The 72,089-nt window shown below is 47.4% G+C and overlaps 2 protein-coding genes and 1 long non-coding RNA gene across 3 annotated transcripts; 1 reads left to right on the forward strand and 2 right to left on the reverse strand.

Moving 5' to 3' along the window:
- Positions 1-28,020: 28,020 nt before the first annotated feature.
- Positions 28,021-31,254, reverse strand: LOC123167372 (serine/threonine-protein kinase-like protein CCR4). The gene has a single exon (XM_044585215.1). It carries the CDS (start codon positions 30,927-30,929, stop codon positions 28,374-28,376), a length of 2,556 nt encoding a protein of 851 aa, XP_044441150.1. The 5' UTR covers positions 30,930-31,254; the 3' UTR covers positions 28,021-28,373.
- Positions 31,255-34,714: 3,460 nt separating this feature from the next.
- LOC123164313 (bromodomain testis-specific protein) lies at positions 34,715-45,288 on the reverse strand. Its single transcript, XM_044581738.1, has 8 exons — positions 45,064-45,288; positions 44,099-44,929; positions 43,911-43,988; positions 42,985-43,222; positions 42,434-42,512; positions 36,526-36,658; positions 35,781-36,065; positions 34,715-35,348 (listed from the first exon to the last, which is right to left on the reverse strand). Exons 2-8 carry the CDS (start codon positions 44,813-44,815, stop codon positions 35,136-35,138), a joined length of 1,743 nt encoding a protein of 580 aa, XP_044437673.1. The 5' UTR covers positions 44,816-44,929; positions 45,064-45,288; the 3' UTR covers positions 34,715-35,135.
- LOC123164315 (uncharacterized) lies at positions 39,204-41,094 on the forward strand. Its single transcript, XR_006482298.1, has 3 exons — positions 39,204-39,543; positions 40,584-40,761; positions 41,041-41,094. It is a non-coding gene; the product is annotated as an uncharacterized lncRNA (long non-coding RNA).
- Positions 45,289-72,089: the final 26,801 nt, after the last annotated feature.

Below are 72,089 nucleotides of genomic sequence, written 5' to 3' on the forward strand. Positions count from 1 at the left end.
CCGCCGCGGCGTGGGAGGACATCTCTGCTGCATTCGCGACACGGCGGGACATCTCTTCTGCTTCTGCGGCATGGTCGGGCCAGTCTGTTGCATCGACGGTGCGGTGGGACCTCCGTGCTGCTTCGGCGGCGCGGCGGGACCGCTGGGCTGCTACGGCCGCACGGCGGGACATGTCGGCTGCGTTCGCGGCGAGGCGGGACATCTCTCGTGCTTCCGCTTCCATGCTCGCATCTCCCTGGTAGCAATCTCTCGACCCAGAACTCGCGTTGGCCATGGCAGACGCAAGGGAACGATGATGAATGACTTGTTTGTTTTTCTGGATGAGGAGTTGAGGAGGAATGTGCAGTCATCTTGGAGTAGTAGTATTTATAACCGAGCACTAATACACTCCTAAGTGGGAAACCGTTTAGGTTTTGATCGGTGTGAACAGGTTTGCAATTTGGAATGCGACGGGACGCAGGCTCAAAATTTATTGACGGTTATAAGTGCAGCACTATTCTCGAAAGGCATACTGTGGGCACGTACGCCTTCTCGGCCGCGTAAGTGGCGTTTGCACCATAGGGTGCACCGCAATAGGCAATGTCAGCGCACGTCTTGTTCCAACAACGGTGTGCGCTCGTTATTACCATCACGCACGCTTCTTTTAATTAGAATGTGTGTGCCCGTCTAGCGCACACACGTTGATCTATCTAACTGTTTCAGTTTGTTGTGGCTAATCGCAAAAAGTTCATCCGTGTGAAGTGTATGTCATCAATCGCAGACACTTTGATCTGGCTGACCCATTTCTGTTATGTTGCCTAATCGCAAACAGTTAATCCTTCTGAATTGTATGCCGTCAATCACACACACCTTTATCTAGCTGCCTGTTTCTATTGTTCCTCCTCATCACAAACAGTTCATCCGAATGAACCGTATGCTGTATATCGCACACGCCTTCATCTGGCTCCCGTTTCTTTTGTTCCGCCTCATCGCAAACATTTCATTGAACTGAATCGTATGCCCTGCATCGCACACGCAACTAAAATCTGAACCGTGTTTGATGGCTCCGCCATCGCAAACGTTTTGCACCTTCACACAGTTTCGTCGAAGGGTCTCTGATCGTAGTGTCGCGTTAGCAGCATCCTGCAGTAGTGCATCATCACCATGGAGGCCAAGGACCAGAGGGAGAACCTCTCCCCATCTAGGGGGGCATGGAGAAGGAATCACAAGGGGGTACCCTCTCCCCCTCTCTCTCTCAGTGGCGTCGGAGTGCCCCGGGGGGAACCATCACCGCGGTGATCGTGTTCATCAACATCGCCATCTTCATCACCTTCCTCATCTCTTTTAAGCGGTCCACTCTCCCGCACCCCGCTGTAATCCCCTACTTGAAGATGGTGCTTTATGCCACATATTATGATCCAATGATGTGTTGCCATCCTATGATGTTTGGAGTAGATTTCTTTTGTCTTTTGGGTTGATTGATGATCTAGATTGGTTTAAGTTGTATGTTTTATTTTGGTGCTGTCCTATGGTGCCTTCCGTGCCGCGCACACGTGAAGGATTCCCGCTGTAGGGTGTTGCAATACGTTCATGTTCGCTTATAGTGGGTTGCTAGAGTGACAGAAGCTTAAACCCGAGTAAGGGGGTTGTTGCGTATGGGTTAAAGGGGACTTGATACTTTAATGCTATGGTTGGGTTTTACCTTAATGATCTCTAGTAGTTGCGGATGCTTGCTAGAGTTCCAATCATAAGTGCATTTGATCCAAGTAGAGAAAGTATTTAGCTAATGCCTCTCCCTCATATAAAATTGCAATAATGATTACCGATCTTGTTAACAATTGCCTAGGACAATACCGCACACCGTTCCAACATTATTCCACACTCGCTATTTGTAATAAATTATAATATATTCTAACTTTATGTTAACAACACCTATTTTTATATTTTAGTTCTCCGATAGCATGCAAAGCTATCCTCTTCATACCCACAATGTAGTTTTATTTCTTGTTTCTAGATGGAAGCAAATGTTCGGTGTACATAGAGTCGTATGAGTGGCAGATAGGACTTGACAGAATATTGATCTTACCTTTAGCTCCTTGTGGGTTCGACACTCCATACTTATCACTTCCACCTTTGGAAATTGCTACGATGATTCCTTGCACTTGGGGATTATCAACTAACTCATTGATCAAAGATGGTTAAGGTTTCCTAACCATAGACATGTGTTGTCACTTGATAACGGGATCACATCATTCAAATGATGTGATGGACAAAACCCATCCGTTAGCTTAGCATATGCTCGTTCAATTTATTGCTATTGCTTTCTTAATGTAAAATACATATTCCATCGACTATGCAACTCCCTGATACCAGAGGAATACCTTGTGTGCTATCAAACGTCACAACGTAACTGAGTGATCATAAAGATGCTCTACAGGTATCTTCGAAGGTGTCTGTTGAGTTGGCATGGATCGACATTAGGATTTGTTACTCCATGTATCATGAGGTATCTCTGGGCCCTCTCAGTAATACAACATCACAAGAAGCTTGCAAGCAAAGTGACTAAGGAGTTAGTTACGAGATGATGTATTACGGGACGAGTAAAGAGACTTGCCGGTAACGATATTGAACTAGGTATGAAGATACTGACGATCGAATCTCGGGCAAGTAACATACCGATAGACAAAGGGAATTACATATGTTGTCATAAAGGTTCGACCAATAAAGATCTTCGTAGAATATGTAGGAACCAATATGGGCATCCTGGCCCCGCTATTGGTTATTGACTAGAGAGGCGTCTTGCTCATGTCTACATCATTCTCGAACCCGTAGGGTCGGCACGCTTAACGTTCGTTGACGATATAGTATTATATGAGTTATGTATGTTGGTGACCGAATGTTGTTCGGAGTCCGAGATAAGATCACGGACATGGCGAGGAGCTCCGGAATAGTCCGGAGGTAAAGATTGATATACGGGATAATAGTGTTTGGCTTCCAGAATTCACAGGAAGAGGTTTCGGATGTTCCTCTAAATGTTCGGGTACGAGAACACTTTATTTGGGCCAAGGGGTAAAGCCCACGGGGCTTTTGGTAAGTGCAAAAAGGCAGTTTTGCGGAGGCCAGGGGCCAAACGCCAGGGACCCTGCTGTCTAGGTCCAGACGCCGGGAACCCTGGCGTCTGGTTCTAGAGTCCGAGAAGGACTCTTGCCTTTCGGGCAAAACCGACTTTTAGGAGGCTTTTACTCCAAGTTTCAACCCCAGGGCTCAACATATAAATAGAGGGGCAGGGCTAGCACCCAAGACACATCAAGATTCACGAAGCCGTGTGCCGACAACCCCGCCCACTCTAGTTTATCCTCCGTTATAGTTTCCGTTGTGCTTGGCGAAACCCTACGGATATTGTTCTTCACCACCACCGTCACCACGCCGTCGTGCTACTGGAACTCGTCTAGTACTTCGCCTCTCTTACTGGATCGAGAAGGCGAGGACGTCATAGAGCTGAACGTGTGCTAAACACGGAGGTGTCATACATTCGGTACTTGATCGGGACGGATCGTGAAGGTGTACGACTACATCAACCGCGTTGATAAACGCTTCTGCTTAGCAATCTTCAAGGGTCTGAAGATGCTCTCCCCCTCTCATAGCTATGCATCTCCATGGATAGATCTTGCGTGTGCGTAGAATTTTTTTTTCCATGCAACGTTCCCCAACAGTGGCATCTGATCCAGGTCTATGCATAGATGATATGCACAAGTAGAACACAAAGGATTTATGGATGATTAAGATAGCTTTGTATTTCTCTCTGATCTATTGATTTGGTTTGGCCAACTAGATTGATCTATCTTGCAATGGGGGAGGTGCTTTGTTTCGGGTTCAATCTTGCGGTGTCCTCACCCAGTGACAGAAGGGGTAGCGAGGCACGTATTTATATTGTTGCCATTAAGGATAAAAAGATGGTTTTTTTTACCATATTGATTGAATCTATCCCTCTACATCATGTCATGTTGCTTAAGGTGTTACTCCGTTCTTGTTAACTTAATACACTAGATGCATGTTGGATAGTGGTCGATGTGTGGAGTAATAGTAGTAGATGCAGAATCGTTTCGGTCTACTTGTCACGGACGTGATGGTTGTATTCATGATCATTACCTTAGATATCGTCATAACTATGCGCTTTTCTATCAATTGCTCAACAGTAATTTGTTTACACACTGTATGCTTTCTTTAAGAGAGAAGCCTCTAGTGAAAACTATGGTCCCCAGGTCTATTTTTATCATATTATTTTCAGATATATAAAACCAAAAGCCCAAAAATACCTTGCTGCAATTTATTTACTTTTGCACTTTTATTTATCTTTTATACCTATCTCTATCATATCTCATCCTTGCAAGTAACCGTGAAGGGATTGACAACCCCTTTATCACGTTGGGTGCAAGTATTTGTTTGTTTGTGCAGGTGATATCATTGGAGACTTGTGTGTTCCTCCTAATGGATTGATACATTGGTTCTTAACTGAGGGAAATACTGATCTCTACTTTGCTGCATCACCCTTCCCTCTTCAAGAGAAAAAATAACGCAAGCTCAAGAAGTAGCAGGAAGAATTTCTGGCTTCGTTGCCAGGGAGGTTCTACATCAAGCCTACCAAGTACCTATCATAAACTTGATGGAAATATGCCCTAGAGGCAATAATAAAATGGTTATATTATATTTCCTAAATCATGATAAAGGTTTATTATTCATGCTAGAATTGTATTGACCGGAAACTGAAATACATGTGTGGATACATAAACAAATACCGTGTTCCTAGTGAGCCTCTACTAGACTAGCTCGTTGCTCAAAGATGGTTAAGGTTTCCTAACCATAGGCATGAGTTGTCATTTGATAACGGGATCACATCATTAGGAGAATGATGTGATGGACAAGACCCATCCGTAAGCTTAGCATTTGATCGTTCAGTTTATTGCTATTGCTTTCTTAATGTCAAATACATATTCCTTCGACTATGAGATTATGCAACTCCCGGATACTGGAGGAATACCTTGTGTGCTATCAAACGTCACAATGTAACTGGGTGATCATAAACATGCTCTACAGGTATCTTCGAAGGTGTTTGTTGATTTGGCACAGATCAAGATTAGGATTTGTCACTCCGTGTATCAGAGAGGTATCTCTGGGCCCTCTCGGTAATACACATCACAAGAAGCTTGCAAGAAAAGTGACTAAGGAGTTAGTTACGAGATGATGTATTAAGGAACGAGTAAAGAGACTTACCGGTAACGAGATTGAACTAGGTATGAAGATACCGACGATCGAATCTCGGGCAAGTAACATACCGACAGACAAAGGGAATTGCATATGTTGTCATATGGTTTGACCGATTAAATATCTTCGTAGAATATGTAGGAGCCAATATGAGCATCCAGGTTCCGCTATTGGTTATTGACCGGACAGGTGTCCCGGTCATGTCTACATAGTTCTCGAACCCGTAGGGTCCGCACGCTTAACGTTCGTTGAAAATATAGTGTTATATGAGTTATACGATTTGGTGATCGAATGTTCTTCGGAGTCCTGGATGTGATCACGGACATGACGAGGAGCTTTGGAATGGTCCGGAGGTAAAGATTGATATATAGGATGATGATATTTGGACACCGAAAGAGTTTCGGGATGTACCGGGTAGAAATCGGGTCACCGGAAGGGGTTCCGGACACCCTGGGAGGTTAATGGGCCATATGGGCCAAATGGGGGGACACACCAGCCCAAGGGGCTGGCGCGCCCCTCCTAGGCCGCAACCCTTGGGGAGGGAAGGAAACGGGGGGAGTCGGTCTCCCCCTTCCTTTCCTCTCCCCCCTTTCCTTTCCCCTCCGGCAAATATGGTAAGGGGGCGCCACTAGGGAAGGAACCCAAGTAGGATTCGGCCTACTTGGGGCGCCTCCTTGGCTGCTCCTCCCCCCCCCCCCACCACCTATATATATGTGGGAGGGGGTGCCACACATAACCACGACAGTTGCTTAGCCGTGTGCGGCGCCCCCTCCACAGTTTAGTCCCTCGGTCATATTTTTGTAGTTCTTAGGCGAAGCCCTGCGGAGATAGCTTCACCATCACCGTCACCATGCCGTCATGCTGCCAAAACTCATCCACTACTTCGCCGTCTTGCTGGATAAACAAGGCGAGGGCGTCACCGAGTTGAACGTGTGCAGAACGCGGAGGTGTCGTGCGTTCGGTACTCGATCTGTTGGAGCGTGAAGAAGTTTGACTACATCAACCGCGTTAACGAACGCTTCTGCTTATGGTCTACGAGGGTACATAGACACACTCTCCCCTCTCGTTGCTATGCATCTCCATGGATAGATCTTTCGTGTGCGTAGAAAAAAATTTTGTTTTCCGTGCAACATTTCCCAACAAAACTCTCATCTCTTGCATTACATTATTCGCCATTTGCCACTCGTTTTCCTCTCCCCCACTTCTAAAATGTTTTCAGAAAATATAAAAATATTTTCCTTTTTTCTGTTTGCCTTTTTGTTTGCCTTTATGTCTTGCTTGGTTTGTTTGCTTGTTCGCTTGGCATAATTGTATGTTTATTGAAAATCCAAAAACAAAAAGCTTATGGATCCTCATTCACTTGCTAATCTTTTTAAAAGATCCAATTATCATGAACCAATTGCTAGTGAGTTGGGTGCACTAGATTATCTTTATGAAGTTTTGCTTGAAATTCGTGAATTTGAAAATTGTGATGAAGTGCTAAAAGAAGAAATTTATAAAGTGATTCACGATAGCTCCTTGAATGAAAAGCATGATTGCAATGATGTTATTACAAATTCTATTAATGTCAATTGTGCTAAGAATATGCAAAACCCAAGCTTGGGGATGTTAATTTTGCTATGTCCACTACTTATTGCAATGATCATGATTGGGGTGATAATGCTTCTTATGATCTTGAAAATTTATTTAAGCCTCATGATGAATATGTTTGTGATAATATTGAAAGTGGGTTTGGAATAGTGTCAACTTTAGCTAAAAATTAAACCACACATTTGGAGAATGATCAATCTAATGAAATTTTCAAATAAAAGTGGGTTTGGAGATGTCATGACTTTATCTGATGATAATCCCACTATTTGCAAGAGTGTCAACTTTGCATGCATGTGGATCATGTAGAGAATATGTTATGTGATAGCTATATTGTTGAATTTGAATATGATCCCACATGTAATTATTATGAGAGAGGGAAATATGGTTGTAGAAATTTTCATGTTACTAAAATACCTCTCTTTATGTTGAGATTGGTATTGTTTCTTCCTTCTTCCTTGCATATGCTAGTTTTTGTTTGTCTTGATAAATCTTTTCCTTATAAAATGCCTATGTATAGGAAGTATGTTAGACTTAAACTTCTTTTTCACATGCTATATGATGCTCTATTTGTGCTTCAATTTTTTGTCTTTCATGTGAGTATCATTAAAATTGTCAACGCCTAGCTAAAAGGCTTTTAAAAAAAGATCTGGTTGGGAGACAACCCACTATTTTTCTTTTCTATTGTTATGAGTTTATGCAATTATACCTCTGTACTAATTGTGTTTTAGTGTTTTAATTAGTATTTGAGCCAAGTAAGACCTTTGGGATGATCTTGGGTGATAGTTGAATTGATTTTGCTGAAAAACAGAAACTTTTGCATCCAGTAGCAGAATTGTTAAAATTCACTGTAGCGTGATAAAATTTGAATTTTTTACACAAGATTTATATACAAATTGCCTCTGTTTTCCTAATTTTAAGAATTTTTGGAGTTACTTAAGTTTGGCTAAACTCCAGATTACTACAGATTGTTCTGTTTTTGACAGATTCTATTTTTATTGTGTTGTTTGCTTATTTTGATGAATCTATGGGTAGTATCAGGGGTATGAACCATGGAGAAGTTAGAATACGTTAGATATAACACCAATATAAAATTTGAATGAGTTTACAATAGTACCTAAAAGTGGTTATTTGCTTTGTTTCACTAACAGATCTCACAAGTTTTCTGTCGAGTTTTGTGTTGTGAAGTTTTCAGGTTTTGGGTGAAGTTTCAATGGACTACGGAATAAGGAGTGGCAAGAGCCTAAGCTTGGGGATGCCCAAGGCACCCCAAGGTAATATTCAAGGACAACCAAGCATCTAAGCTTGGGGAAGCCCCGGATGGCATCCCCACTTTGTCTTCAATCCATCAGTAAAATTACTTGAGGCTATATTTTTATTCACCACATGATATGTGTTTTGCTTGGAGCGTCGTGTATTATATGAGTCTCTGCTTTTTAGTTTGCCACAATAATCCTTGTTGTACACACCTTTTGAGTGTGACACACATTAATCGTGAATTTATTAGAATACTCTATGTGCTTCACTTATATCGTTTGAGCTAGGCAGTTGCTCTAGTACTTCACTTATATCTTTTTAGAGCACGGCGGTGGTATTATTTTGAAGAAATTTATGAACTCTCATGCTTCACTTATATTATTTTGAGAGTCTTATAAATAGTATGGCAATTTTCTTTGGTTATGAATTTAGTCATAATATGATGGGTATTCAAGAGGGATATAGTAAAAACTTTCATGAAGATCATTGAATATATGAGAATTTTGTTTCCTTGCATTTGTTTTGAGATATAAAGATGGTGATATTAGAGTCATGCTAGTGAGCAATTGGGGATTAGTAAGAATATTTGTGTTAAGGTTTGTGATTCCCAAAGCACGCACGTATGGTCTCTAGTTATGCGATGAAGTTGGAGCATGATTTATTTTTTATTGTCTTCCTTATGAGTGGCGGTCGAGAATGAGCGATGGTATTTTCCTACCAATCTATCCTCCTAGGAGCATGCGTATTAGTACTTTGTTTTGATAGCTAATAAACTTTTGCAATAAGTATGTGAATTCTTTATGACTAATGTTGAGTCCATGGATTATACGCACTCTCACCCTTCTACCATTGCTAGCCTCTTCGATGTCATGCATTGCCCTTTCTCACGTTGAGAGTTGGTGCAAATTTCGCCGGTGCATCCAAATCCCATGATATGATATGCTCTTTCACACATAAGCCACCTTATATCTTCCTCAAAACAGCCATCATACCTACCTATTATGGCATTTCCATAGCCATTCCGAGATATATTGCCATGCAACTTCCACCGTTCCTTTTTATTATGACACGCACCATCATTGTCATATTGCTTTACATGATCATTGATACGTCTCCAACGTATCTATAATTTTTGATTGTTCCATGTTATTATATTATCTGTTTTGGATGTTTTATATGCATTAATATGCTATTTTATATTATTTTTTGGACTAACTTATTAACCCAGAGCCTAGTGCCAGTTTCTGTTTTTCCTTGTTTTTGAGTTTACAACAAAGCAATACCAAACAAAGTCCAAACGGAATAAAACCTTCGTGATAATTTTTCTTGGACCAGAAGACACACGTAAGACTTGGAGAGGAAGGAAGTAGAGTCCCGAGGGCTCCACAAGCCCTCAGGGCGTGCCCTAGGGGGGCGCCCCCTGGCTTGTGGGCCCCATGGGAGTCCTCCAACCCTATCTCTGGCCTATAAATTCAGAAATATTCCCAAACAACCAGAAGCGTCCACCAAAATACTTTTCCGCCGCCGTAACCTTCTGTACCCGTGAGATCCCATCTTGGGGCCTTTTCCGGCACCCTGCCGGAGGGGGGTTCGATCACGAAGGGCTTCTACATCAACTCTATTGCCCTTCCGATGAAGCGTGAGTAGTTTACCACAGACCTACGGGTCCATAGCTAGTAGCTAGATGGCTTCTCCTCTCTCTTTGATCCTCAATACCATATTCTCCTCGTTGTTCTTGGAGATCTATCCGATGTAATATTCTTTTGCGGTGTGTTTGTCGAGATCCGATGAATTGTGGATTTATTATCAGTTTATCTATGAATATTATTTGAATCTTCTCTGAATTTTTATAAGCATGATTTGATATCTTTGTATTTCTCTTTGAATTATCGGTTTGGTTTGGCCAACTAGATTGGTTTTTCTTGCAATTGGAGAGGTGCTTAGTTTTGGGTTCAATCTTGCAGTGTCCTCACCCAGTGACAAAGTAGGGGTAGCGAGGCACGTATTGTATTGTTGCCATCAAGGATAAAAAAGATGGGGTTTTCATCATATTGCTTGGGTTTATCCATCTACATCATCTCATCTTACTTAAGGCGTTACTCCGTTCTTATCTCTACTACTATAGTGTAAAAGTTTTGAATTTGGATTTACCACTTGCCTCTCTGTTTCCCGCCAAAACAACGTTGGACTGATTCGAGCCGTTGATTTTTCACAGTATGCTCAAATCTACCGTTCGTTAGTCATCTGCGCTACGAATCCAATGGCTAGCATGCGCTGGATTCGCCTCTCCCGCTGTGAGTAGCAGGTCTGTCCCAAACGCAACCAGCTGTGCGGAGTATCTAGAAGCTAGGCGATTTTCCTATACGAAGTAGTACTCCACTGCAACCCCACTCCCCAGAAGTAAAATAAAGAGAAGCTAGAAGACTTTTCCAGAAACGTATGCCATGCAACCCCACTCTTACCAAGGGATTCTGGCCGGTCCCACTGAATGTGTTCTTTTTAGCCGGACCGAGCCAGTACCTGGAGTCGTTGTATAACCTTTCTTGTGTTTGAAAATTAAAAAAAGTCACATAACCTGGAGTACGATTTAGCCGTCGTAAAAAGAAGAAATGACGCGCCACTCTCTAGGATATTTTGCGGGCAGTTGGCCCAGGTAGCAGTACCAGTCACATCCACATTTTTCCAAGCTAAGACAGAGATTCTACTAATACCAGAAACATAGAAGAAACTAAAGGGATGCTTCACGTTCTAATGCTCACTGTCTCAGATTTTAGATGATACATTAGGCCATGGAATTGGACGTGACATTTGTTGGATCAGAGCTCACAGGTAAAACTAAGGGAATAATAAATGTGCAATGAATACAACACTTCAAATTTGAGATGTTAATTTACGAAAATCATATACCATCTGTTGAGTATATTGATTCTAAGGAAAGATAGGATAGTGTAGGATATTATTCTTCCTTGCCTTGTACTCCAAGTAAATCATTCTATTTGTTAGAGTATACCGTATGTGCCCTTGTATAGCCTTGCACATATGTATGACAGTTGACTGTGCTGCCCCCTGTATAGGTTAGTGGCGCACGTCCTCGAGTAGTGGCTCACCCCATGATCTCCACTAGGCCGGTGTGGCTCCGCAAGTGTACATATACCCCCTGCCTACGTGCTAATGAGATGTGTGTGAGTTCTCTCCCTAATCTTCAGTTAACATGGTATCAGATACCACCCCCGATCCTGCTTCCGCCGATCTTGCTTCCGCTGCCGCAGCACGCCGGCAACCCTGCCGTTGACGCTGCTCCCCTGGCCAACGCTCCACCCGTCCCTGCTGCTGGCGCTCCTTCGCCGCCGCATGCAACTGCACCGCTCGCCACCGCGCCGCTGGTCACCGCTCCAGTGCTTCCACCTCCTGCTCCCGCGGTCGCCGCTGCGCCCTCGCCCTCTTTCTTCCCGTCCTCGGTTCTTCTGACCGTCGACGTTCGCCGTCATGTGCCGATCACGCTCAACCTCCTCGCCGGCAACTATATGCAGTGGCGCCGCCACTTTGACACTGTCATCGGCATGTTTGGTCTGCGCGATCACGTCGACTCCGCGGCGGTCTCCCGCCTTGACGACCCCGAGTGGCTGCTGACGTCTCCGAGCCCCGCCAGGTCTTTCATCTCCTTCGTGGGTTGAGCCGGCAGTACCACTCCGCCATTCCGCACATCACCTCTCAGGTTCCACTCCCCTCCTTCCTGCAAGTTCGCTCCTTCTTGCTGCTGGAGGAACACCGTGCAGAGCTGACCGCACGCATCCAGTCCGCCCACGCCCTCGTCGCCGGGCGCGGCTCCGCCCCTGCACCAGCACCTCCTGCGCCCACCTCCGACAACACCCGTGGGTGCGGCCGTCGTCGTGGCCGTGGCGGTTCTTCCCCAACACCACCTGCGGCCCCGCGTCCGCCCAACGTTCCCGCTCCGGCGCCCGGCGCCAACCCGTGGACGGGTCTCGTCCAGGCCTGGCCCGTGGCCTGGCGCGCTCCGGGCTCTGGTGTGCTGGGTCCGCGCCCCGGCACGCCGCCCCAGTAGGCAATTTTCGCCGCGCCCTCCATGGGCGCGCCCGCACCGTACACCTTCGAGCCTCCTGGCGGTCAGCCCCCTGGCTACGGGATGATCCCTGGCTACGCATCGCCGGCCGGCTACGGTGCCCCGGGCGCTTCTTCCTCCTCCCAGTCCCCGGCGTGGGACATGGCCTAGTTCAAGCGGCACTGCACAACGCCACGGCCGGCCCCTCGACCTCAGGGTCCACCCCCGAGTGGTACCTTGACTCTGGCGCCGCGGCGCACATGTCTTCATGGCCGGGTAACCTCCTTTCCGTCCGTCCCTCCTTCTCTGATTCCCGCATCATTGTGGGCAGTGGTGAGTGTCTGCCGATCACACACGTCGGCACCGGCTCTCTCATCGCCGGCACCTCGCCCATTCAACTCCGCAACGTGCTCGTTTCTCCTTCTCTCATTAAAAATCTTCTCTCTGTCCGGCAACTCTGCCGTGATAATCCGGTTTTGGTTGAATTTGACGCTTATGGTTTCTCTGTTAAGGACCTCCGAACCAAGGTGGTGATCCTCCGCTGTGATTCCGGCGGCGACCTCTATCCGGTGGGCACTCCGGCGCTTCGCTCTTCGCGGTCTTTCGCCGGCATCACCGACACGGACCTCTGGCACCAGCGTCTGGGGCACCCCGGGGATGCCTCGCTTCGCCTCGTCGCCGATCATCTTCCACTGGCCTTCAGCAAAGATGCACATCATGTCTGTAGCGCCTGTCATTTAGGCAAACACAAACGTCTACCTTTTTAGTCATCTAGCAGTAGCAGCATGTTTCCGTTTCAGCTCTTGCATCTTGATGTATGGACCTCGCCGGTTGTAAGCATCTCAGGTTATCAATTCTATTTGGTTGTGCTCGACGATTTCACCCACTACGCTTGGACTTTCCCGCTCAAACACAAGTCGGAAATATTCGCCATTCTCCTTGAGTTCTTTGCCTGCGTCCAAACACAATTTCAGCTCCCTGTCCTCGCGCTTCAGACCGACAACGGCCGCGAGTTCGACAATGCTGCTGTCCGCTCCTTCCTCGCTCGCCATGGCGCACACTTCCGCCTCTCCTGCCCATACACAAGCCCACAAAACGGCAAAGCTAAACGGGTCCTCCGCACGCTGAACGACGCGGTGCACGCCCTCCTGTTTCACGCCGGCATGCCGGCCCGCTTCTGGGCTGAGGCGCTCAACACCACCACCTACCTCCTCAATCGCCGGCCCTGCCGCGCGACCACCCCCCGGACCCCGCACGCCCTCCTGCTCGGCGTTCAGCCTGATTTCTCTCTGCTCCGTGTGTTCGGGTGCTTGTGTTTTCCCAACCTTGCATCCACGGCGCGCCACAAGCTCGACCACCGCTCCGTTGCGTGCGTGTTCCTCGGCTACCCATCTGATCACCGTGGTTACCGGTGTTTTGACCCTGTCACTCGGCGTGTGTTCACCTCGCGCCATGTCATCTTCCACGAGCACGTGTTTCCCTTCGCTGCCTCGTCCGCTCCCGCTGTGCCCTCGTCGTCGAACCCTCCTGCTTCTCCAACTGTGGTGCAGGTACCGTTCGTCGCCCAGCCTGCGGTCGCGCGCGCGCGACCTCCTGCTACGCTCTCCACCGGGTCTTCCTCGAGCGGCTCCGAGGCTCCAACCTCCACCGACCGCCCTGGCGTGCCTGGCTCCGACGTACCACCTGCCGGCTCGCCCGCTGCCGATGGAGCTGCTTCTGGCGTGGCCTCCTCCACTACGACGACTCCGTCAACTGCGTCGGCCCCGAGCTCCTCGTCGTCACCCCTCGCCGCGGCTGCTCCACCGGCCGCTGCCCCGATGGTCACACGCGCCCAGCGCGGTGTCTTCAAGCCGAATCCGCGCTACTACGACGCCTCCACGGCCACGACTTCTTCCTCGGTCTCGCCTGTTCCTAGCTCAGTGCGTGTGGCTGTGCGCGACCCCAATTGGTTGGCTGCCATGCGCGTTGAGTACGACGCGCTCGTCCGCACCCGCACCTGGGAGCTGGTGCCGCGACCCCCCGGCGCTAACTTGATCACCGGCAAGTGGATTTTCAAGCACAATACCAACGCCGACGGATTGCTTGCCCGCTACAAGGCGCGGTGGGTCGTCCGCGGCTTCCGACAACGCGCCAGCGTTGATTACGGCGAAACATTTTCACCCGTTGTCAAGCCTGCAACGATCCGCACTGTGCTCACTCTGGCTGCGTCACGCGGCTGGCCGGTGAATCAACTCGACGTCTCTAACTCTTTCCTGCATGGAGAGCTCACCGAGGAGGTGTTCTGCCACCAGCCGGCTGGATTCGTGGACGCTGGCAGGCCGCACCATGTCTGCCGCCTCGCCAAGTCCCTCTACGGCTTGAAACAAGCTCCCCGGGCATGGTTCCTGCGCTTCGCGGGCTTCGTCAACACCATCGGGTTCGCGGCCACGCGCTCCGACTCGTCTCTCTTCGTGCTCCACCACGGCGCCGACGTGGCCTTCCTGCTGCTCTATGTCGATGACATAGTTTTCACCGCGTCGTCAGCGCCCCTCCTCCGCCGCTTGATCGCTCAGCTCACTGCTGAGTTCGCCATGAAGGATCTCGGTGCCCTCCACTTCTTCCTCGGCATCCGCGTCACACGGACACCCGCCGGCTTCTTCCTCAGCCAGCAGCAGTACGCCGAGGATGTGCTGGACCGTGCTGGCATGGACACTTGCCGCCCGTCTCCGACGCCCATCGACACCAAGAACAAACTGCCCGCCGCGGACGGCCCGCGCGTCGATGATCCCTCTGCCTACCGGAGCATCGCCGGTGCCCTGCAGTACCTCACCATCACCAGGCCTGAGCTGGCTTACGCGGTGCAGCAAGTCTGCCTCCACATGCACGATCCCCGCGCCTGTCACCTCGCGCTGGTGAAGCGGGTGCTTCGGTACGTGCGTGGCACGCTCGCGCTCGGCCTCCACCTTCGCGCCTCAGCCACAATGGATTTCCGTGCATACACTGATGCGGATTGGGCGGGCTGCCCCGACACGCAATGATCGACCTCGGGCTTCTGCGTCTACCTCGGCGACGCCCTCGTCTCCTGGTCTTTGAAGCGCCAGGCCACGGTATCGCGCTCTAGTGCAGAGGCTGAGTACCGTGGAGTGGCTAACGCGGCCGCCGAATGCATCTAGCTCCGTCAGCTCCTCGGCGAGCTCCTCGCACCGGTGCACAAGGCCACCATTGTCTATTGCGACAACATCTCCGCCGTCTACCTCTCCGTCAACCCAGTGCACCACCGCCGGACGAAACACGTCGAGCTCGACATCCACTTCGTTCGTGAGCGCGTCGCTCTGGGCCAGTTCCGTGTTCTCCACATCCCGACTCGCCGACATCATGACCAAAGGCTTGCCCACGGACGTCTTCCTTGATTTCCGATCCAGTCTTTGCGTCGCTGCCGATGACGTCCAGACTGCGGGGGGGTGTTAGAGTATACCGTATGTGCCCTTGTATAGCCTTGCACATATGTATGACAGTTGACTGTGCTGCCCCCTGTATAGGTTAGGGGCGCACGTCCTCGAGTAGTGGCTCACCCCATGATCTCCACTAGGCCGGTGTGGCTCCGCAAGTGTACATATACCCCCTGCCTACGTGCTAATGAGATGTGTGTGAGTTCTCTCCCTAATCTTCAGTTAACACTATTCCTATATATATGCCCACAAGGCCAAGCAATACAACAACTATTCCACCAAATCTCTCTCTCCCTTCTAACATGGTATCAGCCTAACCGATTCAACCCTAGCCGTCCCCACAGCTTCCGCTCTGCGTGCCGCCCCGGGGCAGTCGGCCTCCATGACCGCCGTCGGGGGCCGCGCCGCCCGTACCTAGGGTTCGTCTGCAGGTCATGTTGACCGGCTGCCCTAGAGAGTCTTTTTCTCGATCCTTTATCCGGGTTTTTCTCTCTCACGTCGGTCATCTTGATCGGTACTTCTTATTTGGTTTTCCGATCTAAGATCGGCTTGCGTCGCCCGCCGCCGTCCGTCGACCTTTCCGCGCCTCTGCTCTGACTTCGGTTGCGACTACACCAGCCTCATCTTCAACTATGCGGCCAGATGCCACACACGGTGTCCCAAGGGACGCCCATGTACACACTTCCATCTGTTGTCGATTTCTGTCGGTCGTCGTCTCATGATCCGATTGGGATCCCTCCATCAACCCCGCCTCCATCCACCCGGATCAATTGCTGCTTGGTGTCCCAGGCTTCACGTTGGACGGACGGCCGCTCACGCGGTGATGCGTTGGTGCTAGCCATCACGCACACCAACCGCTGCCTCCTGTGAATCAAAGCATCCGCATGCACTTCATGCATTGGAGTATAAAGTCGAAGCTAGCTTCGACGTATGTGCGCCACCAACAGAGGCTTCTCATCATCACCAGGCGATCCGGTACATTATCTTCGACCTCGTGCGCGATCGGATGGATCACCCGTCCGTCCGCGATTCGTCTCATCCACGCCGTGCGACTGACTTGGCCGGTTGCTTGCGTGCGTCTTCGCAAGTCCCGTGAAGATCGTCCCCGAGTTCAGCGCGCCCCTCCACCGATCGAGCAATGGGCTGCCGCTGCGTCGCCCCGTCGGTCCGCAGCACCGCCGCCCCCTGGTTCTCCCTGCGGCTGTATCGACTCGCGCGCGCGTCACCGCTGCGTCTCCCCTTCGGGCCGTAGTGTCGCGATACGCGGTCCCCACCGCCGCCCCAAGGTCGTCCCCGCGGTTGCACCATCCCGCGCTCAGCCGTTGCACCGCCCCTTTGGGCTGTAGCGCCGCGGCTCGTGGTCCCCGCAACCACCCCGAGGTCTTCCACCGTCGCCCCGACCTGCCCGCTGCCGCTGCATCGCCCCTTCGGGTTGTAGCGCCGCGGCTCGCGGTCCACTTCACCGTCCCCACGCATTGACTTCACGTGGTACGCGCCGCGCCGCCTCCCTTGGCGCGGGAACGCCACTGTCCGCGCTGGTCTTCATCATGCTGTTGGGTTCTCCTCACCCACTTCGAGCATCGTCGCCGCGCTCCTAACCAAGCCGCCGCCGCCGCTCTTCTTCGGCGCCGCTGCAGCTCGCTCACCCGAGCTGCGCCGCGTCCACCCCCTTAGTCTTCATCCAGCACCAGCTCGTCGACAACGTCGTCGTCATCTACCCCGACCACTTAGTCTACTCTGACCATCGTTGGTGACATCGGCCCCCACGCTGATTGGCGCCTCAACCGTCATCGAGTCCTTCTCTGGTGGCCTCTCCGACTTCTCCGACATGGCGTACAGCTCGTGAACTTAATACACTAGATGCATACTGGATAGCAGTCGATGTGTGGAGTAATAGTAGTAGATGCAGAATCGTTTCGGTCTACTAGACACGGACGTGATGCCTATATGCATAATCATTGCCTTGGATGTCGTCATAACTTTGCACTTTTCTATCAATTGCTCGACAGTAATTTGTTCACCCACCGTATTATTTGCTTTCAAGAGAGAAGCCTCTAGTGAAACCTATGGCCCCCGGTCTATTTTCCATCATATATTTTCAGATTTATAAACCAAAAAACCCAAAAATACCGTGCTGCAATTTATTTACTTTTACTTTGTTTTACGTTTTAGTAAGCTTTTATATCTATCTCTATCAGATCTCACCTTTGCAAGTGACCGTGAAGGGATTGACAACCCCTTTATCGCGTTGGGCGCAAGTGTTTGATTGTTTGTGCAGGTGCATAGATTGGAGACTTGCGTGTATCTCCTACTGGATTGATACCTTGGTTCTTAACTGAGGGAAATACTTATCTCTACTTTGCTGCATCACCCTTTCATCTTCAAGGGAAAAAGAATGCAAGCTCAAGAAGTAGCAGGAAGAATTTCTGGCGTTGTTGCCGGGGAGATCTACATCAAGCCTACCAAGTACCCACCATAAACTCTCATCTCTTGCATTACATTATTTGCCATTTGCCTCTCGTTTTCCTCTCCCCCACTTCTAAAACAGTTTCAGAAAAACACAAAAAGATTTGCCTTTTTATTCGCCCTTCTTCCATTCGTCTTTTCGTTTGCTTCTCGTTTGCTCGTGTGCTAGATCGCTTGATTCGCTTTCATGACTAGTCCTTCTACCATTGCTACTACTCCCGAAAGTGAGGTTCTCAATTTTAAGCAAAGGGAGGAGAAAAGTTAAAAGATGCTTGGTATAGAATTTGCAATGCTCAAAATAGATCTACTCATAAGCAATCTACTACCGTTCTCCTTCGTAATTTTTATGTGGGTGTTACTTGATACGTCTCCAACGTATCTATAATTTATGAAGTATTCATGTTGTTATTTTATCATTCTTGGATGTTTTGCAATGATTTTATAGCCACTTTATATCATTTTTTGGGACTAACCTATTGAACCAGTGCCCAGTGCCAGTTGCTGTTTTTTTGCTTGTTTTTTACATCGAGGAAATCAATATCAAACGGAGTCCAAACACCGCGAAACTTTTTGGAAATTTTTTCTGGACCAGAAGACATCCATTGGGACAGAGCAGCACCTGGGGGTGCCCCGAGGGGGGCACAACCCACCAGGGCACGCCTGGGAGCCCAGGCGCGCCCAGGTGGGTTGTGCCCACCTCGGTGGCCTCCTGCACCCCCTCTTTACCCTATAAATTCACAAATATTCCAAAACCCTTCGGGGTTAACATAGATCGGAAGTTCCGCCACCGCAAGCCTCTACTTGACACGGAGTAATAGTAGTAGTGTCGCGTTTGGACCATCCTGCAGTAGTGATAGCGGTCGATGTGTGGAGTAATAGTAGTAGATGTAGAATCGTTTCGGTCTACTCGACACGGACGTGATGCCTATGTGCATAATCATTGCCTTGGATATCGTCATAACTTTGCGCTTTTCTATCAATTGCTTGACAGTAATTTGTTCACCCACCGTATTATTTGCTTTCAAGAGAGAAGCCTCTAATGAAACCTATGGCCCCCGGGTCTATTTTTCATCATATATTTTTAGATCTATAAACCAAAAAACCCAAAAATACCTTGCTGCAATTTGTTTACTTTTACTTTGTTTTACGTTTTAGTAAGCTTTTATATCTATCTCTATCAGAGCTCACCTTTGCAAGTGACCGTGAAGGGATTGACAACCCCTTTATCGCCGTTGGGTGCAAGCTTTTGATTGTTTGCGCAGGTGCATAGATTGGAGACTTGCGTGTATCTCCTACTAGACTGATACCTTGGTTCTTAACTGAGGTAAATACTTATATCTACTTTGCTGCATCATCCTTTCCTCTTCATGGGAAAAACCAACGCAAGCTCAAGAAGTAGCAATCATACATGAGGCATTCATATAGTCATATTTTTGTTCTAAGTATCGAGTTGTAACTCTTGAGTTGTAGGTAAATAAAAGTGTGATGATCATCATTATTAGAGCATTGTCCCATGTGAGGAAAGGATGATGGAGACTATGATTCCCCCACAAGTCGGGATGAGACTGCAGACTTAAAATAAAAAGAGGTCAAGGAGCCCAAAATAAAATAAAAAAGAGGCCAAAGAGCCCAAAATAAAAAAATAAAAAAGAAAGAAAAAGAAAGAAAAAATAAAATGAGAGAAAAAGAGAGAAGGGACAATGTTACTATCCTTTTCCACACTTGTGCTTCAGAGTAGCACCACGTTCTTCATGATAGAGAGTCTCCTATTTTGGCACTTTCATATATTACTAGTGGGAATTTTTCATTATAGAACTTGGCTTATATATTCCAATGATGGGCCTCCTCAAATTGCCCTAGGTCTTCGTGAGCAAGCGAGTTGGATGCATACCCACTTAGTTTTCTTTTGAGCTTTCATACACTTATAGCTCTAGTGCATCTGTTGCATGGCAATCCCTACTCCTTGCATTGACATCAATTGATGGGCATCTCCATAGCCCATTGATTAGCCTCGTCAATGTGAGACTTTCTCCTTTTTTGTCATCTCCACACAACCTCCACCATCATATTCTATTCCACCTATAGTGCTATATCCATGGCTCACGCTCATGTATTGCGTGAGAGTTGAAAATTTTTGAGAACATTAAAAGTATGAAACAATTGCTTGGCTTGTCATCGGGGTTGTGCATGATAAATACTTTGTGTGATGAAGATAGAGCATGCCAAAATATATGATTTTGTAGGGATAACTTTCTTTAGCAATGATATTTTGAGAAGACGGGATTGTTTTATTAGTATGCTTGAAGTATTATTATTTTATGTCAATATTAAAATTTTGTTTTGAATCTTATGTATCTGAATATTCATGCCACAATAAATAAAGATTGCATGATAAACATGTTAGGTAACATTCCACATCAAAAATTATGTTATTATCATTTACCTACTCTAGGACGAGCAGGAATTAAGTTTGGGGATGCTTGATACGTCTCCAACGTATCTATAATTTTTTATTATTCCATGCTATTATATTAACCATCTTGGATGTTTTATATGCATTATTATGCTATTTTATATCATTTTTGGGACTAACCTATTAACCTAGTGCCTAGTGCCAGTTGCTATTTTTTCCTTGTTTTTGTCTTCTACAGAAAATCAATACCAAACGGAGTCCAAATGGAATGAAACTTTTTGACGTTTTTTCTTGGACCAGAAGACAACCACGAAGCTTTGGGAGGAGGCCAGAAGGCCCACGGGTGAGCCACAAGCTCACCAGGCTCTCCCTATGAGCTTGTGGGCCCCTTGTGGCTCCTCTAACCCTAATCCCAGCTCCATAAATACCAAATATTCCCCGTATACCAGAGGGCACACCAAAAATACTTTTCCGTCACCGCAAGCTTCTGTTCTCGTGAGATCCCATCTTGGGGCCTTTTCCGGCACTCTGTTGCACGGGGATTCGATCATGAAGGGCCTCTACACCAACCTTGCTGCCCTTCCGATGATGTGTGAGTAGTTTACCACGGACCTATGGGTCCATAGCTAGTAGCTAGATGGCTTCTTCTCTCTCTTTGATCTTCAATATAATGTTCTCCTCGATGTTCTTGGAGATCTATTCGATGTAATCTTCTTTTGTGGTGCGTTTATTGAGATCTGATGAATTGTGGCTTTATGATCAGATTATCTATGAATATTATTTGAGTCTTCTCTGAACTCTTTTGTGCATGATCATTGCAGACTTGTGTGTTCCTCCTACTGGATTGATACCTTGGTTCTTAAATGAGGAAAATACTTATCTCTACTTTGCTGCATCACCATTTCCTCTTCAAGGGAAAAAACCAACGCAAGCTCAAGAAGTAGTAATGGTCCAAACATGACACTACAACCAGAGACCCTTCGATGAAACTGTGTGTGATGCATTAATCGCAAATGGTGATGTAAAATAAACCGTCAAAAAAGATACAAAACGTTTGTGATGGCGGGGACATCAAACACGATTCAGATTATAGTTGCGTGTGCGATGCGTGGCATACAGTTAATCTAGAAGAACTGTTTGCGATGATCCTGAACAACAAAAATGGACAGCCATATCAAGGTTTGTGCTATATACGACATACAGTTCACTCGGATGAACTGTTTCCGATTAGGGAACGCAACAGAAATGGTCAACGAGATCAAGGTTTGTGCGATATATGACATACAGTTCACTCGGATGAACTGTTTTCGATTAGGCAACACAACATAAATAATTCAACTTAACAAGATATGTGTGATACGCGGCATACAGTTCACATAGATGAACTATTTGCGATGAGCCAAAAGAATACAAACGATTCATGTAAACAAGATGTGTGTGATACCTGGCAAACAACCCACTCGGATAAACTGTTTGCGATGAGAAAATATAACACAGACGATTACTATAGTTAATTCATGTGTGATTCTTTGTGTAGAAAAAAATTTGAAAAATGCAAACTAGATGCTTGCGATGGCTAGGGGTATCGCACACGATGCGTGTTCAAGTACTCGTGTGCGATGATTAGTAAGTTACACATACGTTTTCTTATGTTAACACGTGTATGATAACATGTGACACCACATGCGGTTGTCGGGTTGTGTGCTCCACTCAGTCTTCCCGCGCTCCAGCGACAGCTTCCTGTGGTCCACAGGGGTAAATTGTAAAATCCCCAATCCCCTAGCCAGCTGCTAGCTATAAATAACCACAACAATGCCCGGCGACGGCAACTCGCTACCGATCCACTTGCTAGCTAGTTACCCACACATACCGGGAAACCCCCAACGGCCGACGACGGGATGGAGTTGCGCGACGGCGGAATCGAGGCTGAAGGCACAATGGTCGGCTTGGCGGTCGACGGTCATGCCGTCGCCTCTCACGACGATGGCCAGAGGAAGCAGGAAACGCGATACGAGCAAGTCGCCAGGTTAGCCAGGGTCGTCCTAAAAGCGGACAGGGATCACCAGCGGGCGATACTGCTGGCTCGGTGCAGAGTGCGGCGGATGGTGCAAGCGGTGGAGCTGGAACCGCGACGACGCAAGGACAACTGTGGCAGTGGCGGCCGCCGCATGAGGTGCAGGCTTATGTCCGAGATGGAGGAGGGCACAGCGCCGGACGTCGCCGGGGCATGCTTGGGGGTCGTCACGGCAGCCCTGGCAAGAGCCAACGTCATCTCACCGGATGTCACCGGGGCAGACCTGGCGGTCGTGGTACCCCTGGTGAGCATTGCGCCCAAGGCAGTACCGCCCTTCGCTCCCACTTGTCCGGAGCTCTGGAGATCTCGAATCTCGAGCTGGCCCAACGAGGCTGAGCGACACACACACTGTCAGTTGATGATAGAGGTAAAGGTGTCCCATCTTTCGATGAGATGGTGATTATCGTTTTCGGAGGAGTAGACTTTGAAGATCCAACTACGAACGTGCGAGGATATCGCGCCTTAGCAATCGCTAAACCAACTCCGAGAGGTTATTGACCACGCCAGAGCATGATCAACCTGACCACGAGGGTCTATTTCCTGCAAGCAAATGAAGAACAAGCAAGAAACTGAGATTGCAATCTGGATATTGCGAATATAAGATGAAAACTTTATTGATCAAGGTGGGGTTCTGTGATGTCTTGGTCTAGTCATTGAACACAAATGAAGTACGCGAAGTTGCGGCTATGGCAAACTTTAATCTAAACAAAACCCAAAGTCTAAACGACGGCCTAAGGGTTGTGTATATGGAGGAAGAGGGGGGATTTCGTGACCCTTGGAGGAGGGGTCCGAAAGCAACCGTAACTCTTGTTTCCCCACACATACGGACTCTAAAAACAGCCTATATTCAAGTATTTCGAAATTACATGGGCCTGGCCCAAAAATAAGGTGGCGTGGCACCTATTATAAGCTATGGACGAAATTTATGAAAGGGCATCTTGTATATTTTTGTTGATGTCCTTGTATGTCATCAAGGAGGCTTCAAAGTACTGAAATCTGCACTAGAAACGCCGTTCTGGTTCCCTTCGCACGCGCCTTCATCTCTATGCTTGTTTCCGCTCCAGTGTTCATCTCTCTTGTCCATGCTAGGGCCTTCATTAGTAATCAACACAAATGTATCCAATTTAGCCAGCATCATATTCTCATGAACATTAGAATTATTACCAAGAAACGAAAGTACCTGGTAATTCAATTGGCGTGCACGAGCTCTAGTGATTGGTCCAGTATGTATAGCAGCAGGGGCTATGGGTGTAACAATGGTATTGATGTCCTCATCAGTTGAGGAGGCACTGGCCACCAAACCCGTCCTTGCGACTGTCCCAAAGGAAGTTCCGAATGATGTGATTCACCAAGTTCATGATCGCTTTGTTGAAGGTGATGACGATGAGGTAGTGAAACAGATGACACGTAGTACATGCCGAGCAAGAGCGAGACTGTCGTCACGCCAGAACATCAAAGCTCGTCAAGTGGAGAGCTTCTTCTCGAGCTTGTGAAGTAGTGGCAAGAGTGACAAAGTGGGGCACCTTACTCGTAGAAAGCGGTAGGCCAAGGTATGTTATGTTTCACTCAAATTGTATTCCTCGTGGTTGTTTGGATGAGGTGAAGGGTGTGTGGTTGGTTTCAAGATATTAAGGTGTTTTCTGCAAATTGGAGCAGAGAGGTGGGGTCTTGTTGCAAAAATGTCACAACTTACCTCACATGCGTTAGATGCAAATCTAATGATCAGAATTGGCGGATGACAGACACACCATCATCACGAAGTGAATCTTTTATAGTAGGAGTAGAGAAACTGTGGCAATAAATCAACATCTTATACTTGATGCATATGTGGCCCCAAGTTTAATAATTTGAACGTAGTAATGTGGTTTCTCGGGGATTTTTGTTGTTGCTGTTGTTGTTGTTGAGATTGTTTTGTTTTTTTTTGAAAGATCCAGTTATTGCTGGCTTCATTGATTTAGCAGACAGGAGAATACAAATGTTTGGTCGAAGCGATCAGAATGAGGAAAAGGAGGTACTTTTCGCTATCCATGCACACATGCAAGATGGAATGCACGTGTGCCTTAATGGCCCATAGTAGCGTGAGAAATGTGCGAAAATTGAAAGGAGCGCTCGTCCTCGCGTGGTCACGGTATCACACACCGTCCCACACCTCAAGATTTGGGAAAGGAATAAGCTCATGGGTCAGAGGATGCAACTTTAATGTACGCAGCTGGCCCACATTGTCCCGTCACGTCATTCCACGGTAACAGCCCCGACGTCCCGCTCCGTCCTGTACCCGCGTCCCAGTTCATTACCCTGCAAGAGCGTAGACTAATTCAAGGCAACAGTGTAAAGGACTCATCGCTCTGGTTATCTGGTTGTGTATGCACACTAGAAAAAAGAAACCTGGTTCTGCATTGCGACTCAAGCAAACAGCTATCTCAAGATGCTGAGAATATCAGGTTCTATCACACATTAGGTGCTCCCATGCTATCATTTTTCAAAAAACATATTTACATGTTACAAAAAATTCTGAAAGTAATTATGAGTGTTCACAAGACATGTGTCTACAATCTGTACAAAATTCAAATAATTTTTTGAAATACGCATTGAGAAACAAAAAAGACAAATTCAACATGACATTATCACTAAAAGACAAAAGGTAAAATGACACTGTTCACATTCGGATTTGCCTTTTTTTCTCCATGTGTATTTCGTATTTTAACTTGAAATTCCTACATATTGTAAACACCCACAATTGTTTTTGAATTTTTTAAAGATAGTTTTTATTAAAAAAATGGTAGCATGAGAGCAACTAATGTTTGGTAGCATAGGATATAAGATTGTTCGCTCGGTGCTCGATCTGAACGTGTACATAGCATCGATAGCCACCATAACCTATGAATGTCAAGAGCTTATGAGTTCTTTTGGCAAGACGATTATTTGTCATTGTGCTAGAGAGGCAATTTGTTTATACATGTAGTTCAAATGTATTTATATCCGAATAGTCATAGGAGTGCACGAGCTCGCCCGCTCACGGAATCACTAGGCACATGTTCTCCTCGGGAGTCGGGATATGTCGCGCAACTGTTATTTTCTACACACATATAAACATAGTTTTTCAAATACACATGAACTTTTTTCTTGAGAACCTCACATTAACTTCTTTATATCCACTCTTTAACGTACGTCCACTATTTTTTTTAGCACATGCAATTTACCCAAAAGAATAGACAAATCAAAAATAAAATGTAAATAAAACCAGAAAATAATAATAATAATAAAGCGTTCCCTCCAGTAGCTTTTTTGCGAAGTGTGTTGCTAACTTTTTTCAGTTTTCCCTTAAAAAACTTTTTCGGTTTTAGAGGAAGTGCATTCGCTCCAAAATAACTTGTTTTACATGGAAGTATTGCATCCCAACTAAAAAGAGTGTGCTTCATCCTGTAGCGACGGCATCGTTAGCTCTCCGTTACTGCACCCACCCACGTCGTTATTTCATCGTACTGGCCCACGTCCACATGCGTACCTTTTCCCTGCGCAAACTCACCTGTGTTTCTGCAAGCACTGAATGCCAGCTCCAACATCACGCTATTCCATTCGTCCACCTAGCAGGAGCAAGCGAGCTCGTCCGCTCTATCGCCACTCTCGAGAAATGTGGTACAATAATACACGCCTGCAGCTGCACTGGATAGTTCGTCCAGCCTATGCATGGTAGCAAAAACTGATGTCGGCCACTTTGCACCGGTGCGGTGTAGCACCGAGAACCAGGAAGGCAGAAAAGAAGGAAGCAACGGAGAAGCAAACGCCTTGTACCGGCCGGCCGGAAAGGCTCTCTCACTCACTCATTTGGCACCTATAGCAACCGCTCTGAAAACGACCGGGTTGCCTCAAAACCTGCCACTGGTAGCAAGCAGCAGCATCAGATTCAGAAAAGAGGAGATGTGAAACTGAAAAAACACATCCTGGCATAGGATTCGGAAAAAGGCCGGCTGCTAATGTGAATGAAACAAGGTGCTGCGTTAATCAACCTACGTACGTAACGAGGAGGGCAAGAGAGGGAGGGAGGGACCCAGAAGCTTCCTGTACGTGGCTAGTGGGAGAGTATCTCCATCGATCGATCACCCGGCAAAGCAGCCAGCCAGGGAGGGAGGGAAATTAATTAAAGCAGCTCGGCGGAAAGAAGCCCGCGAGTCGATTGCGATCACTTGTTGCTTGATGCGCACACTACCCCAGCCACAGCGAACACACGTCAAATCCCACCCCACCCAGCTCCCAGAGTATACGCGGCAGCGCAACTGTATATATTGTCATTGTGTGACCGTCAGTCAGTCAGCCGGGCGCCGACCTGAGGGGAGGAGCCACCAAATCAATGAACAGCTGGAAAAGCCTCTTCTTTTCCCTTCCCTTCTTGAAAGTTGAAACGATTCTTCCTTTACTTGTTTTATCTTCAGTTTTCGGCTGGTGTCCTGACTGCGAAAGTACAAAAAACCAAAACAAAGCGCGTGGAACGAATGGCCGGGATAGGATACGGTCCAAACAGAAGGGTTCAATTCAGTCCATTCTCCAAACACAGCTGTAGACCTGCAAATGGCGTGTGTGGAGCTGACCTTCTGGAGCAAGATCCCATTTCAATTTCAAGGGGTTGACCTTGAAAAATACTTTTATTTACATGCCACACCAACAGCAAGTATAGCTTTCCTCAACAAAAAAAGTATAGCTTTCTTGTTCTCTTCTCTTTGTTTTTTTGGGTGGAAATGGAAATGGAAATGGAAACGGTCTGCCCACCCTACAATACAGCTAGTCTGGATGGAATCCAGCTTCTCCCTCTCCACATCCTTGGTGCAGTGGTGGCCACCTTCTTCTCTTCATATTCATATATTCATTCATATTGCCTTTCTCTACAGCAGAATTTTCATATTGCCTAGTCCATTGTTGCCTAATAAAATGCCACTGCCAGTCTAATTAACCTCTGGCAGTTGGGTGCGGTGTGATGAAATCATTGTACGCATCAGATGTTTTACCGGTCAAATTACAACTATCAACCAAAATACTACTCTCTCCGTTTGGAAGAAAAATACTGACGTGGTCCCTTTAATTTAATATATGTATGTCTACGTCGGTATCTTTGACAGCATACAAACAAAGAAATTGGTAGACTGCTTAATAATTTCTATTTCTGATTGATGTTTTCCTTGTTTGTTTGGTGAGCTACCGGAGACTTCACCAAACTAATTGTACCACTTGTAACAGTCGTTCACCTCATCAAGTTACCTGCCAACAGCAAGTGTCCTTGAAATGATCTTTAATTTCAACTTAAGCCACAAGAAAAATACACCTAGCCTTTGCGTGGTACTATATGCATTTTCATATTCATGTGGACGTTCAAGTGTTTGTACAACCACCATTTGCAGAGAATGAAACGAGAGATAATAAAACAGCAAGGGACATTATTGTAGACTTGTAGTACAAGACGGTAGAGAATCAAATCATGGTATGACTTATAGATGCATCCATGTACCATATGACCCTATTTTTCATTTATGTATATATAATCAACAGCTGTTTGTTGAGCTTTTAAGTATAGCTCTACCTACAACCTACCAAGTACGTACAAACCCACCACTACTAAAATTTCCCCTAAATCTACATACTCTGTGGTTTCATTTCATCTTCTCCACGAACCACAAAACGTTAAATTAACCGCCACAATTTACAGCAAACCCATTGATCGATCCATCCATCTCTTGCAAAATTATGAGAACTTGTTTTGATTTCTCACTGTATTTTTTCCTGTAAAATTTTATGGACAATAACTAATTCACCCTTCCTACACAGACACCGTAAAAGAAGAAAAAAAAGATCAAATCTTTACATGGTTGAGTAGGACCTGGCATGTCCGACGCCGGCGACCCGGCCCGACCCGAAGCTGAACTCGCGCGTGTGGTACGGGCTCCGGTCCTCCGACTCCGATCTCGACCTCGACCGCGACATGTCGGAGCCGCCGTTCCGGGAGCTGCTGTTCCGCCCGCCGCTCGCCGACCGGACCACGCACTCTTCGCAGAGCGTCACGGCCCACTCCAGCTCCGCCACCACCTCCGACATCACCGGCCGCCCGCGCCCGCGCGGCCGGACGCACTCGGCGCCGATCTTGGCCACGCGCGCCACCGCCTCCACCTCGTGCCCCCGAGGCGCGGGCACCCGGCTGTCGAGGATCTTGTCGATGTTTCCGCCCTCCACGGCCGGCACCGCGAACTCGATCACGTTCCTCGGCGACCCGCTCCCTTCCTGGCTCTGGTCCCGGTGGATCGCCTTCCTTCCGGTCACCAGCTCCAGCAGCACCACGCCGAAGCTGTACACGTCGCTCCGCTCCGTCAGCTCCTGGAGACGGTAGTACTCCGGGTCCATGTACCCCACCGTGCCGGCCGTCCCCGACGTCGTCGTCGGGCTCGCCGACGCCGACGCGCCGCTCACGAGGGAGAGGCCGAAGTCGGAGACTTTGGCCGTCCAGTCGTCGTCGAGCAGGATGTTGGACGGCTTGATGTCGCGGTGGATGATGGGCGGCACGGCGTAGCAATGCAGGTACTCGACGCCGCGGGCGGCGTCCAGCGCCACGCGGAGCCGCGCCTCCCATGACGAGAAGAGCGGGGAGTGGCCGGACCCGGCGTCCTCGCCGTGGAGGTGGTCGTGGAGCGCGCCGTGCGGCATGAACTCGAACACGAGGATGCGCTCGCCGCGCTCCTCGCAGAAGCCCAGGAGGGACACCAGGTTGCGGTGGTTGACGCGGGACAGCAGCCTCAGCTCCGACCGGAACGCCCGCTCCGCGTCGAACCGCCTCCGCCGCCGCGCACCGGTGGACGCGCGCTCGGCGCGCTTGATGGCGACCTCCCGCCCGTCGGGGAGCTTCGCGCGGTACACGGACCCGAAGCTGCCGCTCCCGATCTTGGCCTCCTCCGCGAACGCGTTGGTCAGCCGCGAGAGATCCTTGAGCGTGAACTCCTCGCACCCGAGCGGTCGCGCAGGCTGCGAAGCCGAGCGCTCCCGCGCCGGCATGACCATGATCTCCACGTCGCCGTCGCGGCAGAGCCGCCTGGACGACGACTCCCCGAGCCGGACGGTGGCGTGCGCCTTCTTGTCCGACTTCCTGGACGCCAGCACGTAGAACGTCAGCCCTGCTACGATGATCACCAAGACGCCGGCGCTGGCCACGCCGAGCCCCACGAAGAGCGTCTTCTTCTTCTTCGCATCACCACCGTCGTCACCGAGCTGGGCCGTACTGCCATTGCTGACGACGATCCTGGACGCGTTCAGTGGCTGCTTGCACGGGCTGCACACGGCGAGTTCTTCGCCGCCCAATCCGCCGCCGGTGCCGCAAAGCCTCCCTGAGTCCGGTACGATGTTGCAGGAGCAGTTACTCTTAGGGGCGCAGGCTCCCGGCATGGTGTTGTTGTAGACGAGGTGCCTCCCGTCGAAGCGGCCGTCGTTCCCCCAGCAGACGACGGAGTAGTTGCTCGTCATGACGGCACACACCGTGTCGCCGTCGGCCTCGATGGAGACGAAGGTGGTGTGCGTGTACTCCTCCGGCACCTTCACGCCCCAGCACCTCACCGTGCCGTTCCCGGCGAGTATGCACGTGGTGTTGCGGCCGAGCGCCATGGCCATCATGTCGGCCGGCAGCTCGTCGAGACGGACCGTGGGGTTCCCGTCGCCCCAGCACACGAGGCCGCCCAGCTTGTCCACGGCGCAGGCGTGGCGGCGCCCAGCGGCGACCGTCTGGAACGTGACAGCAACCCCGTCGGCCGTGAACTGGGGCGTCGGCGGCATGCGGCCGCCGTAGCACCTCATGGCGGTGTCGTTGCCCTTGACGATGCCGCAGAGGAAGTCCTGGCCGAGGGCGATGAGGGAGAAGTCGAGGCCCTTGGGGAGGTCGAGGCCGGGCCACTCCCAGCAGGTGGGGTCGTGGTCGTCGGAGAGGCCGCAGACGTGCGGGCCGCCGGCGGACATGGAGCGGAGCGAGGGGCCCCAGTAGATGCGCCGGCCTACGGGGCGAGACCGCCTGGCCTGCTCCTCCTCGGAGAAGGACCACCAGCGCATGGCGGCGTGGCCGCCGACGGGCGCCATGAGGCCGCAGAGGAAGTCCTTGCCGGCGGCGATGGCGTTGAAGGGGATGTCAGCCGACGGGTAGGACGTGAGGCCGCCGTCGGGCATGGACTTGCACTGGAGCTTGGAGTTGCCGCCGCCATCCTCGTTGACCCTGTCGATGATGAGGGCGCAGACGAGCGTGCTGTTGGCGGTGTGGGAGATGGCGACGGTGGAGAACTGGCGCGGCGACGGCGGCGCGGCGCCCGCGGCGACGGCGAGGAGGAAGGCGAGCACGAGGAGGCGCGTTGTGCTGGTGGCGAGGCCGGGGCGGCGAGACATTAGCATTGAGAGGCAGAGGGAGGAGACGACATGGATGTATGGATGGAGCTCGGGAGCTCGGGTTTGGTTCGGTTTGCTTGGATTTGATTTCTCGCTTGGTGGCTTGGCTTTCTGTTTCGGGGTTGTAGGTGGGTGGATGGATGGATCGACGGAGAACGAGTCGAGTACACCGCGTCCGCGTTGGGTTTCGTTGGGTTGGGTTGGTTTTACTTTTATATTTTAGTCATGCTATACGGAGTAGATTAATTCAGAAATGTGTGTGTGTGATTGTGATGATGGATCGATGATGAGGTGAGGGAGGTTGTTTTGGTTTGGTTTGGTAGACTTGACTAGGTCCGTTGAAATTCAAGTGTCAATGCTAGCTTGTGAGTTTCTCCTCCGTCACTTTGGTGCCTGGCTTAGCTAGCTCTCTAGCTGCTGCTTAGTTCCAAAACCACAATGATTGCCGGATGGATTATCGGTTACTGGAAGCAAATTAGTGCATAACCACTTAGCAGGGCATCTTTTTATTTTTGGGGGGAATTATCAGGGCATCTCTAACAGCAGAGAAGCAATACTATTCTCTCTTTTTCTTTTCACTATTCTCTTGTGCTTTCCGCATTATACTAAAATCTTTTTCTTTTTGCAAAACATACTGAAAACTTGTTATACTACAATACTCAAAACTTTCGATCTATTCATCTCCCATCATGGCAATACAGCGAATACCAGAAATAATAAAAATTGCATCTCGATCCGTAGACCACCTAGCAACGACTACAAGTACTAAAGCGAGCCGAAGACGCGCCGCCGTCTTCGCCCCTCCCTCATCGGAGTCGGGTAAAACTTGTTGAGTAGACAGTAGGGAAGTCGTCATGCTAAGGCCCCATAGGACTAGCACACCAGAACATCAATCGCCTGTTAAAGTTAGCGTAGATCAGAAAAATTCAACCTAAAAACACATGAACATAGAGGAACTATGACCAGATCCGAGCAAATCCATCAAGGACAGATCCGTCAGAGACACACCTCGACACGCCCACCGAAGATGCTAGACACACCACCGGGATAGCGGCTAGGCAAGGAAAACCTTATTCCATCTTCAGGGAGCCGTCATCGTCTCGTCTTCCTGAGCAGGACACAAACCTAACAAAACTCGAAGAACATCTAAAAATGAAACCCTCCGGCAAGGGCCGGGATCCACCACGCCACCATGGCCCTAGGCCACCGGAGACGAGGCGGATCGGCGGCGCCGACGGGAGGCGGAGAAACCCTAGCCTTTTTTCGGGGAGGCCTTCTGTAGGCTTGGCCTCTAATTATAGTAGTAGGTTGTTCCTTAGTGTGTTTTCTAATAATTAATGGTTGTATTAACCCTGAACATGTTCTAGTTAAAATGGCATTGGAAAAAGAATGATAAATACAGATGTCATATTGAAGATGGAATCATCCGTCATGGACATGGAGAGATCATACTTTCATTCACCAAGAGGAACTCAGCAAGTGTCAGAGCAACTCCAACTCCAACGGGTCGATCCAAATGGACGGCGCATTTATCCGCTTTTTGTCCGTTTAGGTCGGCCGCCCGGCCGGCGTCTGCCCAATTTTGCATTTGGGTCGGCAGTGCGTTCAACACATCGACCCATTTTATGTCCGCACTCAACTTTAAAAAAGGCATGCGGCCACAGATCATGCCGGCACCATGCCAGCGTCGGCATACATTGCCGGCTTCAAAAAATATCACCGTAGTTCATGCGCCACATGCTGGCGCACTCGCCAGCGGCTGGCACACACGTCAGCACACAAAAAATGGGGTGGGACTTGAGTTCGACCACGCCATCGCGGCCTCGTGGTCATGCCAGCATGCAAGCCGGCATACAAAAAAGGAAGGCGCTCGCGGCCACGGCATCACTCGTCGGGGAAATTGAGCATGTCGGCTTGCATCTTCTCGAACCACGGCCTCTTCCTTGGTGACACGGTGTTGAGATCCACCTTCATGATCTTCACCCCAGTCATCATGCTCGCGAGCGTCACTTCTTTCGCCTTGGTCTTGGCGTTGGCGGCCTCGATCTCCAGCATCTTGGCTTGCTTCTCCGCCTCCATCTCAAGCTGCTTGGCTTGCATCTCTACGTCCATCTCAAGCCTCCTCCTTTGGATCTCCATGAAGGCGTTCATTTGCTCTTCTTTGATACGCCGACGCTCCTCCTTCCTTTAGTCCTTCTTGTTCATCATGCCCTCCACGCTTGCGATCAAGGCGTTGGATGCCGCATCCCGCTTGTCCTCCTTCTTGGAGTTGTTCTTCCCCCGCGGCCGTGCCGGCTCGCCCTCCCCAACCTCCTCCACGGCTTGCTTCCCCCCACGCGACTTGAGGGCGGCATATTGCGCCTTGAACTTCTTCTCATCCTTGATGACCCGAAAGCAATGGGTACACGTGGAAGCCGGGCATCGGGTTGCGGGCAGCACCATCCGAGGAAACACCGATGAGCCGGTGCTGGCCGAGGCGACGGCGGCGTTGACAAGGCCGTGCTGGCCAGGGTTTAACCCTAGCATGTAGAGCGCCTTCCTCGTTGCCGCCGCGACGCGGGCGTTGGTGACCTCCTGCTGCGCGGCGGCGGCGGCGGCCTGCGCGGCGGCCTCATCCCTCGCGTCCGCGGTGTGCCTCAGGTCCTTCCTCTTGGCCGTGGTGGCGGTCTTGCGAGGGGCACGGGGCTTGTCTTTCCCGGAGGGGGCGGCGGCGCCGGACGAGGCGAGGGAGGCGAGGCCGGCGACGGCATCAAGGTCGATGGCGTCGTCCATGGCGGGTGTGGGGCGGGAGCACGCGGGCGGGAGGGTTTTTGGGGAAAATGGGAGGAAATGATGATGGTTGCCACCGACCAACGGGTCCGGGGAGAGGAGTAGGCGCGCGCGCGTCCGCGCCGACGGAAATCCGGCTCAAAATTGAGCCGGGAATGGGTCACTATGCGGACATCAAGCGGACGCGTGTCGGTTTGGGTCGGCGCGTTGGGCCGCCTTTTCTATCCGCGCCGACCCAAACAGCGCCAGCGGACGAAATGGGTCGCCCTTGCTCTCATATACTCATATCTCCCGTTCAGCAACAAACAAATTAATTTGTTTTGTTTTAGGGTTTCCAAGCATCTGATTCCGCACTGCGCAGTCCGTGGAAACGACTGAATCTCCCTCGCAAAAAAGAAAGAAATAAACAAACGACTGACTCTACCCTCAGAATCAAGAGCCCAACCCAGTCTGTACAGTCCCTGCAGAATTGCGGCCAAGTCGGAAGAGGTTAGTGGTGGTTTACTGTTTTTTAAACTTTTGACATTTATTTGGTTAACAAAAACCCACACTGGACCTGGACGAGGTTTCAGTCCAAGTTACGTGGGCTTGGAAGCTTTCCTACTCTTCTTCAAGCAAAAGGCTGAAAGTTACCACTTTGTCTGTACCGTCGCACAAGTATTGCCTGGGTGATTTTCTACATACTATAACATACTATATGTATGTAATTTTGGGGAATGCCCAGTCTTTCCAGACAACTGGTACACCCCTTTATTTATATTATCAAGAAAACAAGTGCTATTATGGAGGACAGAAATGCGGAAGAAAACAGACGTGCAAGACGGCAAAGTGTTTACTCCAAAACTCTCCGCTTGCTGGCCAAGGCCAGGCAGAGAGACCTTATCAGCAGAACAGCAGAAACCCCATAAAAAGCGCCACTTGTCCGCAGACCATCCTTACTATAGTAAGCCTGCTCCAGGGAGTAGGTGACAGGTTTAGGACAACTGATGAGAGAATGTATGTAGAAATCTTCAGGCCCAATATTCAATCATGAATCATGTATGCATCCCAGTCCCAATCCCAATCAAACTTTTTAGCATTTTGTTTTGGGCCTGAGCAAGCAAACTCAAGAAGAGTCAGGTAGCAGTTGGCCGGAAGAATCAGCTCAAAACACTACTTTAAAAGCCTCCCTTGAGAATGGAATTATAGGCTTGGGGACAACCCTATGCCAGGCCGGCAAGCAATGAGAGAGAGACACTGACGACATGTGATACTCGCATACAAAATTCAAGTCTACACCAAGAGAATTCTTCCTAGACAGGTATCCTCCAACTAATTCCGTACCCGAGCGTCATCAGCGATATTCCAACCAGCTTCCATGTCTTCAGGGAAGAGATTTCCCCGAGTCGTGATGCTGCTGCTTGGAGCTTCTCTCACAAGAAACCCGCTCATGGAATTTTTTTTCTACCGTTTCATTATCGCTGTCAGGGCGGCATGTAGGGGGCTCTCCTTTGGTGCCACCAAACGGCGCTGCTGACGGAACAGAGAATGACGACCCCTGAAAACGGAGCCCTGCTTGCTGGGGAAAAGGCGCGCGCAGACTTGCAAGAATGACTCGTTCTCCTGTTGAATGGGCAAATCCTCCATTTCCACCTCCTGGACAATTTCAGTCTGTGCCTGCAGTCAGATTACAAAAAGCACCGTTTACAAAACAAAACCTGAAAATATACAGGCATACGGAAATGACTTTTACCCAATATATGGTTGATGCCTATTGATCTTGATCCGGTTACTAACATCTGATGTGGGTACACTAGAAAAGAGAAACAGCGCAATGTGCACTAATAGAAGAACCGACAAAGCATATGAGTGGGACAAAAGGCACATTGCAATACAAGTCAATGTTATATTTCCATATATTACCAGTTGCCGGGAACAATTTGATGGTTCAGCTACCAAAGGTAGGAATACAGGCTGAAAAACCAACCACTTAACAAGACAATTATGAACCTTTTTGCCCATGTTGGTCCTAGCAACATTGTCAAATACTGCCACACCATACACAAAAAGAAGTTGAAATTTCCAGGATACCAGCCTGGCTAAAATTACCTTCTGTTCATGATGTCCAGCTACTGAATCATCATTAGGCTGAGTGGAAGTATGTTCGTCCTGACTGTTCAGATCTTTATACTCCTCTTCCTTATCCTCGGAATACTGTCTGGAGACCTCATCTTCATAGTCAGGAGATGGATTATTGAGGGATTTTCCAGGATCTTCCATCTGAGTCTGCGTATCATCTGCTTCCATTGTTGTTTTAAACACATCAATATGGCGTGGTTGCTCCTTACTAGAGGCTGTGTCATGACTACCAGGATTATTATCACCGAAGTTTACCTAGCGTGCAAAAGCTCAAGTTAGTTCAAGCATTCAAGGTGAAGACGATCCACATAGCTGGTGATACAGATTTACATTCCAAGAATAAGCAAGCTAAGTGTCTATGAAGTAAAAGCACACCTTCCACTACGACAACTGAATGAATGATGAGAAAAACTTATGACTACAGTTATGGAGTTACTTAAACGACACCAGGAACATTTGTGTCCCCGATATGGTGAAGAGTTATTTAGTGTGTACAAACACACAAACACAGATAACAGAAGCATGTCAATTCTACTGAGCATGGTGTGGTATTACTCAAATATAAAAGGAAGCAACTAGATTAACAGATCCGGTGTACATTACACAACACAACAGCCTCACCTCAAAAGGTAATAGATGAAAAATTCATATATATGCATACAGAACACAAGGAATGCATGACACCGAAACCAAGGATTTAGATGTTGATTCTAACCTCCATGTTGCGCTCTTCAGAAATGTTCACTACAGTGACTTCATTATCAACAGATAAAATTTCATCCCTTTCCTTCTTACGCCGTGTAACTTGACAAACAGCACATGCACAATCATTTTTGTGTCGATCATTCCTGTATTCAAACACACATAAGAATATAGAGTAATATCTCCTGCAGTAGCATAGAGAGCCAAAAATTCAGCAGCTGGACATATTGGGATAATGTGCTTTCTGTTTGTTAGGAAGTCCACGTGTTCTGCCATCCTGTTAAATAGTATTAATCTAACAAAATTAATCAAGGAAAAATATGTGCGCCTGGCACAAACCCACCATGCCTATGTGTTATATCCAGTCTCACGAACATGACACGGTTAGATAAGCTACCATGAATAACCAAGGAACATATGCCCTTACCCCTTAGTGTCCATTGGTGGTAATTATCACTTAGCTAACTATTTGAGGGAACAACGATGCAATGCCCCTCAACTAAAATGTTGCAACACAAACAGAATAGCCACATATAGGTAAAAAAAGAATGTTGCAACACAAACATGGTCACATAGGTCAGGAAAGTATTACCTACTCGGTTACTCCATTCCAAAATACAAACAGAATAGCATAATAGCCCCTACACAATTGTAAGAACTTAAAAGGAAGTATGCATATCTCTGTTATGATCCTAAAAAAATTTACACTTATGTTTTAATCCCAAAATAAGCTAATAATAATAATAAAAGTCAGTATCGCCAGTTGATAAAAGTCGAGAGAATTCCTTATTTGACCCTTTCTTAAAATTTGCTTCCCTATTTGGCCCTCCACAAAATGTTCTTCCCTTTTTGACACTATTTACAATTTTCCCCTATACTACATTTCCGTCAAATCTGGTACAATTCCGTCTATTTGACCTGTCAGTATTTTCTTCCATGGACCAATCTGCCCCTGTACGCTAAACACCAGAGAGGAAAAAAGGGGGAGAGATGGATCACGATAGAACTTGCTCTCGCACATAGCGGCGGCGGCGCAAGGCTGCGGATGGTGGCAAAGTGGAAGGGGAAAATGCGTCTGCAGAGGCCGCAAACCAAGGATGGTAGCTGCCGAAGGCCTTGGTGCGGCTCGGCCATCGGCGAACACCACCGCAGAGGGGTCAGCCCACGGCACTGGGGCGAGCACAGCCACGGCGCGGCTGCGCCGGCTCCAGTGGTGCCACAAGGTGTGAACAGCTTCTCCTGTCTTCTAGGATCGTCCTCTCCTGTCGCAGCTGGCTGTCCATGCAAAGCTCCACTTCGAGGAAAAGAACCAACACAAATTCTTCGGCACGACCAATAACTCGTTGATGTTCCAAAAAAATAACAGAGACAGCCTTTCTCATGATCCTTTCCTTAATCGCCACCTAGACTAACTCAAAATACATCTCACTAGACCAGGCGTGCTCCTGAAGCTGCTGGAAGGAATGAAGACGGGCGTGGCGAAGCCGGTGGGTGAGCACCGGACAGTGCTGCTGCAGGTGACGGACATTGTCCCAGTGGACATGGACGAGGTGGACCTGTTCCCGTGCCACGACCGGAGAGGAGGCTAATGTCAAGATGAGACGACCGGCGGCGGCGACTGCCTCAGTCCAGGCAAACGCGTGGTCTCCGGCTGCGTGTGGCTGGCTGGCGGCGTTCCCCTGGTCCTCCGCTACCGGCTGTGTGCATGGTCTCCGGCTGGTCGTGGCCAGCAGGAAGCATTCTCGTCTGCCGACCGTGCGCTTGGTCTACGACTAAATATGTGTACTAGTTCCGACCGTGGGCTATTTAGAGGATTTAATAGTGCGTAATACTTTTGGAACGTGATGAACAAACCAATATGGTACTGATCTTAGATATGGTAGTACATGTTTTACAGACGTTTCCTAAGGCTTTTATACGCACAGATAAGTTCAGCTAAGGACCAAATTATTGGAGTGCAACATTCATGAACATCTGTAGAACATCGGTGAACTGATTGCTTCTTCTTTTTTGTGTGGAACTGATTGCTTGTTTACTTAGATATCCAGTATAGCCGCACAATGCGCTAGGGGCAAAAAAGGTCTTCTCATCTCACACTTTAACATCGTTACTCCTAAATGGAAGCAAAAGTTACATTGAGCGTCAAATAGGGAAGAAAAATTTATTTTGGGCTAAAAAAAATAGGGAAGGAGATTTTAAGGAAGGGCCAAATAAGGAATTCTCTGATAGAAGTCGACAGGACACTATACCTGGCCAAATAGGTCTTATCACTACTAGAAACTACGAGTTTACCACTTTACCTAGAGCTTATGACTCCCCTCAAGGGAAACAAAAGCTATGAACAGTAAGCTCTAGGAAAAGATGATTTTTGGGTGAAAATAAATGAGTAAAACTTTACCTACAGTTATGTTTGGCCCCTAGGTAATGAAGACCATGCAGACACCATGTTGATTAGAAAAATAGGAAGGAGGTTCGGTGATACCACGTGAAAGCTATTTTTGGTGGGCAACTATTATTTTTTTGTCATTCCCACGCTAGCACCGCGCGTTTTATTTCGGCCCACGCTGTTGGGCCCACTAGGCAGTGATATGGGCCAAAGGAGCTTGGCGCTAGTGGACAAAAAGTTTCACCAAGTCTAGGTCTTCCATGTCCGGCCATCTCACTTTCCCCCAACTCTCCAGATCCAGCGCCGCCGCCCCTCCTTCTCTTCCCCCCTTCCGTCACAAATCAAGCACCGCCGGTTGTGATTCCGCTGCATGCCAACCTCCTTCTCTCTGAAGGTCGCCGCCCCTCGCCCCTACCCCTTCCTCGTGCACCGACAGATCTTGGCACTGGCACACCATAGGCACTGCAAGGTGAGCCCATGCGGCGATGGGACAAGAGGAAACATGTGGCTACTCGGTTCCATGGTGTATAGGGAGACTGAGCGACGGCAGTGAGCAGGGACTTGGGCTAGCGCCGATGAGCAGGGAACAACAGCGGCGGCGCCTGCAAGCACCATCCTCCATTGACAAGTCTCCCTCTATTGAAGGTATACCCATGCTCAATAACTTGCAAGTTACTGGTGATTACTTATGGTTATTGGAACTGATGAATTTTGATGAATCTAGGTACTCATGACATTTGTTTTCTGGATATGTTGCTACATGTTTCCTATCCGAATTAATGTTCATGATTTTTGGTGCGTATAACAGTACATACTCCCTCTGTAAACTAATATAGGACGCTTTAAATCACTATAAGGAGTACATGAACATGAGGAGTGTTACTTCTACTTCCATTGATGTCTCCCTGAATCAGGCAGAACTTTTTATCAAGAAACAGAGGGGCAAAAAAATCAGAACGAAAATAAATTACATGCCCAGTGGGTCACTAGCCAATAACCATGTGTACTTCCATATTGCACAAATAGGAACAAAAAAATGATCTGCAATTAATCATCTAGGCAATCAGGTTAACACGTTGGTACTATTTTTCTTTTTCATCCAAAACAGATCCATGATGTACTGAGCTTCCTAAACAGCAGTAGACAAGCGTAAGAATCCTAGTACTAATTAACATGCTCAGTGCAAAGATAGTGATAGTGTTGGCAAACAAATCATGAGAATACTGAACAAGATTTTTTGTTAGTTCGACAAGTTTAGTGTTTAGGTCACATGTTTTGTAGAGTGTTTTTGGAATTGTAAATGGTGTCTGTCTCATGGCATAATATCCTGGATTTATCAGAACTACTATGCAGCTCCTATGCCATCAACTACTCATTGAAAGGAATTCAGACAGAAAGCAATTATTAACAGCTGCATATTTGGAAAACAATAGCAGTTGCAAGGTGTATGTCGGTATTGGCACACTCGTGCTTACCATAATTTCTTAAGTAGCTCAATGCGGCAAGACCAAGTTTGTCATGAGTTTGCCAGAGATAATTTTCATATTCATATAAATAATTTGTTAGTTATTTATGCTCTTTTCAAAGAGTCGCTATTCTCTAGATATGTCTTGAATTAATTTCTGCATTTTTTAGTTATGCATGGCCTTCTTCACAAATATTTGAACTTACATTGGCTCTTGAAGCTTGGGGATCTTACGACGACCAATATCTGCGGCTAACGAACAAATTATAAATGACTGCTCTTCGGGGAAGCCCCATGGATAATTGGCTCTCTTCAATGGGTCTACTACTGTGTTATTACCGGCAAGACATCATTGCACCGTTCTCATCCAAGAACTTCTTATTCAATTTCATGTTCATGTATGTACTGTTCGTGTCTCACGTCAACTCTGCATTATTTTTGTTTGTGGCTTGACCATGTAATTTTCATTTGATTTCAATCTCTAGTTATATGCAAACTTGTGTAGTGTTAATTGAAATGAGCTAAGCATGAACCTTAGTTGTATGCGTTCATGAAAAACTGAACCAAGAACCAGAAATCACTTTATGCCATCAAGCACTTATCATACTAGCTAGCAAGTCGCTATACATTTGAAGCATGATCGTGTATGTTTTCACATCTGAGCTCTTCTCTTGCAGATTTTGGAAACTAATCAAGAACCGCCAGCTTTGTGTGTGCAGCAACACTCAGATGTAAGTTTTCTGGAACTAACTTGAAATGATACAAACTATGTATGCCTCTAGGGTGTTAATGTTAAAATGCATGCTTCGGTGATGTGCACAGCTTTATGTGTGGTGATCTGCACTGTTGTGATTATATGCATGCTTCTGTGCAAAGCATGATCATGGATTTTTTTTTTATGCAGGGGCTATGTGTAGTGTGGGGAGCAATTAAATCCTCTTGTCTTATGTCCATATTGTCCAAATTACATTCATTATGCTGCCTACCAGAATATTCAAGTCTTTGAACTACATGCTAAACTGCCTGCCATCACTAGTTTTCAGGATCACAATCTCACTTGGATGCTTCTCCCCAAGATTTGGAGCTTAACGCTGCAAAGATGTTTTTTATCCAGTGCATCTCGAACTTAACTCACTCGCTTGTCCCTCTACGGCAGCCAACCTCTTGATCCTTGCTTTTCTGGGTCTTGAAGTCTATCGAGCATAGATAACATGTTGTTGCAAGTTATTTGCAGTAGCAGATACTTAGCCTGACCAACAATGCTTGTACATGCTGATTTAGGTATTCTGCTAGCTGTAGAAATTTTAGATGTAGTGTGTTTTTTTAATTCTGGCTTGAAATCAACCATGAGTCCAATGTATGTGTCATTGTATGTTGAATTTTGGCTACAATTTATAAATTGGAATTATGGCTCGGAATTGAATTGTTTGAATTATGGCTGGTATGAATTTAAATTCAAGTTGCATATTTTTATATGGCAGATAAAAATATGATGTATCCCTAGGGTATTATTTGAACATATGGGGGAAATAGCTGTAGGGCAAGTTGTGACGTGGCATAATTCAAAAGGACCCCACCATCTCTCCCTAGAGCCAAACATGCTTGTAGGTAAACTACCTTTCCACGTTGGACAAGCAGCCAGGTTGAATTCTTTCCCTACAGCTTACGGCTCTAGGTAAAGAAATGGTTCCCAAAAGCTTGACAAGGGCACTCTAGGGAAAGAGCTCTTTACCGACTATTCTTCCCCTAAGGTTCTTCACCTAGGGCAAGCTCTAGGTAAAGCCTTTACCTATGGTTTTTTGCCTTTTAGCTAGGATATATGGCTCTAGATAAAATCGTAGTTTCTAGTAGTGTATAGATGCTATCCTGCTCAAATCATTTTGCAAAGTACAATATGTTACTTAGTTCATTTGAATCTCACTACTTCAATGTTCCAAACTTCTAGTCGATATGATTTCTGAAGAGCATGGCCCACAGCACATAAGACATGATATCATATGATAGTCTAGCCTCTAATTGAATAGATAAAGAAAACTTGTAGGTGGCCACAAAACAACATTAACTACATACCCTGGGCGACGCCGTTTCTGCTTAGACTTGCTTTTTGAACTAACTTTGGTATCCTCATCACCAGTATTGTAATTGCCACCTAAAATTTTGGGAAATACTGATCATATATATGAACACATGTATTCTATCAGGTAAAGAAAACTATATACAGCTAAATAAATGATCATGCAGTGTACAACATTGCTAAACTTCTAATACAATGAAATGCAAAAGCCTGGAAGGGAGGTGGTATAACAGCATTACTATATATTAGAAGTCATTTTTTTCACTTGTTATGTTATGCAATACACAAGTACAATAACGGAAAAAAATCACTATGTCAAATAACTTATCAGTAAATTCATAAATACTGATGGTATAAGTGACTTGATAATAAAGATGTCTTATAGTATAGAAAATGTTTCCTTTGTTCCTTGGTACGGACTCATAACGGTACATATATAGTAGTACGTGAAACAGGAACTACTGAAAAGAACTCATATGCAAGTTAAATGTTAGATAAAAGTATTAACTAAGGACAAGTTCGGAGCTATCATCTGTTCAATACTTACCATTCTCATGCACATCAGAATACAAGCCTGCTGCCAGCCAATTTTTCATGAAGGCCTTCTTTACCCGTTTCATAAGCTCTATTATGTAATCACCTTTACTGTTATACTTGGTACAATTATCCCATATAAACTGCACGTCCTTATAGACATCCTCTGAGTTCATATATTTGCTTCCACGTTCTAAATCTTGACATATTGTGCCAAAATCCATAGGAGTGTCGATAACATCAAGATAATCCTACACAATTTGCAAGTGTGAGGAGAATAAAAAAATCACATGAAAATAAAGTGAATTATTTTCCATAAGCAATTGATTTAGGAGCTTGCATGTATATAATTAGTTTCTTAGGTAATTAGAACAAAGGTCACAAGACATGCAGCTAGAGAAGTCTGTCTGAGACACTGCTGTGGAAGTGGTCTGCATTTGTAATTACTGTTTCTTACTATCAGTATGTTCAAGAAAAACAAATAGACTGGGGTTCAGAACTTGATCTTGTGAGCAAGGAAAGCTTGACTAGGTTTTAGCCAAATTAATCATATAATTAGGCAGAGCTTTCACGTATGCCATAGATCAATAGCCCTATCATAACCATCAGTTTTATTTACTCGGCCATAGAATTAAAGATGGGGCAGCAACCTACTTGAAAATAGAGTTACCCCAGAAAAATTGCAGAAGAAAAAGATAGGGCATGGGAAATGGAAACCTGCATACTCATAGCAAGTAGATGTCTGAACCAATTCAGTGGAAGTGATCGATACTACACCACTGAAGACATTTTGTGGAAGTGACTATACGACACCGAGACTTATGAGGGGCTGACTCAACTAAGTGTTTAAGATCTTTTAGAAGGAATATATTTGTGTGTGAAGCCTACCAAAGTTCCAGGTGATTTGAAAAGAAAGAAGAGGCACCACAAAATACTCACAGGTATTCCCAAAGCAATAGGATCCACTGGGGTGTTAAATGGCTCAGCTGCGTCGACCTTCATAACCTTCTTAATAGCCTGAGAGCAAAAGAGAATTTCAGTAAAGGTTTCATTTATTTCAGGTCTTTACCATGTGATATTTGGAGAATCAAAAGACGCCAAATAAAGTTGAGCCAAATTGTACTCACTTCAAGTGCAGCAGCTAACTCTTTCTCATCGCGCTGAGATTCCAGGGTAGACTGCTTTATCTCTGACCCTTGTGAGTTCTTTGGCTCCGATGCACTCTCACTTTCCTCGGTTCCTAAAAGAGTTTCCTGCTTACTTGGAAGAGGTTCATGTACTTCATCAACTTCCCTGTCCTGGGTGTTATCTTGTGCTGAAGAAGATAATCCCGCGGACACGAACTTTATGCTTCCTGCTTTCTTTGCCGCCTTGTCCTTATCAGAACCACTCAACTCCGTCTCCTGCCTATCAGTTGTCTGGCCAGTTGACGATGCAGCGATACCTATTTCGGCAGTAACTTGCTTGCTCACTTCAGGGGCAGCAGTCTGAGATTTACCAGCATCAGCGGGTGCCTGTGCTACCGACGAACTATTGTTGAGCTCCGACGCCTTGGAGGTTTTGAACTTCAGCTTCACACGACCGTATACTGCCCCCACCTTGGGCTTGGCGTACGGTATATCAGCGGCGGGATGAACCGGAGCTGGGGCAGGGACGCTCGGCTTCTCCGGCTCAGGAGGAGGAGATGGTTCAGGCACTGCCGGAGTGGACCTCGAGACTGGCGCATTCTCCGCTGGGATGTTCTCTTCGGTGCTTGGGCTGGACGGAGATGCCGACGAAGAGTCTCCCCCGGTGGTATTCGAAGAACTCTTCTTGCCCCGCGTGCTGCCGCGCTTGCGCTTCATCTTATCCGTCTCTTGCTAGCAACCAAAGATAAAATTCTTGGAAATAAGCCGCTCCCGCACCTGCGCGCCGCGCCCTGAGGGGATCGATCTCGCGCCGGACGGAATTAGGATGACCTAATCGGAGCAACCATGAATGGACGGACGGATGGGTTAGATTACTACGAGCACCAGGCATCCAAGAAAACCAGGCAACGGAGAGAGAGAGGACGGCCGCTGCCGCAGCGAAGAGAGAAGCTAGGGTTCCTTACCGGCAGAAGAGGAAGAAGGGTCGATCCACGGCAGTGCGGTACCAGTGGGGCTGGCTTGTTGCGTCCTGTTGGTGCCACGAACTTGTGAGGAACAAAAGACCGGGAAGTGGAAGGCGACGAATTTGGGGGAGGGATCGGGGAAGAAGAGGGGTAGGCTGGAGGAAGAAGAAGAGGATTAGAAATCTCAGGAGCCTTTGTGGGTTTGTCGACTGGGCTGCGTGTCTTTAAAATAGTTCATGTGGGCCGGGCTGATTCTTATGGCGCTGCCGGGCTGTCTAAGGTTGTTTATGTCATACCCAAGATCTCTCTCAAAAAAAAAAAAAGTGAGCGGCACAGAAGAAAAGCTCCGAGTACCCTAGGCGATTAGGGTTTTGACCTACTCTGCTGGGATGCGATCGGCGTTGAGTATTTACTACTGGCAGCTGCGGTGTGCCCCTGCTCCGTGCGCTTGCGCGGACTCTCTTGTGACCTTGTAGTTCTGCTCCAGAATAGGAATGAAGTCACGTAGCTCATTTGTTGTTTTTTTTGTTGAGATCGGCCAGATGGCCCAGATAATAATGCATGTCGGCCTCAGGTTCTTCCAGTGGGACAACATAGGTAAAGAGGGTTGAGTCAGGGGTGGATCTGAAGCAGGCGACGCTTGACATATCTGCAAGAGCGCGAATTGGATGATGTGTACGTCGGAGAGGAAGAGAATGGAAATTGGAAAAGGCGGCGCGCTGGATGGTGGTGGCAAAAGTGAACATGAAGAAAACTTTTAGTAGTGCATCACTCGAGGAGGCGTTCAAAATTATAGGAAGTCTAGATCATGATCCAAAGATTCGAGAGGTGGATGACAACCTCTTTGTGATTCACGTGTGCTGCTTGGGTGACTGGAAGAGGCTAATGTTCTAGCTCCGTGGATCTTCCGAGGATTGATGGTTTTGATAAAGGAGTATGATGGCAGGACGTCGTCGGAATCAGTTAAGCTTCAGCATGTTGTCTTGTGGGCGCGTATCCATAAGATTCATGATCTTTACGTGAATGAAGCGATAGTTGATCAACTCACAAGGTGGGTCAGGACTATGAGGAGTGTCGAGATGAACTCAACACGGTACTTTGAAGGAATTATGTCAGGGTCAAAGCGAGTATTGAAGTAGCAAAAAAGTTGACCCGTTGGACTCCACTAATCTAGCTGGGGAGGGACATTTTTTTGGGTGTCAAATATGAAAAGATCTGGTACTTCTGTGAGGGTTGTGGCTTGCTTGGGCATGATAAGCAGGAATGTGGGGATGGTATTCACCCATCGGAAAAAATGCAATGGGGCAAGTGGTTAGTGGCCAAAAAGAGAGTCACACAAATGGCTCAAAGCAAAGCTATGAGCGGCAGGACCTTCAGGAGCTTCATGGGTTCTTTGCAAAAATGATGCCGCATAAGAGGATGTCTAATGATGCATGACTGGGGAAATGAAGTTCTTGATGACACTATCGAAGGTCCTTCGAAGCAGAAGGAGGCAGACGATGATGATGATGATGATGGCTCTGATCGAATAGAGGGAAAAGTTGATCAGGGTAATGCTTTTGATGACGCACATAATTGGGGTGATGGGGTTGTAGGAGTTTCAAAAAAGGGTGGGTTCTATTCCACCGCTTCCACCACGGTACCACCGGGGTGTTGTTTTTGTGCTCTCCATGTATTTGGCCTTAATGTATATGCATACCAGATTTAGATCCAAAATAGTTATGGCATATGAAATCACTCATAAAAATCAAAGTGTTCATCTCCTTCTTATGCAAAAAAGTTGTACTTACAAAAGACATTTAAGCTCATGCGCCAGCAGTGTTCAAGCGGGTGGGGTGGATGACTGTGTGGGGAGCACACCTATTTCACATAATTGACATTGATTACATAAGTACTTTAGTTTCATAATTTTTTGGTGATATGACCATACCTTTTGTTGTGAATAGGAAACTGTCCAACATCTTTTCTTTGATTGTATTTTGCCATTTATTGCTGAAAGGATCGAGAAGAGGGGTCTAGAGGGGGGTGATTAGACCCTCAACAAGTAAAAGTGGCAAATTTTAAGTCCCTCAAGTTAAGGTGGAGTTTTAGCACAAGTTTAAGCATTCACAATACATTTCAAGCAAGCATGGCAAGAGTATGAGCAGCGGAAAGAGTAAAGGATTCTAATTGCAAGAAAGTAAAGGGATGGGATTGGAGTGTGCAAACGCAATGAAGACACGGAGATTTTTGGCGCGGTTCCGATAGGTGGTGCTATCGTACATCCACGTTGATGTAGACTTCAACCCACGAAGGGTAACGGTTGCGCGAGTCCACGAAGGGTCCACGAAGAAGCAACCTTGTCTATACCACCATGGCCATTGCCCACGAAGGACTTGCCTCACTCGAGTAGATCTTCACGAAGTAGGCGATCTCCTTGCCCTTACAAACTTCTTGGTTCAACTCCACAATCTTGTCGGAGGCTCCCAAGCGACACCTAACCAATCTAGGAGACACCACTCTCCAAAAGGTAATAGATGGTGTGTTGATGATGAACTCCTTGCTCTTGTGCTTCAAATGATAGTCTCCCCAACACTCAACTCTCTCACACAGATTTGGCTATGGCGCAAAGATGATTTGAGTGGACAACTTGGGAAATGCTAGAGATCAAGATTCTCGTGGTAGGATTGGAATATCTTGGTCTCAACACATGAGTAGGTGGTTCTCTCTCAGAAAATGAGTAGTGGAAGTGTAGGCACGTTTTGATGGTTCTCTCTCATATGGAGAAGAGGTGGAGGGGTATATATAGCCTCCACACAAAATCCAACCGTTACACACATTTGACCCAACTCGGTCAGAACGAATAGAAGAACTCGGTGAGACCGATTTAGTTCAAAATGTGAACGTTAGGAATCTCGGTTGGACCGACTGGAACAACTCGGTGGGACCGATGTGCTAGGGCTAGGACAAAACCTCATCTCGGTGAAGCCGATTGCTTGAACTCGGTGAGACTGATTTCAGCAAAGAGCAAATAAGAGTTGGTCAAGCAAACTCGGTGGGACCGATTGCACATTTCGGTGAGACCGAAATAATTACAACAGGCAACAGAGAGTTTGCAGGGCCATCTCGGTGAGACCGAGATCCTTATCGGTGTAACCGAATTGCTAGGGTTTCTGGTAGTGGCTATGTCAACTGAACTCGGTGGCGCCGGATGGATCATTTTGGTGGGGCCGAGTTTGACTTTGAGTTTTGGACATATTTGGAAGAGAAAGTGGCTGAGGGTTTTAGAGCAATATCACCAAGCACTTTGAGCAAGTAGACCATTAAGCAACACCGCATCCCCTTTTAATAGTATTGGCTTTCCTATGGACTCAATGTGATCTTGGATCACTAAAATATAAATGAAGAGTCTTGAGCTTTTGCCAACATGTGTCTTGACACCTTGAAGGGGTTCCACATCCTCTAGTCCTTACCACGCCATTGTTGAACTTATCTGAAATATACTAGATAAAAGTATTAGTCCAACAAGAGATATGTTCACATTAATTACCAAAATCACCCAGGGAGCACTTTTGCTTTCAATCTCCCCCTTTTTGGTAGCTCATGACAACATACATCAAAGCTTTAGATAAAAGATATAAAGAGTAGCAGTAAAGCTTTGGAAAGACATGTAACATGCATAGTCTCCCCCTACATGTACGCAATCATGTGAAGTTAGAATATAGGAACATGTGAATGCATAAGCATGACATAGCAAGCAATGAGTTACATGTATCTTGGCTATATGCATCAGAGCAAATGATGTGAATAAGAAGTGTACCTACATGTTTATGAATCCCTCTTGGAAACAATATGTACATCAGCAACAGATCATCATGCACATGAGTGTGATGCATATACTTACCTTGTCGTCTTGAGCTGGCTTTGGAAGGAGTGGACTCGAGAAAACAGGGTTAGATAACACAAGAACACTCTAAGTAAAGCAATTTCAGGAAACCACAAGAGTACCAAGACTGGGATGACATGTAATGAGTGAGTACTAAGTACTTCATTTGGATATTGACATGTCCCCCAAGATTTTAAAGATGTGCAATGAATTCCAAAGATTTTCTTCCCTAGATATGGACTCCTTCCCCCCCCCCCCTGAATCTGATATTAGATAATGGGAGAAAGTAGGGTAAGAGAAAATCAGAGCAAGAAAGGGTAATATTAACCACAGTTAGAGCAACAATGATATGCAAAAACAATAACTAAGATCAATTATATCGACATGTCTTTCCCCTCTAAAAGACATGTGACTTCTCTCCTCTTTGTTTTGCTAGCATGTGGAAGAGCTTAGATGTGCTCATATGATAAGATTTGATGTGCTCTCTCTCCCCCTTTGACATCAATTTCCAAGAAGGGCACTTCTGGAGCATGAGTCAAATAGGTGTGGTCCTTGAGACACACCACAAAGCAGTATGTAGTTTAAGATGCGGGTAGAGGATAAGAATCATTGAGTGGAGCTGAAGGAAAAATGTGCAGAATGTAATGGCAAAAAGTTTTCTCAAGTGAAATTGGTAACACCGATCTGTTTCCATTGGTGACGCTGAGTTAGCTGTGCCATGGATGGTGCATATCGGACAGACTGGGTTAATCCATGTCGGTTGTACCGACGAACTGTCTAGAGGATATCCTTGTAGTTCGGTCTAGCCGATAGGCTTGGATCGGTGAGTCCGAGTTCAATGTAGAGGAGAAATTTTTTCAACTTAGCTCACTTGGCAAATTAAATCTCACAAAGATTTGCAAGAAATTAACTGAAGGATTTGCAATGAATTAAATATAGAAGTTACAGAAATAAGAAAAGAGATCTAGATGAAGTTTTATTTTAAATTTAGAGGGAGACAAAATAGCAAGAAACATATGCAAGAACACAAAATAAATGAGCAAAGGAACACTAGAGCTTCATCTAGAAGGGGTCGGCGATTACCTATCCGACAATCGGAGTGACAAATCCTAATCTTGATCTATGTCAACTCAACAAACACCATCGGAGACATCTATAGAGCATCTTTATAATCACCCAGTTACGTTGTGACGTTTGATAGCACACAAGGTGTTCCTCCGGTATTCTGGGGTTGCATAATCTCATAGTCATAGGAACATGTATAAGTTATGAAGAAAGCAATAGCAATAAACTAAACTATCATAGTGCTAAGCTAACGGATGGGTCAAGTCAATCACATCATTCTCTAATGATGTGATCCCGTTCATCAAACGACAACTCTTTGTCCTTGGTTAGGAAACTTAACCATCTTTGATTAACGAGCTAGTCAAGTAGAGGCATACTAGTGACACTCTGTTTGTCTATGTATTCACACATGTACGAAGTTTCCGGTTAATACAATTCTAGCATGAATAATAAACATTTATCATGATATAAGGAAATATAAATAACAACTTTATTATTGCCTCTAGGGCATATTTCCTTCGGTCTCCCACTTCCACTAGAGTCAATAATCTAGATTACATTGTAATGATTCTAACACCCATGGAGTCTTGGTGTTGATCATGTTTTTCTCGTGAGAGAGGATTAGTCAACGGGTCTGCAACATTCAGGTCTGTATGTATCTTGCAAATCTCTATGTCTCCCTCCTTGACTTGATCACAGATGGAATTGAAGCGTCTCTTGGTGTGCTTGGTTCTCTTGTGAAATCTGGATTCCTTTGCCAAGGCAATTGCACCAGTATTGTCACAAAAGATTTTCATTGGACCCGATGCACTAGGTATGACACCTAGATCGGATATGAACTCCTTCATCCAGACTCCTTCATTTGCTGCTTCCGAAGCAGCTATGTACTCTGCTTTACACGTAGATCCCGCCACGACGCTCTGCTTGGAACTGCACCAACTGACAGCTCCACCATTCAATAAAAATACGTATCCGGTTTGTGACTTAGAGTCATCCAGATCAGTGTCAAAGCTTGCATCAACGTAACCGTTTACGACGAGCTCTTTGTCACCTCCATAAACGAGAAACATATCCTTAGTCCTTTTCAGGTATTTCAGGATGTTCTTGACCGCTGTCTAGTGGTCCACTCCTGGATTACTTTGGTACCTCCCTGCTAAACTAATAGCAAGGCACACATCAGGTCTGGTACACAACATTGCATACATGATAGAACCTATGGCTGAAGCATAGGGAATGACTTTCATTTTCTCTCTATCTTCTGAAGTGGTCGGGCATTGAGTCTGACTCAACTTCACACCTTGTAACACAGGCAAGAACCCTTTCTTTGCTTGATCCATTTTGAACTTCTTCAAAACTTTATCAAGGTATGTGCTTTGTGAAAGTTCAATTAAGCGTCTTGATCTATCTCTATAGATCTTGATGCCCAATATATAAGCAGCTTCACCGAGTACTTTCATTGAAAAATTCTTATTCAAGTATCCTTTTATGCTATTCAGAAATTCAGTATCATTTCCGATCAACAATATGTCATCCACATATAATATCAGAAATGCTACAGAGCTCCCACTCACTTTCTTGTAAATACAGGCTTCTCCAAAAGTTTGTATAAAACCATATGCTTTGATCACACTATCAAAGCATATATTCCAACTCCGAGAGGCTTGCACCAGTCCATAAATGGATCGCTGGAGCTTGCACACTTTGTTAGCACCTTCTGGATCAACAAAACCTTATGGTTGCATCATATACAACTCTCATTTAAGATATCCATTAAGGAATGCAGTTTTGACATCCATTTGCCAAATTTCATAATCATAAAATGCGGCAATTGCTAACATGATTCGGACGGACTTAAGCATCACTACGAGTGAGGAGGTCTCATCGTAGTCAACTCCTTGAACTTGTCCAAAATCTTTCGCAACAAGTCGAGCTTTGTAGACAGTAACATTACCGTCAGCGTCAGTCTTCTTCTTGAAGATCCATTTATTCTCTATGGCTTGCCGATCATCGGGCAAGTCAATCAAAGTCCACACTTTGTTCTCATACATGGATCTCATCTCAGATTTCATGGCCTCAAGCCATTTTGCGGAATCTGAGCTCATCATCGCTTCCTCATAGTTCGTAGGTTTGTCATGGTCAAGTAACATGACCTCCAGAACAGGATTACCGTACCACTCTGGTGCGGATCTTACTTTGGTTGACCTATGAGGTTTGGTAGTAACTTGATCAGAAGTTTCATGATCATCATCATTAGTTTCCTCACTGGTGTAGGAATCACTAGAACTGATTTCTGTGATGAACTACTTTCCAATAAGGGAGTAGGTACAATTACCTCGTCAAGTTCTACTTTCCTCCCACTCACTTCTTTCGAGAGAAACTCCTTCTCTAGAAAGGATACATTCTTAGAAACGAATATATTGCCTTCGGATCTGTGATAGAAGGTGTACCCAACAGTCCCCTTTGGGTATCCTATGAAGACATATTTCTCCGATTTGGTTTCGAGCTTATCAGGTTGAAGCTTTTTCACATAAGCATCGCAACCCCAAACTTTAAGAAACGACAGCTTGGGTTTCTTGCCAAACCACAGTTCATATGGCGTCGTCTCAACGGATTTAGATGGTGCCCTATTTAACGTGAATGCAGCCATCTCTAAAGCATAACACCAAAAAGATAGCGGTAAGTTAGTAAGAGACACCATAGATCGCACATATCTAATAAAGTATGATTACGACGTTCGGACACACCATTATGCTGTGGTGTTCCGGGTGGCGTGAGTTGCGAAACTATTCCGCATTGTTTCAAATGAAGACCAAACTCGTAACTCAAATATTCTCCTCCACGATCAGATCGTAGAAACTTTATTTTCTTGTTACGATGATTTTCCACTTCACTCTGAAATTCTTTGAACTTTTCAAATGTTTCAGACTTATGTTTCATCAAGTAGATATACCCATATCTGCTCAAATCATCTGTGAAGGTCAGAAAATAACGATACCCGCCGCGAGCATCAACACTCATCGGACCACATACATTAGTATGTATTATTTCCAACAAGTCTGTTGCTCGCTCCATTGTTCCGGAGAAAGGAGTCATAACCATCTTGCCCATGAGGCATGGTTCGCAAGCATCAAGTGATTCCAAAAGCCCATCAGAATGGAGTTTCTTCATGCGCTTTACGTCAATATGACCTAAACGGCAGTGCCACAAATAAGTTGCACTATCATTATTAAGCTTATATCTTTTGGCTTCAATACTATGAACATGTGTATCACTACTATCAAGATTTAGTAAAAATAGACCACTCATCAAGGGTGCATGACCATAAAAGATATTATTCATATAAATAGAACAATCATTATTCTCTGATTTAAATGAATAACTGTCTCGTATCAAACAAGATCCAGATATAATGTTCATGCTCAACACTGGCACCAAATAACAATTATTCAGGTATAAAACTAATCCCGAAGGTAGATGTAGAGGTAGCGTGCCGATGGCGATCACATCGACTTTGGAACCATTTCCCACACGCATCGTCACCTCGTCCTTAGACAATCTTCGCTTAATCCGTAGCCCCTGTTTCGAGTTACAAATATTAGCAACAGAACCAGTATCAAATACCCAGGCGCTACTGCGAGCATTAGTAAGGTACACATCAATAACATGTATATCAAATATACCTTTCACTTTGCCATCCTTCTTTTCCGCCAAATACTTGGGGCAGTTCCGCTTCCAGTGACCAGTCCTTTTGTAGTAGAAGCACTCAGTCTCAGGCTTAGGTCCGGACTTGGGCTTCTTCACTTGAGCAGCAACTTGTTTGCCGTTCTTCTTGAAGTTCCCCTTCTTCCCTTTGCCCTTCTTCTTGAAACTAGTGGTTTTATTGACCATCAACACTTGATGTTCCTTCTTGATTTCTACCTCCGCAGCCTTTAGCATTACGAAGAGCTCAGGAATCGTCTTATCCATCACTTGCATGTTATAGTTCATCACGAAGCTTTTGTAGCTTGGTGGCAGTGATTGAAGAACTCTGTCAATGACACTATCAACTAGAAGATTAACTCCCAGCTAAGTCAAGTGATTGTGGGACCCAGACATTCTGAGTATATGCTCACTGACAGAACTATTCTCCTCCATTTTGCAGTTGTAGAACTTATTGGAGACTTCATATCTCTCAATTAGGGCATTTGCTTGAAATATTAACTTCAACTCCTAGAACATCTCATATGCTTCATGACGTTCAAAACGTCGTTGAGGTCCCGGTTCTAAGCCGTAAAGCATGGCACACGTAACTATCGAGTAGTCATCAGCTTTGCTCTGCCAGGTGTTCACAACATCTGGCGTTGCTCCTCCAGGATGTAATTCTTCTGTGCAGCAATGAGGATAATCCTCAAGTTACGGACCCAGTCCGTGTAATTGCTACCATCATCTTTCAACTTAGCTTTCTCTAGGAACGCATTAAAATTCAACGGAACAACAACACGGGCCATTTATCTACAACAACATAGACATGCAAAATACTATCAGGTACTAAGTTCATGATAAATTAAAGTTCAATTAATCATATTACTTAAGAACTCGCACTTAGATAGACATCCCTCTAATCATCTAAGTGATCACGTGATCCATATCAACTAAACCATGTCCGATCATCACGTGAGATGGAGAAGTTTTCAATGGTGAACATCACTATGTTGATCATATCTACTATATGATTCACGCTCGACCTCTCAGTGTTCTGAGGCCATATCTGCATATGCTAGGCTCGTCAAGTTTAACCTGAGTATTCTGCGTGTGCAAAACTGGCTTGCACCCGTTGTATGTGAACGTAGAGCTTATCACACCCCATCATCACCTGGTGTCTCGGCACGATGAACTGTAGCAACGGTGTATACTCAGGGAGAACGCTTATACCTTGAAATTTAGTGAGAGATCATCTTATAATGCTACCGCCGTACTAAGCAAAATAAGATGCATAAAGGATAAACATCACATGCAATCAATATAAGTGATATGATATGGCCATCATCATCTTGTGTCTTTGATCTCCATCTCCAAAGCACCGTCATGATCACCATCGTCACCGGCTTGACACCTTGATCTCCATCGAAGCATCGTTGTCATCTCGCCAACTATTGTTTCTACGACTATCGCTACCGCTTAGTGATAAAGTAAAGCAATTACATGGCGATTGCATTTCATACAATAAAGCGACAACCATAGGGCTCCTGCCAGTTGCCGATAACTGTGTTACAAAACATGATCATCTCATACAACAATTGATATAATCACGTCTTGACCATATCACATCACAACATGCCCTGCAAAAACAAGTTAGACGTCCTCTACTTTGTTGTTGCAAGTTTTACATGGCTGCTACGGGCTTAGCAAGAACCGTTCTTACCTACACATCAAAACCACAACGATTTTTCATCAAGTTTGTTGTTTTAACCTTCAAAAAGGACCGGGTGTAGTCACATTCGATTCAACTGAAGTTGGAGAAACAAACACCCACTAGCCACCTGTGTGCGAAGCACGTCGGTAGAACCAGTCTCGCGTAAGCGTATGCGTAATGTCAGTCTGATCCGCTTCATCCAACAATACAGCCGAATCAAAGTATGACATGCTGGTAAGCAGTATGACTATTATCGCCCACAACTCTTTGTGTTCTACTCGTGCATATAACATCTACGCATAAACCTGGCTCGGATGCCACTGTTGGGGAACGCAGTAATTTCAAAAAAAATCCTACGCACACGCAAGATCCATCTAGGTGCTGCATAGCGACGAGCGGGGAGGGTGTGTCCACGTACCCTCGTAGACCGAAAGCGGAAGTGTTTAGTAACACAGTTGATGTAGTCGAACGTCTTCGCGATCCAACCGATCCAAGTACCGAACGCATGGCACCTCCGCGATCTGCACACATTCAGCTCGGTGACGTCCCTCGTACTCTTGATCCAGCTGAGGCCGAGGGAGAGTTTCGTCAGCACGACGGCGTGGTGACGGTGATGATGAAGTTACCGACACAGGGCTTCGCCTAAGCTCTACAACGATATGACCGAGGTGGAAATCTGTGGAGGGGGGCACCGCACACGGCTAAGACAACTGTCAACTTGTGTGTTCTAGGGTGCCCCCCTACCCCCGTATATAAAGGAGCAAGGGGGAGGCCGACCGGCCCTCATGGGGTGCGCCCCAAGTAGGATTCCTACTAGGAATCCTATTCCTAGTAGGTTTCCAACAAGGGAAGAGAGAGGGGGAAGGAAGGAGAGGGAGAGAGGAAGGGAAAGAGGGGGCACCGCCCCCTCCTAGTCCAATTCGGACTCCTCAGGGGGGGCGTGGCCAGCCCTAAGGGCCCCTCCTCTCTCTCTCTCACAAGGCCCATGTTGGCCCATTAGTTCCCTCGGGGGTTCCGATAACCCCCCGGCACTCCGATATATATCCGGTGACCCCCGAAACTCATCCGGTGTCCGAATATAGTCATCCAATATATCAATATTTATGTCTCGACCATTTCGAGACTCCTCGTCATGTCCGTGATCACATCCGGGACTTCGAACTACCTTCGGTACATCAAAACACATAAACTCATAATACTGATAGTCATCGAACGTTAAGCGTGCGGACCCTACGGGTTCTAGAACTATGTAGACATGACTGAGACTCATCTCCGGTCAATAACCAATAGCGGAACCTGGATGCTCATATTGGTTCCTACATATTCTACGAAGATCTTTATCGGTCAAACCGCATAACAACATACATTGTTCCCTTTGTCATCGGTATGTTACTTGCCCGAGATTCGATCGTCGGTATCTCAATACCTAGTTCAATCTCGTTACCGGCAAGTCTCTTTACTCGTTCCGTAATGCATCATCCCGTAACTAACTCATTAGTCACATTGCTTGCAAGGCTTATAGTGATGTGCATTACCAAGAGGGCCCAGAGATACCTCTCTGACAATCGGAGTGACAAATCCTAATCTTGATCTATGCCAACTCAACAAACACCATCGAAGACATCTGTAGAGCATCTTTATAATCACCCAGTTACGTTGTGACATTTGATAGCGCACAAGGTCTTCCTCCGGTATTCGGGAGTTGCATAATCTCATAGTCATAGGAACATGTATAAGTTATGAAGAAAGCAATAGCAATAAACTAAACGATCATAGTGCTAAGCTAACGGATGGGTCAAGTCAATCACATCATTCTCTAATGATGTGATCCCGTTCATCAAACACGGTTCATATTTTAGTTGCATGTGCGATGCAGGGCATACAGTTCACCTCAATTAACTATTTGCGATGAGGAGGAACAAAAGAAACGGGCAGCCAGATGAAGGTGTGTGCGATATACAACATACGGTTCACTCGGATGAACTGTTTGTGATTAGGCAACACAAAATAAACGGGCAGCCAGATGAAGGTGTGTGCGATATACGGCATGCGGTTCACTCGGATGAACTGTTTGCGTTGAGACAAGAGAACATAAACGGTTCAATATAACAAGATGTGTGTGATACGCGGCAAACAGGTGTGTAATCAGAAATGTGTGCGAAGACCGATAATAACACAGACGATTGCTTCTAATAAGACGTATGTGATATGCTCTGTCTACACAACATCTATTGGCCATTGGGGGACGGGCGGTCATCCGGATATGCCATATGGATGTGAAGAGGCATCCTATCAGCAAGGACTAGCTGTTCCACCAATAGCTCATGCAAGAGAACTCTCAAGTTAAGTGTGCTCAGGCTGGAGCAGCCATCAGATGGGTGACTGGATGGGAAATTGTGTTGATGTTAAATTAACTGATAGGATGGGTCATATCTGTCAAATTAAATGAGTGATACGACCCATCCCATGAGTTAATTTAACCTCGAGGTCCTTGTTTTTATCTTTTATTTTTTAACACATCTTAAAGAAGGTCTACCGCATTACTTTTTGACAATGTGCGATACGTGGCATACAGTTGATCCATCCGACCTGTTTGTGATGGAATAGGCCGTGTGCGTTGTGGGCAAACGCTTGCTAGTATTCAACCGTTTGCGATTGATGAATTCATCACCGACGGGTTCCCTAGTGTGGTCCGTGTTCATCTGATCATCATCTACTTCTTGTGCTAGCTCGATGTTCCTTCTATGCTAAGTTTCCATTAATTGATGGCATTTTATGAACACGCCACCATTTCCTCACCTGTTTCTCGCCACCCAGTGATATTGCGCATAAACCTAGGCGGCGCGCGACGCACGGAGGCGACAAGCGCAGCCTGTAGCAGATCCACCTTTTCCAAGCATGCCAACCCACCAAAGCGCCGCCTCTGCCATCAACCTCGTCGACGAGGAAAACGAGCAGGCGCCACGGCCTGTCGAGGCCGAGGCGCTCCCCGGCAATGCGATGGACGACGCCGTGATGGGCGTCATCGCCAGGGTTGAGCAGACCTTTGGCGCATGGCGCTTGAGCGCCGTGGATCAAGATAGGCATGTCAGCGCCGACAGGCTGTAGCTCGCCGCACAACATAATCGATGGCGCGCCACAAAGCAAGCTAGCCGTGTCCGCGCCGACAGGCTGCAGCTCGCCGCACAACATAATCGATGGCGCGCCACAGAGCAAGCTAGCCGTGTCCGCGCCCATAGGCTGCGGCTCGCTGCACGGCGAGACCGCTATAGCGCTGCAGAGCGAGAGGCGCGGCGCGCCGCACAACAAGAGCGGATCCATCGGCGCTTGCCTGTTGTCGACACGGCGTCGCAGCTGGGTACATTTCCCGTCAGTAGCCCCATTCCTCGCCAGGACTGGGCAGAGGCCCTCAGCACTGTACTTGCACCAGAGGCCGGCTGCGCCGTACTTGCACCGAAAGCCCGCCGCACCGTTCGCATGGGTGCCGCCGTTCACCTTGTCCGTGGCCCGCTGGATGACAACGCGCTGGTCCGTAGGCTCGACCGCCTCCTTGGCCCAGGTGTCCACCTGGGCATAGTAGAGGAACATGGCCGTCGCATCCTCGAGTTGGTGATCTCTGGTGAAATAGCCAACTTGGAGCTCGAGATCACGCTCCAAATGTACCGCGAGCGTGTTAACCGCTTGGACGAACGCCTGCGAGCGTGTTAACCGCTTGGACGAACGCCTGCACGAGTTCAGGCAGAGCCAAGAGCTACCGTAGGCAAGGGCTGCTGGTCATGGTCTCATGGACGCGTTTTATTTTGTTGAGTCGCTTCGACGTGGATAGCTATGTATTCACAGCAATCATAGTATTGCTCTGTTTCAATATGTGTACTTTGTTTTCCATTCTTATATGTTCTGTTTCAATGTGTGTATATATGCTTTCCATTCTGTATATGTGGATGATAACAACTAAATTCAAATTAGTATACAAAAACAGATAGAAAATGGAATTCATAATATATATATATATATATAATCACATATACGTGATGATACTTAACTACTAGGTACAATGCATAAAATTGAAAACGAACAATACTAATACTAATAATCCCTCCTGGGGCCAGTATTCCGGCAGCCCCTCGCCAGCAGCTCCCTAGTGCGTGGCGTCTTCCCAGTGCGGAGGCAGTACTCCGCCTCATCCGCCTCGCAGCGCTTGACGTATCGATCTGCCTCTTGCTGGCGGATGCGCGCGGACGATCTTGCCATTTTGTTGGGCGCCCACTGGAGCTCCTCGTCGGTGGCATGCTGGAGCTTATCGGCCCACCTCCACGCAGCGACGAGGTGCCCAACGCCTATGACCTTCCTCACGAAGTACCCGTCTTCACACACCTCCTCGGCACGACGACGCGTCCGCCCCCAAAGTTCCGCTGCCTCCTTTTTCCAGGCGGCATCACAGGCTTCACAGGCTGCCTGGTACCTGGCTTCCTCCTCCGCCATCTCCTTCTTGAACGCCACTTGCCTGGCTTTCTCAACCGGCGGTAGCGACTTACACAGATAAAGATTGTACTGGCCCCAAAACCAATCCAAAGTTGGGGGGTCCGGCGCAACCTCGTCAGGCGGCGCATAGGGGTCCTCGTCGCTGCTAATCGAGTGAGCGTCCTCGGGGGGGCGGCGACTCCTCGTCGGCGCGTGGGCAGACCGACGGCGCCATGGCAGAGATTTGAGAGAGAGAGAGAGAGAGAGGGCGAGCGAGGGGAGGATGTAGATGAGAATGCAGGCGAGACGACATGAGCAAGGTAGTATTTATTGGCGGCCAGAATCTAGATCGACGGGGACAGTACACACGCCGGTCGCCTGAATTTACGAGTATTGTAGTTTGAATTACACACGATTCCCGCAGCAAAATCCGTGTGTGAACATAATAGATGACGGTTTCCAGTACAGAACCGTGTCTGATTAATGATCCCCGCCACTCACCTACCAAACCTCGAGCCCCGAGATAGAGTGCCAATCGTGTGGGGGCCGGTTGTCTTGCCAGATCTTTATATTTTCTTTTTTGAACACCAGATATTTACATCGTCTGATGATTTTTTAACTCGCACACAAGTATACAAAAATATGATTTTTCAAACCGTTATGGTTAGGCGTTGCATGTAGATGTAGTTCAAATTTGAATTACGGTCATTAAATGGCTAGAAAATCACCTAAATGTCTTTAAAAGATCAAATGACCCTTGAAATTTTCCAAATTTTCACATGACAGTTGTATTAGTGCACGTTAAATGTAGAAAAAATTGAAGGCCGTAAGAGGAAGCTATCTCCCGTTCGTGAGGGGTGCGTGTCCAAACTTTCGTCAAACAGGCCAACTTTTTTACCACATCATCTTGGTGGCATGATATTAAATCAAGCAAGGTTTCATGTTTTTCTGATCATTTTTAAATTTTTTGGAATTAAAATGCCGTGGCACTCCATGCATGTGACCATGTCGTGAGACCAATATGTTTGAAAATTCCTTCTAATTTACTGCACATGAAATTTACTTGCACACAAGTACACAAATATGATTTTTCAAACCGTTATGATTAGGCGTTGCATGTAGATGTAGTTCAAATTTGAATTACGGTCATTAAATGGCTAGAAAATCACTTAAATGTCTTTAAAAGGTCAAATGACCCCTAGAATTTTCCAAAATTTCACATTACAGTTGTACTAGTGCACGTTAAACGTAGAAAACAATTGAAGGCCATAAGAGGAAGCTATTTCCCGTTCGTCATCAAACATGCATTGTTCCCTTTCGGAACCACGAGCCTTCTAGTGAGTTGCTCCGGTTTGTGAAAGGGTTTGTGTCCAAACTTTCGTCAAACATGCCAATTTTTTTACCACATCATCTTGGTGGCATGACATTACATCAACCAAGGTTTCATGTGTTTCTGATATTTTTTTAATTTTTTGGAATTAAAATGCCATGTCACTCCATGCATACGTATGCATGTGTCCATCTCCCGAGACAAATATGTTTGAAAATTCCTTCTAATTTACTGCACATGGAATTAACTCGCACACAAGTACACAAATATGATTTTCAAACCGTTTTGGTTAGCCATTGCATGTAGATGTAGTTCAAATTTGAATTACGGTCATTAAATGGCCAGAAAATCACTTAAATGTCTTTAAAAGGTCAAATAACCCCTAGAATTTTCCAAAATTTCACATTACAGTTGTAGTAGTGCACGTTAGACGTAGAAAAAAAATTGAAGGCCGTAAAAGGAAGCTATCTCCTGTTCGTCATCAAACATGCATTGTTCCCTCTCGGAACCACGAGCCTTCTAGTGAGTTGCTCCAATTTGTGAGGGATGTGTGTCCAAACTTTCGTCAAACATGCCATTTTTTTACCACACCATCTTGGTGGTATGATATTACATCAACCAAGGTTTCATGTGTTTCTGATTTTTTTTTAATTTTTTGGAATTAAAATGCCATGTCACTCCATGCATACATATGCATGTGTCCATGTCGTGAGACAAATATGTTTGAAAATTCCTTCTAATTTACTGCACATGGAATTAACTCGCACACAAGTACACAAATATGATTTTACAAACCGTTTTGGTCAGCCGTTGCATGTAGATGTAGTTCAAATTTGAATTACGGTCATTAAATGGCTAGAAAATCGGTTAAATGTCTTTAAAAGGTCAAATGACCCCTAGAATTTTCCAAAATTTCACATTACAATTGTAGTAGTGCACGTTAAACGTAGAAAAAAATTGAACGCCGTAAGAGGAAGATATCTCTCGTTCGTCATCAAACATGCATTGTTCCCTCTCGGAACCACGAGCCTTCTAGGAGTTGCTCCGGTTTGTGAGGGGTGTGTGTCCAAACTTTCGTCAAACATGCCAATTTTTTTACCACATCATCTTGGTGGCATGACATTACATCAACCAAGGTTTCATGTGTTTCTGATATTTTTTTAACTTTTTGAAATTAAAATGCCATGTCACTCCATGCATACATATGCATGTGTCCATGTCGCGAGACAAATATGTTTGAAAATTCCTTCTAATTTACTGCACATGGAATTAACTCGCACACAAGTACACAAATATGATTTTCAAACCGTTTTGGTTAACCGTTGCATGTAGATGTAGTTCAAATTTGAATTACAGTCATTAAATGGCTAGAAAATCACTTAAATGTCTTTAAAAGGTCAAATGACCCCTAGAATTTTCCAAAATTTCACATTACAGTTATAGTAGTGCACATTAAAGATAGAAAAAATTGAAGGCCGTAAGAGGAAGCTATATCCGGTTCGTCATCAAACATGCATTGTTTCCTGTCGGAACCACGAGCCTTCTAGTGAGTTGCTCTGGTTTGTGAGGGGGGTGTGTCCAAACTTTCGTCAAACATGCCAATTTTTTTTATCACATCATCTTGGTGGCATGACATTACATCAACCAAGGTTTCATGTGTTTCTGATATTTTTTTGGAATTAAAATGCCATGTCACTCCATGCATACATATGCATGTGTCCATGTCGCGAGATAAATATGTTTGAAAATTACTTGTAATTTACTACACATGGAATTAACTCGCACACAAGTACACAAATATGATGTTTCAAACCGTTTTGGTTAGCCGTTGCCTGTAGATGTAGTTCAAATTTGAATTACATTCATTAAATGGCTAGAAAATCACTTAAATGTCTTTAAAAGGTCAAATGACCCCTAGAATTTTTCAAAATTTCACATTACAGTTGTAGTAGTGCACGTTAAATGTAGAAAAAAATTGAAGGCTGTAAGAGGAAGCTATCTCTCGTTCGTCATCAAACATGCATTGTTCCCTCTCGGAACCACGAGCCTTCTAGGAGTTGCTCTGGTTTGTGAGGGGTGTGTGTCCAAACTTTCGTCAAACATGCCAATTTTTTTACCACATCATCTTGGTGGCATGACATTACATCAACCAAGGTTTCATGTGTTTCTGATTTTTTTTTAGAATTAAAATGCCATGTCACTCCATGCTTAATTGTGTCATAGCCGTTAGACCAATATGTTTGAAAATTCCTTCCAATTTACTGCACATGGAATTAAATCGCACACAAGTACACAAAATATGAGTTTTCAAACTGTTATGGTTAGCTGTTGCATGTACATGTAGTTCAAATTTCAATTACGGTCATTAAATGGCTAGAAAATCACTTAAATGTCTTGAAATTTTCCAAAATTTGACATGACTGTTGTATTGGTACTACAAAATTTCTTGTACATTTAAAACACCATCCGTTGCCACTTTACTCCAAATTCGTCTTTCACAGCTGACAAAAAATATCTACAACATCAGACACAGTTGTTTTCTAGGAACCGTTTGCGATGAAAATATCTGGGTCTATTTAAGTCTCCCTTCTTAAGCTTCGCCGGCTCGTCTGCTCCAGTGCCGGCAACCCCCGAATCCACGAATCCCAATCCCCATTCCCGCACCCCTTCTTGCAAAGATGACGCCGTGGAAACGCTTCGTGAAAGCCCGTACGATGGCCCCGTCCCCCCGAGCGTTGCCGCCTACGCCGAGAGTGCCGCCGCATTCACATTGAGTGCGGACGCTTCCGCCGAGAGGGCGTCTGCGGCAGCCGACAGGGCAGCTACAGCAGCTGAGACGACTGCTGCTGCTGCTGTGACGGCAGCTGCAAACGCCGAGAGCGCTCGAGCTGCCGTCCGTGCCGCCGATATCGCCCTGGCCCGGGTCAAGGCCATCCACGCCAAGATCGAGGATGCACACGCCAAGATATTCCAGGCCACCTTGGACTACAACATGCAACCCACGTCTAAAAAGGCGGCGGTAGCCATGGAGCACCTGCTTCCTCATGAGGTCACTGAGCGGGAGCTGGAGATGCAGGAGGCGGCGGAGATCGAGGAGCACCGGGACGAGGAGTTGTGCGTGGCCGAGGTCGAGGTAGAGAAGAGTCTCTCCGTGGAGGAATCGACGGTGGAGTACCAACGCGAGCTCTGGCGCAGCCACTACTATGAGTACTACAACCATGAGGGCGCCACCGAGGACGAGGACGCGGTCGGCTTCAGCAGGGGGGACGCAAAGTCCACCAACGGCGGCATGTCACCAGGACAAGTCATCGACGTCTCATCTCACACCGGCGATGCATAGGCTGGCGCGGCAGCGGATTTGTTAAAATTATGCGTACTTAGGCTTTGTTTTTAATGCTGGTCTTTTGTTAGAGCAATGTTAGGTCAACTGGCTCTATTTAATTACTAAAATTGCTCGATTCAGTAAGTGTGGTATGTCTGCTGTACGCTCTTTTGTGTGCCCAAATTAGCAAGCAATGTTAAATTATGCAATGACGTAACCGGGGAAATTTCCACCAAAATTTGAATTATCAAACTCATCCCATACGCGTAAAGCAGAAGAATCGTTTGCGATGCACACGATCGTTCAAAGTGAATGGTCCGGCGACACCGCGCGCAAAGTTTCCCTCCATATTTTCAAAATTTTGGCCTACCGCCAAAATATCTACCCCCGCCTCCCTTCCCCCTTCCCCACCCCCTTTTCTCCCCGACCACGAGTCACATTTCCCCTGTTTCCTCCTTCCTTCCTTCCTAAGCTATAGCCGCTTCCTCACTCTCGCCGTCTCGCATCCTACCACCGGGGTCGCCATGGTCTTCTTCAAAGACCTCTCCAGCGGTTCCTTCTCCGGCGACGACTCCTTCACCACCCGAGTATGCCTCTCTTCTCTCTCTCGGGCTGTGACTTGGAATGAAGGATTTTTACCCGGCGGTTGATTTGAGCCATTTCTTCCTCTTGTAGCTCCCTAGGACCATCAGTGGCAATGAATGGAGCGGGGTGGCTGAAGATCTATCTGCTCGTTGTCACCATCAATCTCCATGTGTGAAGCTAGTTGCGTTTGAATCTGTGGACAGTGGGAGGAAGTTTCTGGCATGTGCAGAGAAGGTTAGACCCTCTTTCGTTGTTACAAATCATTTGTTAGATGTAATTCAGACACTGTCACGGTCCCAACCCATTCATACCACACCTTCAACCAAACGCATCCTAAGACAGTGTCACAGTTTGTACCTAGTATCTTAAATTGTTGCCATCTCATCAGCGGTGCCATTAGAAAATTATTTGGCACCGCTTCAGCAGTTTGTGCGGCCAACTTTGGTCCACACATCCGAGCAGCCAAGCAGTAAAATACTAAATCTTTATGGCACGAAGGAACTGGGCATCGGAGCAACTACGTGCTTCGGAGTCCGGGTCCCTGATTTTTTTCCGCCGCATCGGCTCGCCAGTGTAGGGCACCGGTGCGAGATGTAGCAACAGTTGTCTTTACCCCAGTTTTAGCATACATAGTGGACGGCCTTAGTGCTATTAGTTCTGTGTTACTAAATTTCTGCATGCACACACCTGTTAGTATCAATTTGCTGTCATCCAAACACTGTCACTACGTTGTTGCAGTTATATTTACCTTCCTCATAAAATGTTCAATTTGTTATTTATTGTACATGAGTAAGAACTTGTAGCGTTGTTGTAATTAATTATAGCTTTTGATGTTCCAGAATTTGGCTGTTGTCTCAGTAGCAATTAATTCATTTGCACACTGATCTTTTTGAGAAGATACGTCATAATTAACATGTTTCTTAAGTTTTTCAAAATAAGCATTGGTGATTTTCTATGTTGCTATAAACCCATTTCCCCTACAATTGTTACTGATCTAGTTTAAAATATTATAGGATGAACGGAAGTGTTCTTACTTGGAGTGGGTTGATCAAGAGTGGCCACAGTCTTTGAAGATGTGCCTAGCGAAGCTCTGGAGCTTGTATGAGGAAGAGAACAGACATAGGCTTAGAGAAACTATTGTCAACGCTGAAGAATATTTGAAGATGCGGGATAAAAAGTTGAAGGTGGAGAATGAGCTCAGATTTTTTAAATCGGACTTTGCTAAGATGGTGTTGGCGAAGGAGGAGGCACTTTCCCAGTTGGCCCGTGTAAAACAGGTTCTTACTGAACTGAAAGCAGAGTTGGATAAGACGAGCCTGGATGATCTTGATTAGGGAAATGAATATATTGTTCTTATGAAGTTGAACTAGCTATGTGTTGTAGTGTGCTGTTTTCATGTAGCTATCGTACTGTGATGTTATAATATATTTATGTGCCTGATATGGAATTGGCAAACAGCTGCTCGATATGAAATGTGAATTTGCGTAATACTGGAATTATTAATTATAAACTAATAAACCTGCTAAATGTGGTATGGACCTTTGCAAATGGTTCTAGCAGTAAAAGCGCTTGTGATGGATAGCCCAATGCCACACAGTTTTCTTCATCAAATCGTGTGTGTTGTAGTTGATAAAAGCAAACAGTTAACCAAGGCAGACCGTGTGTGATAGTTACACCTTTCACACACGATCCTACACATAAAACTGTGTGGGATGTACATACGAACGGAAACGTTTTCCCTGGATTGACCGTGTGGGATGTACATAAGAACGGAAACGTATTCCTTGGATTGACTATGTGTGATATACATACCTACAGAAATGTTTTTCTGGGATTCACCGTGTGGGATGTACATACCTACGGAAATGTTTTTCTGGGATTCACCGTGTGGGATGTACATACCTACGGAAATGTTTTTCTGGGATTCACCGTGTGGGGTGTACATACCTACGGAAATGATTGGGTTTCGATGCCTCGCCCGATTGCACACGGCCCCATCCTGTGTCCCAGGAGGGCCTATCCCCGACGATTTCTAGGTCGTGTGGGAAGGACCCCTCTACCGCCACACTCACTTGGCGACGGTTCCAAATGTCGTCGCGAAAAGGGGTTAAAAACCGTTTGTATAGCACCGACGCGTACCAGTGAACTCCATTTTGTTGAGGTGTGTACGTAGCCGAGAACTCATGTGAAATCCCCTCTTCGTCAAGAAAGGTGTCCACATTTCCGTTCTTTGAACTTCGTTCCATTGTCGCTTCGAACCTTCTTGATCATTACTTCAAATTGGTTTTGGGCCTTCCTGAAGATCTTTTGGACCTGCGATTTATCATCAAGAAAGAACACCCACGTAAATCTTGAAAAGTCGTCAACAATGACCAATCCGAATGAGTTACCACCGAGACTCTTTTAGGCGTTGGGACCAAAAAGATCCATATGAAGTAGCTCAAGCGGTCTTCTCATAGTCATGATGTTCTTCATGGGATGACTTCCTCCGACTTGTTTTCCTGCTTGACAAGCACTGCAAAGTCTATCCTTGTCAAATATGACATCTTTAACACCAATGATATAGATCACCTTTAATAAGCTTATCAAGATTTCGCATGACCACGTGACCTAACCTTCTATGCCACAACCAACCTTTAGAAGATTTAGCAATTAAGCAAGTTTGAGGTTGAGCTCTTTTAGTGAAATCAACAATGTATAGATCACCTCTACGGATACCGGTAAAGACCATATTATGATTATCTCTTCGAAACACTTGGAAACCTATTTTAGTAAATAGAACATTGAAACCAAAATCAGCTAGTCTAGATACGAAAATTAAATTGTAACCAAGAGATTCAACGACCATAACATTTTGAATAGAGCTGTCATGGGAGATGGCCACCTTACCGAGGCCAACTACCTTACCCTTGGAGTTGTCACCAAAAGTGACATACTTTTGACGACTGTTGTTTTCAGCAAGCTCACGAAACATGTCCTTATCTCCGGTCATATGATCTGTACATCCACTATCAAGAACCCATTCCTTCCCTCCGGCCATGTAACCACAAAGGTTAGCCATAAGACCAACGTGTCTCATTGACTCATCAAGTGTCGGGGATATCTAGCGACATATGCCAGGGGGTGGCTTATCATGGATGGGGACAAGAGTACGTCGCCGAGCTCTAGAGGCGTGAGTGAGCGAGACCGCATACGCCTGCGAATCTTACCCAGGTTCGGGGCTCTCCATGGAGATAACACCCCTAGTCCTACTCTGCGGGGTCTCCGCATGATGACTATGATTGATAAAGTGACTACAAGTTGCTCCTTGAGCTGTTCCTGTTAGAGGAGGAAGAAGAACAAGGCTAGCCCTACACCTCTCTCTATACGTGTGTGTGATCTCTAAGGTTCTGAACAAGGTCCTGAACCCCTTGCATGGGGTGGCCTGGGGGGTTTATATAGGCCTACCCCCCAGGGGTACAGTGGAAATCCGGCCGGGTGTAGGACCCGGCCGTCAGTGTCTCTGGGCGCCGGCTTCTCCGCCGGCTGCTGGGGCCTGCCGCTTGGTGGGTCCCGTAGACTGCCAGGGACTCGACCGACAGGTAGGGCCCGCCGCCTCCGGGCCACGCCGACCGCTTTATACTGTTGCCTTGCTCGTGATGACGGAGGCTTTGTCGGGGAGAGCGTGGCTACAGTCCCGCCGCCTGGCGGGCGCTCACTGTAGCCACACCCCATCTCATCTGATTAATGGTGCTCAGACTCCGAGGGGGGAGGGGGCGCCTGCTAGGAGGCGGCCCGCCCCCGTTGCCGCCTGCTGGGGATCCGCCGCCTTCTGGGGCTCGCCGACAGGTAGGGCCCGCCGCCTGCGGGCCATACCGACAGGCCGTCATGGGAACATGGCTCCTCCGAAGGTAGGTGATGTCACGGGCCGCATGTGTACAGTGCCGCACCGGGCGAGGGGTGTCTGCTTGGTACACCGCACTGTGGCCACGCTCCACCCGGGATTCAGGGGTGGCAGGTCGCACTGTTGCCACGCCCCATCCCGTCGTGGTTATGTGGATGCAAACTTTGAGGGGACGAGGGGCCGCCTGCTAGGATCCGGCCTCCTAGTGGCCGCCTTCTGGTGTCTTGCCGCCTTCTAGCAGCCAGCCTCCCAGACCAGCCGACCCATGAAGCCGGTCGTCCGTCCAGGAGGTGTGAGGGGCGCAGCTAGCCCCGATGTCTTGAAATACCACAGGGGCCCGATGAAGCTACCCATGGTCATTTACTCCGACAGTAGTTCCCGAAGATGTTGGGGCGCCACGGCCGAAATCGAAGAGCCTCAACAGCTTCCTACTCTGAGTGTCTTGGTAGTTCTGTCTCCTCCGTCTTCTGGAGATCCTGACTGCCGGGAGCTGGCCAGGGCTGGGCCGGACGCCTGGTGAATTCGAATTATCGCTGAGGAGGCCGGGTGTCAAGCCAGCCGGCTGGTAGGCTTGCCGCCCGTTGCATGCTTGCCATGCGGCGCTAGCAGACCAGGCTGGCCTGCCAGCCCACGCGCACGACAGGACATCGCCGCAGGCCTGGGCCCGCCACTAGGCTCCCGCGCGGATCCGCTGCGGCCGAGGCGGACGGTTGCGCTTCCAAGCGCGTTAAATACACGCAGTTACGGCGCGGAAAACGCGGGGTCGTGGGGGAAGTGGGCGTAGTTAATCCCGCGCCCCCCACGTCCCGCCCCCCGGCTCTGCCGTCGGGGGGCTATAAGTAGGGGGAGGAGGGGCGGCAGAATGCACGCGCGCCCCCCTCGCCCCTTGCCTTCTTCTTCCTCTGCTTCTTCTCGTCGCTGCTGCCCTCCTGCCCACCGCCGGAGCTCCTCCACAGCCGTTGTTGCAAGGCCTTTCCGACCCGCCGCGACTACACTTGCCCGCCACCGCGCCGCGCTACCGTCGAGCAGCAGCATCCATGGCGCGAGGCAGGCGCTCCGGCGATTGGGACGGTCCAACGTCCACGAGGATCACCTCGCGTTCCTTTGCCAGACGCGACGGTTGCCCCGCGCGACGCACGTAAAGCTGCGCATTCCTCCCGAGGCGGAGATCTCGCCGGCGCCAGAAGACGGCGAACGCGTCGTCTTCCGGTCGCACTTCCTCCGCGGCTTCGGCCTGCCGGCGAGCAGCTTCCTCTGCTCGTTCCTCACCTTCTACAAGGTTCAGCCCCAGCATCTCACGCCGAATACAGTGGTGCTGCTTTCCGCCTTCGTCACCCTCTACGAGGGCTATCTCGGCGTGCTCCCCACCCTCGAGCTCTTCTACCTCAAACTCAGCACCGCCACCAAGGACGTGGTGGCCCAGTGTGGGGCCTGCGTCGTGGTGCGGCGTTCAGGTTCCGCTTCCCGGCCCTCGCCTTGCTGTAGTCGTCCAAGCTGTGGTAGGAGTCATACTTCTACGTCGAGAACATCCACTCGATGATGGACTACGTCAACCTGCCGGCTTACGTAGCCGGCCCACCTGCCGAGCCCCGCACCAACTTGCAGTTTCGGCGGGAGAACCTGTCGGCCGCCTCCTCCACCGCTCTCGTCCGGCTCCAGGAGATGACGGAGTCGGAGGGCCTCAGAGCCTCAGACCTGCTGGCCACCTTCATGGCGCGCCGGGTGCTGCCCCTCCAAGCCCGGCCCCACTCATCAGCAACATGAGCGGGCGCCGGGACCCATGACGGATGTGCACCAAGGTGCTGCCGGACATGGAGGTGGTTTGGCTGGTTGAACTTCTTCTCCAACTGCAAGCTGTGAGAGACGGAGTGGCGGTTCGGCAAGGAGCCGTACAGCCGTGCAAACCCACTGCCTGTGGTGAGTCTTCTAGATCTTTTGTCTTCATTAATTCAAATTTCTTCTTGCCGCCTGACCACTCGGCTGCGAAGCAGCACTTCCTGGGCCAGACGACAAACGACGCGCCGGCCCCAGGTCATCAATACCTGGCGGACCGGGCGGAGAGTGATGCGGATGACCCCGAGCTGGGGGCGGCCGCCGTGGAGGAGGACGCCGCCGCCGGCGGTGGCGGTGAGGTAGCAACCGGCACCTTAGGAGGCGGCCTCGAAGGGTGGCCGGACGATGACGAGGATGACAACGAGTCGCGCCGCGCCCATGGCGCCGACAGGACGGGTGTCAGCACCTCGGCCGTGCCGACTGCAACAAGCGGCGCACCAAAGCGTCGGGCCGACGCCAGGCTGTTCGGCAGTCGGCCCAAGAAGCCCAAAACCTCAGCCGCCGCGACCAAGCGGCAAGAGGGCTTCCGCGAAAGAGGCCCTCCTTCAGAAGGCCCCGAAGTGGCTCCTGCTGGTGTCCGCGTAAGTGCCTCGATTCTCTTCGCGTTTCTGTTTTGCATTTTCTTTTCTTCTTTCTCACAGTCTTCTTATTTCCTTCTTCCTTTGGTGCGTAGCGCCCCACTTTCCTTGTCGCGAGCCTCGTCCGACTCGGTGATCAGGGCGGCAGACGGCTCCGCGGGCCCCCGCCGTGTGGATCCACTCGCCGACCTCCAGGAGGCGACGAAGAAGAACGTGCGGGAGGCGCGAGAAGAGCGGGAGGCCACGGCCTGGGAGAAGGCGGAGGTGGCCAAGGCGGCACAAGCGGAGGTTGATGCCGCAGCCAAGGCCCAAGCCGACACGGTGGCCAGGGAGCAGGCGGACGTGGCCGCCAAGGCGCAGCAGGAGGAGGCGTCCCGCAGCCGGGCTCCGGAGTCCACCGGCCTGTAGCATGCGGATCCGCTGGTGCTGGAGGGCCAGGTGCCGACAGGAGAGGCCAGCGCTGATCAGCCGACCTTGGAGAGGGACGGGGCGACCCCATTATCTTGGGGGAGGAGGTGCCCCCGCACATACCGACTACCGACGCCCAGGGCAATCGACTTGACGCGCCGCTGGTGCCACCAGCTGGTGGCGTGTTGGTGGTGGGTCCGACTCCTGCGGTCCATACTCCGGTGCACCGGCATGCGGAGAAGGCAGCCTCAGCGCCATGGCCGTTGGAGATCGGGGGCACTAGATCATCGGCCCCTGATACCGA

Source organism: Triticum aestivum, chromosome 7D (genome assembly GCF_018294505.1).
Source record: "Triticum aestivum cultivar Chinese Spring chromosome 7D, IWGSC CS RefSeq v2.1, whole genome shotgun sequence".
Classification (NCBI taxonomy): domain Eukaryota; kingdom Viridiplantae; phylum Streptophyta; class Magnoliopsida; order Poales; family Poaceae; genus Triticum; species Triticum aestivum.

Excerpts from the sequence above, each read along its gene's own strand:
- LOC123167372 (XM_044585215.1), bottom strand. The coding sequence starts at position 30,929 with ATGCTAATGTCTCGCCGCCCCGGCCTCGCCACCAGCACAACGCGCCTC.
- LOC123164313 (XM_044581738.1), bottom strand. The coding sequence starts at position 44,815 with ATGAAGCGCAAGCGCGGCAGCACGCGGGGCAAGAAGAGTTCTTCGAAT. Across the intron at positions 36,659-42,433 it reads CAGAAACGGCGTCGCCCAGG|GAATGATCGACACAAAAATG; the intron begins GTATGTAGTTAA and ends GTTTGAATACAG. Across the intron at positions 36,066-36,525 it reads CTGAAGAGCGCAACATGGAG|GTAAACTTCGGTGATAATAA; the intron begins GTTAGAATCAAC and ends TTTGCACGCTAG.